Below are 72,089 nucleotides of genomic sequence, written 5' to 3' on the forward strand. Positions count from 1 at the left end.
GCAGCATGAGAAATGATGCGTGTATTGAACTTGACGAAAACAAACGTTTCAGCCTAGAAAATGTTTCTACGTCAAAAAATCCGATGAAAAATCAAAAGCTTTATATGCATGCATGAGTCTCATATTCACAAATTACGTTTGCCGTTTTACAATTTTTCATTAGACATATTTTTAGTTCAGCCATTTTATAACAAGTTAAATGACAGTTTCTCAAACAAGCATTCCAATAAACAGAAGTGTCAAGTCTCAGAGACTTCTAGGGACGTTTTCAATTTTGATCAACAAGTTTAGAGAAATTTTGACCCTATAAAGTTTATTTTCTACAACCTTTTGTTCTCGTGCGTATGATTTTGTATCTAAGAGTATATAAAGTTTCACTCAATTGTTTCATTGTAATTTCAGTTATAAAAATATCTTTTAATTTATTTGAAATAATTTATTTGAGCTAAATTCTCATTGAACTTGTCTGGAAACCAATTTTAAACAGTCTAAGATATACTTTAGGGATACTTTAAACTCTGATATTGTTTTCACTTTTCAATTTTTGTCTGATTTTTCCGTTTGCTTACTTGGAAAAAATTTTATGACCTGTAAGAAAACACAAATCTGAAGCTATTTAGAATCGACTTCTCATGTTTAAGAATTTTAAGAGATCATAGAACATGCAGATTTTCCATGAAATAAACTTTACATAACATGACAGAAGCACTATTTATTGCTAACAGAAAAACCTCCTTCAGAGACCAAGCTTTGAGGGACAGAGTAGAAGAGAAAAATTGGTTAAAACAGACGCCCAAAGTCAAAAACTCAAAATCTGATGCAGTGTCTGCTAATTAGGCTTGCAATTGCGAGAAGTTCTTTCAAATTGAGAGCTGTTCTTTTTTCAGAATGGGTTTGCCTGGTTAAAAACCTGTAAGAGCCGTTAGAACAAATTGAGTGGAACACTGTTATAAACCAAATATTCCGAACAAACAGTTACAACAAGCTGAGCAAAAATAAAAAAAAATTACGAATTTAACAGCTCAAATTCGGGATACAAACCTATTTATCCCCTTTTCTGCTGAAATTTTTGAACAAAGAAGTAGACAAAGCAACAAAAAAGGAAATAATTCTAACAAACTTTTTTGAAGTAGATCAATAGGGCTAGTGTTTTAATATTATTGCGATCAACTAGAAAAAACCGTTCAAAAATGTGTTTGCAGTTTTCTTGCTTTCTTCCCTTGAAAATTGTGAATTATTTGAGCAGATTTTTATATAGTTTTCCATGCAAAAAATCATCTAGTAAACAATCAAAATTATTGGAGCGAGGAAAATTTTTAAAATTAATTTTGGACATCTAATAAACTAGAGCTCAAAAAAATTTTACGCTTTCTCTTTTATAGAACCATCACACTTATCAGTTTTGTCTATCCTTTTGTCATTGACTATGAAAATTTGGAGCCTATTACTAATTTGTTAGTTTATTAATTGTTAATAATTATTAGTTTGTGTTTTTTTTCAAATATAGATGTCAAGAAAACTGTTATTGTAATTCCGTGGCATAAACATTTCCAACTTATTAACAGTTTCCACTAGAGCTAATTGAGCGCACTATTATGAGAAAAAGTTTTTAAAAAATTATTTTGCTGGAAATTTAATGAGCAATTCGATCATGGAGAAATTCGCATTTGGTTTGTTTGAGATTTGGTGACAAGCAAAACTTTTAGACGTCTCCAAAGTTGTATCAGGAAAACTAAAAAAGAAAACTGCGAATTTGATTTCAGTCAATTCAGGGGATGGTTAGATAACTGCTATCTCAATATTTTTCAAGAACAGAAAATAAGGACAAAAAAATAATTTTTTTGTATGATGGAGGCTAGAATTTAGCGCAAAAACTTGTGATCTTGACAAAAACAAACAAAACAAAGAAGCTAACGAAGCGCAAATGCTCAGCGTTAAATAATTTTTTTTGTTATTTTTTGGTTTAAAACATCACCTTTATGAGGAAGCTAGTGAGTAAACAGACAAAACGTTTCAAATCGAAAAAAAAAACATATTCAAATGCGATAACGAAATCTTCTATCAGTATCCATACAAAATTTTATTTGAAAAGGATTTAGGAACTTCACTGACTTAAAATTGACAGAAAATCCGAAAGTATTGAAATGGAATCTTCGTTTTGGAACAAAATAAGTTTTTTCGTCGGCAGCCATCTTGACAAACTCCAAACAGCCGAAACGTCTTTTCACTCAACAAAGCATGATATATCTCAGGCCAAACTCCGAAAAAGCATAATATATCTCAGGCCAAACGAATGTAAAGCAAAATTTTGGACTCTTTGTTTTCCAACAATCTGATTTACTGTTGATGTTTGTATTAATTTTTTTGCGTTTTGATGCTAGGTTGTTGAGCAGTCTTTCGTAAATAATAAAAAAACTTTGCAAATCGAATATATATATATATATATATATATATACAAATCTTTTCTTTTAAATGTTTGAATAATAACGAATTATTGATGGGCTACGTTTTTCTGTGGCGAAATATTATTTTTGTAGCATATGTTTGCGTTTTTTGAGAGCAAATGATCTAGTTGAGTATTTACTATAGCAATGCAATAGCAGCGTTTTTGTGGTATTTTGTTGCCAAGTTTCATCGCCATGTCACTCTTGGTATTTTTTAGTTCTAAATTTTTCCATGTTTTGAAGTTTTTTATCGTCAAATCATACAAATGTTTTTAAAGTTTTGAGAAAAAACTGCTGTATACTTTCACATATTTTGCGTTCATTTTTTGACCTCGAAAAATATGTGCAAAGTTGTTTCTCCTGGCGAAAACCAAAATGGCACAAACTATCATAGTAATAACAGTCAGATTGTGGTTAAGTAATCACGCTGCTAATAAATGCACCACTCGATTTGGAACGTAGCTGACAACTTTGTGCTCAAATTCATATAGTTCAAGAATGAACAAAAATTTTGCACTGACTAACAAAAACCACACAGATTTCTTGCAAGAAAATTTCAAAAACTTGTTTTTTCATATTCAAAATTAAGAAACGACGAAAGTAACTGAAATCACAAAACCGCGGTGATATTGACTATTTCTCCCGAAGAAACGTCGTTCTTGTATCGTCATTGTCTGTACTTGAGCTTTTAACGCGGCACTTCATTCGGGCTTCTGTCTTTTCAAGTTCAAAGCTCTAAGTGTTTGAGTGTCCAATAATTTTTATTTTCAGGCATTCATTTGTTAATACATGTTTCTGTTCAACTCTATCAGGGCAAAGTCTACATAGTTTATTGCGGACCAGTTCAATATCTGATATTTGCTAACTTAAATGTCATTAGCATTAGGGGTCCCTTATGACGTGGAGTATAATTAATGGTATGTTTCTATGTTTCATATTCGAGATTCATAACTCAATATATGGCCGCACTTTGAACTGGCCGAGAATCTTCTAGAACAAATAAGTGCATGCCACAAGACAGGTTTCTGTTTGTCTTTTGACAGTTCGATATTGACACAAATTGATCGCTCATTTTATGCCATCTCATTTGTTCATTATAACGAACAAGCAAGCTCACATTCAGTCAGTCAATTTGCAATATTCAAGCAAGCAATTGTTAATAATCGATACATTGGTTATCTTTCAATATATATTAACCACAACAGTGAAAACTTCGACTAATCTGTGCAAACTTAATTTCCCGTCCTCAAAATCAGAAACGCAAAAATGGTCGAAGAAACAATTGTAGCACCCGCTCAAGAAGAGCAGCCTTCTGGCGAAAATGTGGAATGGGTTTTGCCCAAAAAGGTAGCCTCGAACCCGACTGTGATGGCAACATACGATGCGGCAGCCAGATACTACGCCGCAACCAAAGACTACAATAGCTGGACTCAATTCACTGCCAACTGTGCCGAGAAAGCGGCCGGGGCTGTCGCAACTCCTCTATACCAAGCTTCGCTGCCAGTACTGAACAGATTTGAGCCGACCCTTCATCAGGCGGACAAATACGCCGCTGGAAAACTTAATGAACTCGAAGAAAAGGCTCCAGTGATTAGCAAACAACCGGGAGAGATCTATCAACAAGCGAAGGATGCGACAGTTACTACTATCAACCAATCGTACGTCGGACAGGCTGTTAATTATGCTCTTAAACCCGTCTTAGGAGTTGCAGAACGTTGGACGCCGAACGGAACCTCGGACGATGCAGCTTCTGATGAACCCGAGAAAGACAAAAAGTCTACTGAAGATGAAACTCCAAAGACTCCCGAGGACGAAGTTACGTTGCAACAAACTGTAAAGCGAGCATACAACGTAGGATCGAAGTTACAGCAACGAGCACTGGAAAAGGCGATGGAAAACGTGACGTCACTTCGAAAACGTAGTCAGGAAACTCTGGACTCGCTTCGACATGCGGTAGACTTGATCCAGTATGTGAAAACTCTGGAATCCGCTACAGGAGCTGACAAGGTGAGAGATTTCTTCAGCGATCTGATGGAGGACGACTTTGAGGACTCTCAGGAGGACGATAAGACTGAAGCCGAGATGACAACTGAAGCCGAACCCAGTAAAACGGATCTGAACCGCAAGACCCTTGTTGTGAGCCGGAATCTGACCAAGAAACTACGAATTGGATATCAACAAACGATGGAAAACGCTAAACCATACCTGAATGAGGCTCTGTTCCTAAGATTGCAACACGGAGAATCTTTGCTTGAAGGAATCCAAAAGAGCTTTCTGGATGCGAAAACGATCAAAGATGTGAGCGACAACTGGATTTCTGTAACTAAGGAGAATTTGGACTATTTGGCAAAAGCACTGAAAGACATCTCGCATAACACGATGGCGCAATGGCTGGGAGGAACAACTGCTGAGAGAGACCTGGACGTTGATGGATCCCAGATGCGAGATCCGTCTGGTTCAGTATCATCATACACTCCTTCGGAATCTCTAGACGAAGAGTGTGAGGCGCGGAACTCAGATGTTGGGCCGGAATCCGCACATCACGAAAACGATTAAGAAGAGTTGACTCTGTAACAACTGGACTAAGAATTGGACTATTTTGATGCCAGCATTTAACATAAATTAATATTACGGATGTTACTTTATTGAGTGCTTTGTGTAAAACTAAGAATGACTGTGCTTTGCCATTACTCACAATTAATTTTTAATTCAACAAATTTTAATCAAGATGAAAAATATAAGAACTGACAATAAATTTGGTTTTCCTTTTCTTAAATTCAAAATCCAACTCCACAAATATTGGAAATGAAGGTTCGCAAACTTTAAAATGCTGAAACGGTTTCTCCCATAGAAATGTATTCTAGTGTGAAAACGAAACGGTGTTGACATCTGTCATGTCTGCCGAACATTGGCCTGTTTTTGTCGTTACAGTTGAAATTAGGCATATCAGGACTTAACAAATGACATTGCTGCTGGTAAATTCATTCGCCAAAAATTGAGAGCTGCTTAGATGTATCATGTTTCCGCTATTTGACATCAGAGCAACAAAACCGCGAATTCCGTTTGCACCGGTTGAAGAACTTTGAATATTTTTTAAACTTTAAGGCTATGTGCGAACTTTCGAGGACTTCAGGTTGTTTGTCATGAAAGTACCGAAGAATTTTCTATTGCTTTCTTACCAAGTTTTGATACTTTCCTTGACATCTTCGCTCATATCTTGCTACGGCTGGGCAAATTTGGATCAGAAAATAAATCTAATCTAATCTCAGCATGTATCAAAATTACTCCCACTGGTATCAGGGCCAAGACACAAGCTCCATGTTCCTGAGAGAATTTGCCAAGCCCAAGCAAAATCTTCTAAGCAAATCGTGTAATAAGAAAAATTGTAGAAAATTATGCATTCTTCCAGATTATGCCAAAAGGCATCGAAAGAACAAACCTGGAAATCTGCCTACAAAAAGCTAAGATAATCCAAATTTTTTTAACCCAAGTTTAAACCAATTGAGATGTGTTGCTATTGTCAGCTATTAAATCACTACGTACGCTGGAGGGTTGTTTTGGTGCTATCATTATCTTTTTGACCTATCAATCATATGTCAGAAGTAAATACCCGCCAGCAGAAACCTGATTCTAACATCTACCGAACTCCAACTAATGAACTCGATTGTATCTAGGCCATATATGATTCTCATGAAATGTTGATGAAAATAGAAAATCACCTCCGGGATTCGGAACTAAGTTCTATTCATATGTCACTCAAGTAAAATATTTTTAGCTAATCTAAGTTTTCTCGGTATATTTTCGCACAGATAATTACTATAAATACGCGCTAATTTCGTATATTTTCAGTCCCAATTTTATAAAATTCAACTTATTGAATTCTTTTGACACGTGTTATCGACCACGACAATGGTGTCCAGACCATCTACAGACAGAAAAATTTTGGATCTACAGAATGCAGAATCAGCAACTGCGTGGATTATGTCCTTTGTGGCGAAATGTCGCGCAGAGAAGAAAGAGGACAAGATCAACACCGATGGTACTGTACAGTACCTACAAGTAGCCAATCTCTTTCTTAGTATGTACGGACAAGATTCAATTAATAAACTTAGGAGCTTAATTAGTCCTAGGAATTTATTAGACACTCCGCATAAAGACATCAGGTTGGCGACTCAAAATTATATTTCTCCTGAAAAGAGAGTAGTAACGGCAGAGAGGCTAAATTTTTGTCGGCAATACAAAGTGTAGGTGACTCCGACGACAACTTCCTAGCACGTCTTAGAGAAGAAGCACGCTATTGTTACTTCGAAAAGCTCAAAACAGCGGCCATCCCTGAAGAGGAGTTGGTAAAAATAAAGTTTATCTCGATTATCAAAAATGTCGATTACTGACGGATAGTTTACAGTTCAGAAGTCAAGCAATGGCTTTTGCAAGTTCTTCATCAGGTAAAAAGCTTTTTGCTGAAAGAAGAAGTTGGGTTCAACTTCAAAAAGACCTTTCGAAAAGCATATGTGAAATTTACAGCTAATAAAAGCAACAACATATGCACTAGGTGTGGAGGTAAGCCATATTTTAGTAGACCCTGTCCAGCGCTAAGTAAAAAATTCCACACCTGTGAAAAGGTGGGACACATCTCAAAAATTTGTAGAAGCAACCCCCGGCCAAAATCAGGTAAGTACAATAAGCAGAATAACTTTTGTGAAGAAGAAAACATTTCTTCAGAGCAAGCATCTCCTGCATCGGAGATGGGAATATTTTACACTAAAGAACAAATCTTTAGCATGGCTGCGACATAGTAATATATATGTAAATACTTAATTGCAAAGTAAAAATGCAGGTAGACACAGATGCAGATGGCGCAGTGATATCATCAAAAACAAGGACTGAGCTTGGTAAACCACAGTTTAATGGTAAGATAAGACATCTCGAAGCTTATGATGGTCATCAATTAACGCTTCTGGGATCCCTTACTTGTACGAAAGCAGGCTCGCACAAAAACAACACCAGCAGTTGTGCAATCTGACTAAGAATTTGGATTACTTGGTCGACACCTTCTACCTAAGCACATTGTGAACAACATCACAACTGGGCACCTACCTGCTGTAAAGCGTTACAAAACTCATGTGAAGCTGATACCAGGATCACAGCCAATGTTCTGCAAAGCCATAAAAATACCTCTACCTCTTCAGGACAAGGTCACAGAGAAGCTGGAACGGATTGTCAGATATGGCATCCTTGAACCAGTACAGCCAGGAGGAGTCACAAATGCATCTCCAGTGCTGTGGCAGAGAAAGAGGAGTGGAAAACTGAGACTTTGCGTGGACTAGAAAGTGCATATCAATGCCAAGGTGATGGATGAGGACTATGCAATACCAGACATGGAGACGATCTTCCACAACCTACATGGGGCCTAATACTTTGGCAGAATTGACCTCGCAGATGCCTACTATCAAATTGAACCTGACGAAAAGGCAAAAGATATATGCACGATCAACACATTTCAGGGACTGTTCGAGATGTGCCGACTACCTCAGGGATTAAAAAACTCTATTTCAGTCTGCCAGATTTGCATCTAATCAACACTCAAATGAATCAAAGGTGTTGTGCCCTTTCAAGACGATGTTTTGGTCTACGGAACTACCAAGGAGCAGTTCGACAGGAGAATGCTTGCAGTCAAGAGTCGACTACGTGAGAAAAACTTCACCACTAATGAGAAAAAGTCTAACTCAAAACCCGTCGATAGCATTAGTTTTTTGAGATACTCCATTTCAATGGAGGGAATAGCACCAGATCCCAAATATGTTGAAGAAAAAATGCAAAAACGACAACTAATAACAGACAACACCAATCGTTTGTTGGGCTTGCAAATTTTTACGGAAGATTGATTCCTGATTTTTAAACAAAAATGCTACCCTTAATTAACATGAGAAAAGGCAATATCTCACGGGAAAGTTGACTCCAGCGGAGGAAAACTACTCGAGCATAGAGCGGGAAGCACTGGCAATTGTGTTTGTGGTCACAAGATTGAAGCAATTCCTTCATGGAAGACGATTTATCCTATAAACGGGCCACAAACCACTCAAATATCTCCTTGCACCAGACAAAAAGATTCCGAAGACAGCATCAATTAGATGAGCAATAGATGAGAACAAAATGAGCAATAGCTCTAATGGGCCTCGGTTATGAGTTGAAGTACAGACGTGAAAGCAGAGCCCCATTGCCGAAACTTTGAGCAGAATGGATTTTGACGACGAGGAATCCAACAACGATCGAGTGTGCTTCGCAATCAATAACATCTACTTCGCTCAGAGTGATTTAGTGACCCAAACAGAAATCAAAATTGAACTTGGAACAAACAGACTCTTCCAGTACTTAAGGAAACGAATCAAGAGCGGCAATCGAAAACATTGTTCAGAAGCGGAAAAAGGATTCGAACAACAGAAAAATGCACTGACCATACGCAATGGAATCATCTTCAGTGGTGTTTTTCTTTTCAATCCACCTAAACTACGACACTTGGTTTTGGCAAAACCGCATGAGACACATCCTGGGAAGAATGCAACTGAGGCATCAGTCAGAATGATAGCAAGATGGCCTTGCATTAACCAAGACGTTCAACTTTATCTTAGTAAATGTAAGAATTTTCAAGTGAACAGTTCATTTAAAACAGTCTCCACATGGCATGGAGTTTTGTTAAGGACCAAGGCAATATCTTAGTAGTTGTTGACGCGGTTTCTAGCTTGATAGAAGCTTTCCCCGCGGGAAATAGAACATCAGAAACAGTTAATGTATATCTTAGTGTAATCTTTGCAAGATTCACAACACCAAAAATTTTACTATTTAATAATGGTCCTGAATTTGTAAATGGTAACCTTAAACAGTTGTGTGAATCACTGGAAATTGAGAAAATGGAATTACCCGTCTATCATCCAAGAGCTAATGAACTAGCTGAAAGAGCAGTTCAGACAGTGAAGCGGGCACTTCAATCATAGAGTCCCAATCTTAAGGTGTCATTTGGAGCATTCCTGCAAAAGGCTCTGAAGACACATTGCAACACTTCAAATACGAGGAGCAAAACTCCAGTTGAACTCGACTTGTGGTGCCAACCCATTGGTTGAGTTCGACTTGTGCCAACCCATTCTATTCAAGGCCAATTAAACGACAATGACGGTTCCTGCTACCTTCATCATCAGGAAGAGTTTGAACAAATCTTTCATACAGCCCGAAAACTTGACACGGACGATTCTAGCGAGCGACAACGAAATTGCTGGACGAGAAGAGGACAATTTAAAAACCGAACCAGCAGTGGAGGGGACCATATCTCAATCAGAACACAAATGGGGGACCTCCAAATCAGGATGAAGCTTCTGCAGCCACATCAACTGGAGAGCACCAACAACCTGAATCACCAGAGCCTTCACGAACATCAACAAGGAACAGAAAACAACCGGAGATATTTGGAGATTCTATACTCGAAAACTTGCTTAAAAAAAGGGAGGATGTGATGGATTCAAAGAAACATCAAGAAACTTAGAAACTTTCTTTATTAAAGCTTCAAAGAACAAAAGAGGAACTTACCTGACGAACTTTGTTGCTATGTCGATAAGTAATGGCCACAAAACTAAACTCAGTTCTGATTTTGTTTTGGTGCTATCATTATCTTTTTGACCTTTTAATCATATATCAGAAGTAAATTCTCCCACCAACAGAAACCTGATTCTAACATCTACTGACCTCCAACTAAGGAGCTCGATTGTATCTAGGCCATATATGATTCTCGTGAATTGTAGATGAAAATAGAAAATCACCTCCGGGATTCGGGAATAAGATCTATTGACATGTCAATCAAGTAAGATATTTTTAGCTTATCTAAATTTTCTTTGTATTTTTTCGCATAGATAACTACTATAAATACAAGCTAAATTTGTATATTTTCAGTTCCAAATTTTATTTAAAATTCAACTTATTGATTTTTTTGACCCGTGTTATCGACCACGACAGTGCTGGAATGCATATTAATTTTCTCGATTTCGTTTGGAGCGTGCGAACTGTTTTGAGCGACTCAGAATTATCCGAATAATAAGGAATGTATTCAACCTACGAACAAGTAAGCGATCCAAGAGTTTGTCTTTCTCCGAATTTTCTTCGAATTCGGACATACATTGTCAGCAGCAAGTTTTGTAAGCATAAAATATATTTGTTTTCAAACTGATTTCAACTTGTTTCATGAGTGTGCTTTAAAACAGCTTACAGGGCAATGAGAAATCCAAGATATGATGAGAAAGTTCTTTGCTGCTAAGATCTGTGCTGAAAAAATATGAAAAAATTTTGCTAGCCTTTTCCGAAAAATACAACTTGATAAAAATTGTTTTTACGCACAGATTGGTTTTTCAAATCATCATATGCTGCGCGGAAAAATGCACAAGATCGGAATATTAGGTACTGGGTCAGAATTTGCGCGATAGGGAAAAGTTCCGCAGAATATCCTATTAACGTAAACAAGGATTGCGAGTCCTAATTTAATCGCAGACACAACAAACAATCTGAGGGTAAGTTACTGAAAGGTAACTAACTTCGTTTTACATCTCCACAGCTGATTACTTATATTAGCTGGGAGGTTGATATCAATCAAAAGCTAATGAAACCATAGGCAGTAAAGCACGCTATCAAGCTGATGAAGCTGAACATTGCTTGTAACGATAACCTGAGAGCGAAAGGATTTAGTACATACTCTTAACACGTCGACCCCTTGGAAGAAGCAGTTAATCTACTAAATATTGAACTATTTAGAGTGGTCTATAGCAGAGGCGGTGAGACCCTGGTAAACATCTTTACCATATATTTTGTTATCATAAAGACTGAAGTCATTTAAAAATCATGATTGAAAAGTTATCGTGAAAAAAGTGTTATCATCAGGGCTGTACTATTTAAGTAAAAGCCAGCTCCCAGGACGCCTGACAAGAGCGAACGGAATTTATTAGCAATTCTATTGATGCAGAGGAACCATTTATATCGAATAACTAATCTAAAGGCATTTTACATTGGTTCGTTTGAACTAACGGTCCCTATTGATTAATAGTGAGCTTCAGTTTGCGAATAGCTTCTTATAGCGCAAAAGTTGTTGATACTCCTGTCATCTATTCTAATTGAAAGAAAATTAACTTTTGCAAAGCAACAGACTTCGGTAAATCAAAAAGTTTTTACAAGTTGAGTCTGAAATTTTGTGCCCACGGACTTTGCAAAACCGATATGTCAGAGTCAAACGGGAATTGCCAACAAGCCCTAAAATTTCTTAATACATGGAATGTTAGTAACAGCTTTACCAGGCTGAGAACCGTTAACAATTATAAGGGGGAAAAGGGTGCTTAGAGATAAAATACAAGTTGCTGATTTGTAGTCTCACGAACGCCACCTATTTTAGATAGCAATTGGACCCAGCGCCAATGTCTAAGTAGATTGAATGTGAACCTTGCCACCCAAACTGGTTTTCAAAAACAAAAGACCAAGAAACACATAATCGGCACAGAACTAATCGTATACGGGTTCGTCGGCCATTTTGAATTTTTTCTTTAAAAAGGATGCACAATGCAAACTGGCCGTAGGTTTTTAGTTGGATAACTTACGAACGGACATCACTCCAGAATTTTCCCTATGTAAACAAAGCGCCTGTAACGTGTATAAAATCCTGAATTCGAATGAAGGTCGAATTGATCGACATCTTGACTGACATTTTCGAAGTACGTGACGGCATTCAACACGCCACGGTATCATGGCGTTTGTATTCTTGGCATTTAACCAACCAACCAATAGAATTAGAGAAAGCTGAAATTTTGGCGCCGTATTGACAGATTTGTTTTGAGCAAACAATTTCTTTGTTCGGCTAAGTATAAAAGTGGCTTAAATTGTAGTCACTGTTAAGGAGTTGAAATTCTTTGGAAGGGTTTGTCCGATTGACCAAGTGAGAAGCTCGGGCTTATCGTTGTTATTTGACTGTGTTTCCTTGTTCAGTTCTTAGCTGAAATAAAAATCCAGATCTATTAGTAGCGGCAATTGCTATACTTAAAGAGCTGCGTTGAGATTAACTTCATTAGCAATTTCTTTTTTTAAGCTTGCGGGTCTGGAGTTGCATTCACTTAGAGTTGTTGTTAGTTTTTGTTTATATTATTTAGGCTTGTCGATTGATGCCTATTGACTTGTTGTTTTTAGTTATCAGATTTTAGTTTGAATGTTTTACCGTCTACACGTGCTAACACCCAAGATCACATTACGGGAATTATAAAATGAAGAAGAGGACAAACCTAACTAAACGTTTCGGAATTGTGAGCTCTGTCCGCTATTGTTTGCCCGTTATAGGCAGCTTAATGAAATTTTACAATCTCCGTTATCTATCTTTTGCAAATTACACGATTGAAAGACAGATTCAGATACAAGAAGGATGATTTTATAACCTGCAATATTGCATGGTTATTATTAGTCCAATAGCGATTGCAACAGTTAAAATTATTTAACTTTTAAAGCAAACTCGTCTTTTTGTGACCTTGAGGTTGTTTTCAGTTTTATGTTCCATAAAAAAGTGGACTTTTTCAGTTCTGCCTTTATTTGTTATTGCTTTTGTTTTTTAATCAATCTCACACATGACCGTCACCAGTGACGTTTGCAACAAATTGTTAAAAGAGCATATCTTATCAGCCGACAAATTTTGATCTTGACAAATTTCTCATTCGCGTCCCCATATAAAGTGCCCTCTTTGAAAAACAGGTTTTCAAAACTTCGGTATCAATAAAAACCATATCTTTGAACTTGGTTAGCAGTATGGAAACAGTCCGAGCAGTTCATTGTCTGCTTCCTATGTTCCTATGAGCAGAGGCCTGTAAAATTTTGAAATTTATTTAGGTTAATTTGAAAAGGCAAAAAAATGACAGATAAAAGATTGGTTTTGGTACTTTTTACCGTGAAGTCATATGCTTTTAAAGATTTGGTCGGAAAAAGGTCGGTTGATTTCTCAGGCTACATTTATTCTTTTGTTAGACAACTTTTTATGGAATCTTAGGTAATCGCAAAGTTAACGTCAGTTCAAATCACAAAAAGATCAAAATGTTTTTCCCGACTTATCATGAAATTGCAACCCACGCAAGCGGGTGTTCGATGCTGGAGCATAATCATCATGATCAACCTGAACTTGTAGTAAAGTAGTTAATGTTGGTCTTCTGCAGTCTCGGAAAACCAAGAAAAATGATGTGAGAAAAAAAACGATCGTGTCAGCTCTAATCGGATGCCTAACAGTTAGAAGAAGATTACTGAGCCAGATTGAGCTTGCCTAAAAGTTGATTACAAAGTTTTTCAAGTTTTGATTATTGGGTTTGTCTGATTTGCAAAACGCGTAATTTGCTTCTAAACTAAGTTCAGTTAAAGGAATCGATCTTCTTCCTGAAAAACAAAGTTTGCATTAAATGTCTGCAAAGACATCTCACACATAAATCTAAGTGATATCCCGGGCTGATTTTTCATATTTCAATTTTAAAATCATCACTGAAAGAACTTATTTACATCAAAAGTTTCGGATTTTACGCCCTGAAGAAAAAACAAATATTCAGACTGTTCAAAGTAATTACAATGTTAATTCGGATCTCTGAAACTTCTAAAATTGTAGCAACTTCATTTAGCTGTCCGATAAGCATACCAAAAGCACAAACTTTTTTTGTAAAGAAACGTTAACAGTTTATTAATTTTAATGCGACTACATACATCCCAGTAAACTGTATACTAAACTGCATACTGCACACGAGGGGAAGAATGTGCGTTTGGTGTACGGGATGGTTTCGATTAAGAGCGTGGTGCGTATTAGGTGAGTTCGTGAGTTCGGATACTTTTTATGTAACAACATCAAGTCATTTTTTGGCCATCATGATCACTTAGTAGGTGTGTTCAAGATCTCCAGTACCCCAATGTCAACATCCGTTTAATGTGAAACAGCTTGGGACGTGATGTATCATGTAAATTGGCATTTGATGTAATGTAGTGAAATGGATGTTATAAAGAGTCGCCGAGACTTTTCAATGTTAGACCGAGACTAAGCTTTGAAAAATATAAGAATAACAAATTATCGATTTAGGAAAATGAATTTTTCGGGGAATATTCAGTTAAAAGTGGATGATTTTTGATAAAGCGCTATAAGGATGGGAGATTTGAGCCTATCGCTTTTAACCTAGGACGTCCATTCCTAATATTCCGAGGAAAAATTGTCTACCGAGCTCTCATAAACGTCGATTCAGTGAAAGTCGCTGCCCAGCACAGTTGTTTAATCAAAATTTTTATGTATTAGTTTTATTCAAATTGCCACTTATGAGTGGGTTATTCGGTCATTCAGAAAAATTTAATCAGTAAAAGATCACTAGCCTGCTGTAACGAAGTCTGTAAACAGCTTATCTTGTCAACGTCTGGAAACATTTTGAATTTCTTCACATCCTTTGGGATACCAAAACAAGATCTCTGTACGATTGTGATTAAGTTTTGATGATTAATTGGAGCTCTTGATAAGATCTTCAGGAAGAACAATGTTCCTAACAAGCATGCAAAGATCCTTGAATTATATTTGTATACTTGTTTTAGGTTTTTGTTGAACAGTCTTCCCCAGTGGCTAGAAGCATGCAGAGATTAAGGGATAAAATTAAAGCGGGATGCGATTATTAAAACCTACTCAAATATTATTATCTTTGCGAATAGGAAAACAGAAATTATTTGCTCAATATTTAATTGCGGACACAGAACAGAACAGAACCAGCTGAAATCTGACTACAAACTACAAATAACTACAATTGATAAATAATAATAGCACAACAGGACAGAAATGAAATATACAAATATTTCATCTGTCAAGTCAAATTTGGCACAGCAATTTTTATGCGTGTAGGAATCCCCCTACCCCCCCCCCCATTCGTTTCACGCCCACAATATTTTCAGCTCGATGGGCTGGACGGTTGAGATCCCATTTGTTTGAGTTAACTATCAGTACAACTGTGAAAAGTACATATGCAATATGCCATTTTTAATTAATTATTCTAACCAAAACTGGTGATTATAATCTTAATTATAATCTCAATAAAAATCTTAATCATGAAAAGACCTTACAATTGAAAACATTTGGGGTAATTCCTGAATTCCTAACGCAAAATATTGACAACGAACTATTTTCAAAATTAGCCTCCAAATAGGTTTTAGAGATTTTTTGTAATGTCAAATGCGACCACTTTGAAACAGATATATCCTTATCCATGACTTTAACCTTGTTGTGTCACAATCAAATTCACTTCAAATTTTGCAAATTTGGGAGAATTGGAATTAGAGCAACTGGGTGTCAGGACAAAATACCCAATGCCAAAATACCCAATGTGACAAAATACCCAAAAATATACCCAATATTTTTTTCTAACGTTGAAACTATCAGAACGATTATTCAGCATAATATTTAGTTAGTGCGTTTGGCCATGCCTCAACGGCCCGTGGGACTTGATATGAAACTATCACAACCGATCATGGGATTAAACTAGCAACTTAATTGCGAGAAAACATGCTTGTAAATTTGAGTGCTAATTTGTAATCGGATTATTGAACGATAAGATCAAAGGGAATAAATTGGGTATGATGGCATTGGGTATTTTGGCACATTGGGTATTTTGGCATTGGGTATTTTGTCATGTAACCGAGCAATTGATATAAACTCTACTTAATGGCAATTGGTTCTATTGATAATGATTAAAATATAAGTCTACAGGGACGGGGGAGCTCAGGAACAGTGTCGTGTTTTTCACCCCTATTCTTTTAACCTTCAGAAACACAACTTAAATTAATTGGTGGTCGAAAGCTTGTCGCAGTCTCTAATCAATAATAGTCATTTTCTTAATTAAAATAACACTATTTCGTAAAATAACTTTTATCAGCAGACATCTAGAGTATTATAACTAATTTTTCGCTCTTTTTCGCTTTCCACAAGCACTCTATCCGTTTTCGAGAATTGATCAATCATTGCATTTGCTTTCGCTCACCCTGAAACAGCCACAAACCTTTGTTCACAGACTCGTCGTTTCTTTTTTATTTCAAATGCTCGCGAAGGTTTCTGCATTCTCGTTCTGAAAATCATACATCCCAATTATCGTCTAATTTATCGTCTAATTTATCGTCTAATTTATCGTCTAATTTTATCGTCAATTCTGCAGCTCTCGTGTTACTGTCTTTTTGTTACTGTCATTGAGTCTTTTTGAGATCATTTGAGTGGTTTGCACTGACGTCTAAAAGGTCATCTGTTTCCTCTTCCGAATTCTTGATTGAGATATTTTTGTTAGTTGGACAATAAACTAAACTGTAGTTGGATGAGATCTTGCGACATCTACAGAGTCTTCAATTTTCTGTTAGTATTCCAAAATCCCGCCAACTTTAGCATGTGAAGAAGTTCTGTCATGAATCAAACATTGACATTGGTCAAGTTTGTGTCGAGATGTGATTTGTTGACATCAGCCCCTCTCTGATTGGCTGTTGGGCTTCTGGAGTAGAAGAATGCGGGAATCGGAGGAATGCGACCCTTGATTGAGGTCCAAATTGAAATGCACACTTGTTGGCGACGTCGCCAAAACAACCTGCAATGATCATAAAAAGAAATTATTTTCATTAACTGCAATATTATAGGCAAAAATTGTTTTTCAATATTTTCCCCAATTTTGATTGCTTAAAAAATTAATTTTTTTAATTCTTCCGAGGTTTTTTTTCTTTTTTTCCTGCCACACAAAGTTCTTTAAAATATGATTTTACTCATATAAAAATGATTGTTACAATTCCCTAGTCCACAAGACCAAACAAAAACGACGTAGGAAAAATCTTTAATATGTTCCGTATTTAAACGAAAGAAACGTTGGACAAGTTTAGTATCAAATGTGAGAAATGGTCGGTATAATCGGTTTCTAAAATTGAGCATGTTTGGTTATAGACATAAAAAAAAATTTCGGTATGATTGGTTGGGAACATAAGGAAGTCGTCGGGTTTTCATGACAAAAGTTGGATCATTAAAATGTAAGTACGAGTAAATCATTTTCCCATGACTTTTTTGTGGATTAGAATCTGTCATATTGACGGTTTCCTACTCTGGAGAGCGAATATGCCTAAATTAAGAAACAAAACATATCGATAAATTCTTGCATTCAAATGCCCAACATAGAAACCATCTCCTGCGTTTAAAATTATCATCCTTACACCACAGAGGTATACCCAAATCGTCACGGGCAGATATGCCCGATGCGTGAATCTCAGGTTCGTTTTTACTATGTTAACTCATTGAAAATAGAATAATATTGCGCAAAATAGCTACTTTAGCAGAAACCGGCAAAATGGAAGGAAAATAAGCAACCCGTGTTCGCAAAAGTGTCCTAGTCTTAACCGCAAAATACAAGTACAAACTTTATAACCCTTTTTTCGCACGGCTTGTATCACGCATCTGCTCCTTTTATGCATCAATTTTTCGCACGCAATGTAGCTCATTTTCGCATATAATCCGCAATTTAGCCTAACTTAATTACTACTTATTTAATTAAGCCCAAATTATTACTACTAGTAGTACTCAATTTCTACTTTATTACTACTTATAGTACTTTATTACTACTTATTACTACTTAGTAGTACTATTGATTACTACCTATTAAAATCGGACAGTCCCACCATGATATACAAAACCTTTGATATGGAACGGATTTTTCGGAAAAATCAGTTTTTGTGGATGCATGTTTTTAAAGCACTTTAAAGGTTTGAAAGTTTCCATTAAATTTTTATTAAAGTGCTTATTGCATGCTCAAAATGCGCGCATTCAATTAGACTCAACTGCGGATTAGTGATAATTTTAATGCAAATAATAGATACTTAAATTTAGCGGAAACATGCTACAAGACTTGTAACCTACTTTTCGATCGGAATGTTCTTTCTTTTCGCAAAATTGGCGGAACCCCTTTAGTGAAAAGTAAGATACAAAGGATGTCTCCTAATTCAGTTCAATGTAGGAATCTAATTTTCGAGCCATTTTTCTGAGGGGGAAATTTTGGGTTATACCTCTGCGGTGTACTGATATCGACTTTACTGACGCAAAAATGCAATGGCTCCCGTTGTTTCTGTCTCGCTGAAAATTATCTAGGATTTCTTACGTTTAAAATTGAACATACCGACGATACCAAAGAAAATACGTCGTTTGTGTCTTTTCAAAACCAAACGTACTGACAATTTTTTTAGGTTTAAAAAGATTTATTGCTGGATTAGGGTTTGCATGGAGAATTTTGATTCTCGTAAATTTTTTTCTTCATTTTTGTCGTCCAGTGCCTCTAGAAAGGCTTCATTTTTAAAAGCTGTCTAGACCAAGTGCTTCGTCGGTAATTTTTATATAAAAACTCGTCACATCCCACCTGAATTGTTGATATCAGATTTTAGAAAAAGCGCATTACAGATATCAGTTCTTGGCGAACATCCGAATATTTTCAAAAAATTGCCAACAACCTAAAAATTATTGAAAACATCAGACCAAAACAGCTTATAGGTATAATGGAAAAAATCATCTTCTAATCCGCTGAAATTTTTAATTATCATTCACTCTCATTTTGAGACCACGAATCCGATACTAAGACGTGCCTGCTAAGATCTTGAAACCAGTCTTGTTCGAATCCAGTACTCATTCGTTTTCACAACAAATGAGCCTGCTAATTTTACTCAACATAATTCCAATTAACTAAAATAATTGTAAAGTTGTGCTTTTAGGAACTGCGTTGTGAGGAAAACAGTGAAGTCAGTAAAATTGATGGAATTAGGAGTGAAACAAGAAGAAGATTATTCCATTAACACAAATATTTTTTTGCATCATTTTGAAATCATTTTCTGTCAAACCTAATTTAATAGCAGAAATTAGCACTAATCTTATCAGGTATGAGTAATCAGAAAAAAAATTGATCGCAGATGGCACCGATTTATCCAAATTTTTCTAATTTCTTTATAATTCCCTTTTTTAACTACTGTCTAATTTCTTTATATTTCTTTATATTTCTATTTTTTAACTACTGTCAGTTTGCACATCCAAGAGACATAATTTTAGGATGGAAAGCACATACAGTTTTGTCTATTGTATTGACATCCCTTCAAACGCTCACTCTATTATGCACAAAATGAAGTTTATCTCCTATAAAGTAAGACAGTAGTGCTGATTAAACTTACTTTTCTGGACATACTTTCTTGTCGCTATTGACTACTGGCCTTGTTTGCTAAAGAGCTTTGCAATGTAGTGAAGAAAATAAAAACGGGTCAGATATCACCCAAATATGCATGTTTCAGATGCAGTCCCATTGTTGTTTTTTGAATCAATGATAGTTCTAAGTGAAAGTGTTTATCTTGGTAACTTATCATTTTGTGGACAGCTTTCTCAATTTATCAATTATCAGCTTGTTTCTATTATATTCTTTAATACTTATACATTAAATATTATTCAGGCATTTGTCATATCCTGCGTAAGGCATCACTTGTGAAGCTCAGGGCGAGTCTTCATAAATCTTGGCACGTCGTAAGACTTGAAATAAAACGTCATCAGCACTGATTTGTTGTTAAACCAAGACGTGAATTTCGCTGTACAGGTTCTGATGAACAATTGAAATTCGCTCGGCCAAATTTTAAATGAAATTTCAATGAACACATTTGAGCAACTTCACTGTCATCATCATCATCTTCTTACAAAGAAGTAGATTTAATCAGGGAAACGAACATCAAATCAACTCAAATCTTATAGGCTGCATTGAGAGAAATTTGTCGGGTTTGTTTTGGGTTCTTTATAAAGAGAATATATATACCATCAAGTTGTAGCGACAACATTGAGTTACAGCAATCAAGTTCCCCTTGTTATGTCACAATCATGCAATCAGCAAAACGAGAGTTAAAATTCATCCCGCCCAGTTACGATTCAAATTATTCTGCCATTTATACACAGTACTCTACAGTTTTCGACATACTACTTTCTTTAAAAATAGACCTCACATTATAAGACCGCACCTATTAAAAGGCTTCAGCAGCAATTTATCACTGTCTGGTGAACAGACGCAGCCCCACAAAAATATCATAACAAGTTACTAATTGGTATGTCCGTGAGCTATTAATACAAAAGGGTCAGCCCAGAGCAAAATACAGAAAAGTAACCAAAATGGAATTAATTAATGGGATATTTTCATTCACGCAGATATTATCAGCACTGATTTTATAAATTTTACACTAAAAATTGAGTTGTATCGAAAGAATAAAATTTTCTGAAGGAATTCGGAAAACTAAAAAAATTCCAGAATTGATACTAAAACCGTAGAAATTTACCATCAATTTTAATTCAAGATGAATTTTTTCCAGACAACATCAGTCATTGCAACTTAAAACACCTCAATTGGATCAACAGGAAAAGCCACCAAAAATCAGGCACTTGTTTGAAACGGCTGCCCTAAAAGGATGAACATTTGCTCAACAATTATACAAAAGTTTTGCTCAAATGTAAAAAATGAAATGGAGCAAAATTTTTGTGCTCATTTTTGTTGCATCCAGGACTAGGATTTACTTTCCTTGACACGTATGCTAGATTAATCTCCTCTCCAAAACATTTTTTTGTGGACTGAAAAGAAAATGAAACACAAACATCATGATTTGGAGGAAACTTGAGTATCTAAAACTAGCGTTTGAGAAAACAACACAATACGTTGGCACAAATAATTTACCAAAATTTTGCATGCTCAATTCATGAAACTGTGTACCGATAATTAAGACCTTTATTCGCATTAGAAAAACTAAATCCAGTAAGGGAATTTAAATAGCCACTGAGAAAAGGATCAAAGCATCTGAAAACAGCATTCGCAAAGTTGTATTGATCTGATTGTTCCGACACAATTTCAATTTTTTCTCATTCAGTTTATTTGACTTGGCCATCAAGTATTGCCCATATACCAATGTTTTGGCAAGACAAGTTTTAACCAAATAATATTTAGTTTAGGTTATCACCCGCCCAAGGATTCTTCTTTTTGAATGGATAAAAACAACATCAGTTTATAACACAAATACGGATGTCATCTTTATAGATAAAAACGAAACATATAGAATCATAAGTTAAAAAGGTTCATAATTCGCAAAGCTTGGCTTTAACAGAAACACTCATTGCAATCTATGCTTTAAATCGAATGTATCGAAACTTATTTAAAGTGAAATGCAAAAATTTCATAGAAACGTAAATCGAAACATATTTTTAAGAAACGCAAAAATGTTAACAAAAATGAAGTTGAATTTTTTGTATATATTCAGATTTAATTTTCATGTAAAATACCAATGCAACTTTTTTTAATGAATTGCAGCTTCAAAAAAATTTTCAGGAAACACAAAACCAGCCAAATTATTCAAACGGAAGCCAAATTATAGCTAAATGCCAATTGATATCTTTTTTATACTTTTCGTAAAATGACTCAAAAACGAACTGAAAACCGAACCACCAAAAAACGAAAAAACAACTCGTATAATTTTTGTTGCTTTAAGTTGTCCAAAAGGACATTCCGTTATCCAAAAGGGGCCCATGCGCTTCAAAACCATTCAAATATTCTGAACACAAAAGACTTGTAGAATATTTTAGAGGCAAAACTCAATTAAATTGGCATAAACATCAGAGATCTTGAAACCTTTTTAGTTTCTTTTTTTTACATCGGAGTATTACAAACCAAACGTACTGAAAATTTCTTTAGGTTGAAAAAGAACTATTGCTGGATTAGGGTTTGCATGGAGAATTTTGATTCTCGTAAATTTTATGCTTCATTATTGTCGTCTAGTGCCTCTAGAAGTGTTTCATTTTTAAAAACTGTCTAGACCAAGTGCTGCGTCGTTGTTTTTTATATAAAAACTTGGCTCATCCCGCCTGAATTGTTGATATCAGATTATAGAAATATGGCATTACAGATATTAGTTTTTGGCGAACATCCGAATATTTTCAAAAAATTGCCAACAACCTAAAAAATTATGGAAATTGTCAGCCCAAAACAGCTTATAGGTATAATGGAAAAAAGTCATCTTCCAGTCCGCTGAAATTTTTACTTATCATTCACTCTCATTTTGAGACCACGAATCCGGTACTAAGACGTGTCTTCTAAGAACTTGAAACCAGTCTTGTTCGAATTCAGTACTCATTCGTTTTCACAACAAATGAGGCCGTTAATTTTACTCAACATAATTCCAACAAACTAAAATAACTGTAAACTTGTGCTTTTAGGAACTCAGTTGTGAGGAAAATAGTGAAGTCAGTAAAATTGATGGAATTAGGAGTGAAACAAAAATAGGACTATTCCATTAACACAAATATTTTTTGCATCATTTTGAAATCATTTTCTGTCAAACCTAATTTAATAGCAGTAATTAGCACTAATCTTATCAGGTATGAGCAATCAGAAAAAAATTTGATCGCAGATGGCACCGATTTATCCTAATTTTTCTAATTTCTATATATTTCTCCTTTTTAACTACTGTCATTTAGCACATCCAAGGGACATAATTTTGGGATGGAAACCAACTACAGTTTTGTCTATTTTATTGACATCTCTTCAAACGCTCACTCTATTATGCACAAAATTAAGTTTATCTCCTATAAAGTAAGACAGAAGAGCTGATTAAACTTACTTTTCTGGACATACATTCTTGTCGCTATTGACTACTGGCCTTGTTTGCTAATGAGCTTTGCAATCTAGTGAAGAAAAAAAAGGAGTCATATGTCACCCAAATATGCATATTTCAGATGCAGTAGTCCCATTGTTGTTTTGTTGAAACATTGATAGTTCTAAGTGAAAGTGTTTATCTTGGTAACTGGTCATTTTGTGGACAGCTTTTTCAATATAACAATTATCAGCTTGTTTCTACTATATTCTTTAATACTTATACATTAAAAATTATTCAGGGTTTTGTCAAATCCTGCGTAAGGCATCACTCGTGAAGCTCAGGGCGAGTCTTGATAAATCTTGGCACGTCGTAAGACTTGAAATAAAACGTCATCAGCACTGATTTGTTAAACCAAAACGTGAATTTCGCTGTACAAGTTCTGATGAACAATTGAAATTCGCCCGGCCAAATTTTAAATGAAATTTCAATGAACACATTTGAGCAACTTCACTGTCATCATCATCATCATCTTCTTATAAAAAAGTATAGCCGATTTAATGAGGGAAACGTGAACATCAAATCAACTCAAATCTTATAGGCTGCATTGAGAGAAATTTGTCGGGTTTGTTTTGGGTTCTTTATAAAGAGAATATTTATACCATCAAGTTGTAGCGACAACATTGAGTTACAGCAATCAAGTTCCCCTTGTTATGTCACAATCATGCAATCAACAAAACGAGAGTTAAAATTCATCCCGCCCAGTTACGATTCAAATCATTCTGCCATTTATACACAGTACTCTACAGTTTTCGACATACTACTTTCTTTAAAAATAGACCTCACATTATAAGACCACACCTATTAAAAGGCTTCAGCAATTTATCACTGTCTGGTGAACAGACGCAGCCCCACAAAAATATCATAACAAGTTACTAATTGGTATGTCCGTGAGCTATTAATACAAAAGGGTCAGCCCAGAGCAAAATACAGAAATTAACCAAAATGGAATTTAAAAATGGGATATTTTCATTCAAGCAGATTATTATCAGCAATGATTTTATAAATTTTACAAAAAAAATTGAGTTGTATCGAAAGAATAAAATTTTCTGAAGGAATTCTGAAAACTAAAAAGATTCCAGAATTGATATTAAAACCGTAGAAATTTACTATCAATTTTAATTCAAGATAATTTTTTTTCCAAACAACATCAGTCATTGCAACTTAAAACACCTCAATTGGATCAACAGGAAAAGCCACCAAAAATCAGGCACTTGTTTGAAACGGCTGCCCTAAAAGGATGAACATTTGCTCAACAATTATACAAAAGTTTTGCTCAAATGTAAAAAATGAAATGGAGCAAAATTTTTGTGCTCATTTTTGTTGCATCCAGGACTAGGATTTACTTTCCTTGACACGTATGCTAGATTAATCTCCTCTCCAAAACATTTTTTTGTGGACTGAAAAGAAAATGAAACACAAACATCATGATTTGGAGGAAACTTGAGTATCTAAAACTAGCGTTTGAGAAAACAACACAATACGTTGGCACAAATAATTTACCAAAATTTTGCATGCTCAATTCATGAAACTGTGTACCGATAATTAAGACCTTTATTCGCATTAGAAAAACTAAATCCAGTAAGGGAATTTAAATAGCCACTGAGAAAAGGATCAAAGCATCTGAAAACAGCATTCGCAAAGTTGTATTGATCTGATTGTTCCGACACAATTTCAATTTTTTCTCATTCAGTTTATTTGACTTGGCCATCAAGTATTGCCCATATACCAATGTTTTGGCAAGACAAGTTTTAACCAATCAATAATTAGTTTAGGTTATCACCCGCCCAAGGATTCTTCTTTTTGAATGGATAAAAACAACATCAGTTTATAACACAAATACGGATGTCATCTTTATAGATAAAAAAGAAACATATAGAATCATAAGTTGAAAAAGGTTCATAATTCGCAAAGCTTGGCTTTAACAGAAACACTCATTGCAATCTATGCTTTAAATTGAATGTATCGAAACTTATTTAAAGTGAAATGCAAAAATTTCATAGAAACGTAAATCGAAACATATTTTTAAGAAACGCAAAAATGTTAACAAAAATGAAGTTGAATTTTTTGTATATATTCAGATTTAATTTTCATGTAAAATACCAATGCAACTTTTTTTAATGAATTGCAGCTTCAAAAAAATTTTCAGGAAACACAAAACCAGCCAAATTATTCAAACGGAAGCCAAATTATAGCTAAATGCCAATTGATATCTTTTTTTATAATTTTCGTAAAATGACTCAAAAACGAACTGAAAACCGAACCACCAAAAAAATAAAAAACAACTCGTATAATTTTTGTTGCTTTAAGTTGTCAAAAAGGACATTCCGTTATCCAAAAGGGGCCCATGCGCTTCAAAACCTTTCAAATATTCTGAAGACAAAAGCCTTGTAGAATTGTTTTAGAGGCAAAACTCAATTAAATTGGCATAAACATCAGAGATCTTGAAACATTTTTAGTTTCTTTTTTTCACATCGGAGTATTACAAACCAAACGTACTGAAAATTTCTTTAGGTTGAAAAAGAAATATTGCTGGATTAGGGTTTGCATGGAGAATTTTGATTCTCGTAAATTTTATGCTTCATTATTGTCGTCTAGTGCCTCTAGAAGTGCTTCATTTTTAAAAACTGTCTAGACCAAGTGCTGCGTCGGTGCTCTTTTATATAAAATCTTGGCTCATCCCACTTGAATTGTTGATATTAGACTATAGAAATGTGGCATTACAGATATTAGTTTTTGGCGAACATCCGAATATTTTCAAAAAATTGCCAACAACCTAAAAATTATTGACATTGTCAGCCCAAAACAGCTTATAGGTATAATGGAAAAAAATCACCTTCTAGTCCGCTGAAATTTTTACTTATCATTCTTTCTCATATTGAGACCACGAATCAGGTACTAAGACGTGTCTTCTAAGACCTTGAAACCAGTCTTGTTCGAATCCAGTACTCATTTGTTTTCACAACAAATGAGCCTGCTAATTTTACTCAACATAGTTCCAATAAACAAAAATGATTGTAAAATTGTGCTTTTAGGAACTGCGTTGTGAGGAAAACAATAAAGTTAGTAAAATTGATGGAATAAGGAGTTAAACAAAAAGAAGATTATTCCATTAACACAAATATTTTTTGCATCATTTTGAAATCAATTTCTGTCGAATTTAATTTAATAGCAGAAATTAGCACTAATCTTATCAGAAGTGAGCAATCAGAAAAAAATTTGATCGCAGATGGCACCAATTTATCCTAATTTCTCTAATTTCTTTATATTTCTCCTTTTTAACTACTGTCATTTTGCACATCCAAGAGACATAATTTTGGGATGGAAACTAACTACAGTTTTGTCTATTTTATTGACATCCCTTCAAACGTTCACTCTATTATGCACAAAATGAAGTTTATCTCCTGTAAAGTAAAACAGTAGAGCTGATTAAACATACTTTTCTGGACATACTTTCTTGTCGCTATTGACTACTGGCCTTGTTTGCTAATGAGCTTTGCAATTTAGTGAAGAAAATAAAAACGGGTCAGATATCACCCAAATATGCATGTTTCAGATGCAGTCCTATTGTGGTTTTGTTGAAACATTGATATTATTGCCCATATACCGATGTTTTGGCAAGACAAGTTTTAACCAAATAATAACTAGTTTAGGTTTTCACCGGCCCAAGGATTCTTCTTTTTGAATGGATAAAAACAACATCAGTTTATAACACAAATACGGATGTCATCTTTACAGATAAAAAAGAAACATATAGAATCATAAGTTGAAAAAGGTTCATAATTCGCAAAGCTTGGCTTTAACAGAAACACTCATTGCAATCTATGCTTTAAATTGAATGTATCGAAACTTATTTAAAGTGAAATGCAAAAATTTCAAAGAAACGTAAATCGAAACATATTTTTTAAGAAACGCAAAAATGTTAACAAAAATGAAGTTGAATTTTTTGTATATATTCAGATTTAATTTTCATGTAAAATACCAATGCAACTTTTTTAATGAATTGCAGCTTCAAAAAAATTTTCAGGAAACACAAAACCAGCCAAATTATTCAAACGGAAGCCAAATTATAGCTAAATGCCAATTGATATCTTTTTTTTATAATTTTCGTAAAATGACTCAAAAACGAACTGAAAACCGAACCACCAAAAAACTAAAAACAACTCGTATAATTTTTGTTGCTTTAAGTTGTCAAAAAGGACATTCCGTTATCCAAAAGGGGCCCATGCGCTTCAAAACCTTTCAATTATTCTGAAGACAAAAGCCTTGTAGAATTGTTTTAGAGGCAAAACTCAATTAAATTGGCATAAACATCAGAGATCTTGAAACCTTTTTAGTTCTTTTTTTTACATCGGAGTATTACAAACCAAACGTACTGAAAATTTCTTTAGGTTGAAAAAGAACTATTGCTGGATTAGGGTTTGCATGGAGAATTTTGATTCCCGTAAATTTTATGCTTCATTATTGTCGTCTAGTGCCTCTAGAAGCGCTTCATTTTTAAAAACTGTCTAGACCAAGTGCTGCGTCGGTGTTCTTTTATATAAAAACTTGGCTCATCCCACTTGAATTGTTGATATTAGACTATAGAAATGTGGCATTACAGATATTAGTTTTTGGCGAACATCCGAATATTTTCAAAAAATTGCCAACAACATAAAAATTATTGACATCGTCAGCCCAAAACAGCTTATAGGTATAATGGAAAAAAATCACCTTCTAGTCCGCTGAAATTTTTACTTATCATTCATTCTCATTTTGAGACCACGAATCAGGTACTAAGACGTGTCTTCTAAGACCTTGAAACCAGTCTTGTTCGAATCCAGTACTCATTTGTTTTCACAACAAATGAGCCTGCTAATTTTACTCAACATAATTCCAATAAACTAAAATAAATGTAAAGTTGTGCTTTTAGGAACTGCGTTGTGAGGAAAACAGTGAAGTCAGTAAAATTGATGGAGTAAGGAGTGAAACAAAAACAAGACTATTCCATTAACACAAATAATTTTTTGCATCATTTTGAAATCATTTTCTGTCAAACCTAATTTAATAGCAGTAATTAGCACTAATCTTATCAGGTATGAGCAATCAGAAAAAAATTTGATCGCAGATGGCACCGATTTATCCTAATTTTTCTAATTTATTTATACTTCTCCTTTTTAACTACTGTCATTTTGCACATCCAAGAGACATAATTTTGGGATGGAAACTAACTACAGTTTTGTCTATTTTATTGACATCCCTTCAAACGTTCACTCTATTATGCACAAAATGAAGTTTATCTCCTGTAAAGTAAAACAGTAGAGCTGATTAAACTTACTTTTCTGGACATACTTTCTTGTCGCTATTGACTACTGGCCTTGTTTGCTAAGGAGCTTTGCAATTTAGTGAAGAAAATAAAAACGGGTCAGATATCACCCAAATATGCATGTTTCAGATGCAGTCCCACTGTGGTTTTGTTGAAACATTGATATAATTGCCCATATACCGATGTTTTGGTAAGACAAGTGTTAACCAAATAATAACTAATTTAGGTTTTCACCGGCCGAAGAATTGTTCTTTTGAATGGATAAAAACAACATCAGTTTGTAACACAAATAAGGATGTCATCTTTAAATATATATTAAAAAAACATATAGAATCATTAGCTAAAAAGGTTCATATTTCGCAAAGCTTGTCTGTAACAAAAACACTCATTGCAAGCTTTGCTTTAAATCGAATGTTTCAAAATTTATTTAAAATGAAACGCAAAAATTTCAGCGAAACGTAAATCGAAACATATTTTTTACGTAACGCAAAAATTTTAACAAAAATGAAGCTTTGTTCATTTTTATTGTATATTTTCAGGTTTAAGTTTCTTGTAAAATACCAATACAAATTTTTTTAATGAATTGCAGCTTACAAAAAAATTCAGGAAACGAAACCAGCCAAAAAATTCAAACGGAAGCCAAAATATAGCTAAATGCCAATTGATATCTTTTTTTTACAATTTTCGTAAAATGACTCAAAAACGAACTAAAAACTGAACCCCCAAACAGCTAAAAAGAACTCGTATAATTTTTGTTGCTTTAAGTTGTCAAAAAGGACATTCCGTTATCCAAAAGGGGCCCATGCGCTTCAAAACCTTTCAAATATTCTGAAGACAAAAGCCTTGTAGAATTGTTTTAGAGGCAAAACTCAATTAAATTGGCTTAAACATCAGAGATCTTGAAACCTTTTTAATTTCTTTTTTACATCGGTGTATTAGAAACCAAACGTACTGAAAATTTCTTTAGGTTGAAAAAGAACTATTGCTGGATTAGGGTTTGCATGGAGAATTTTGATTCTCGTAAGTTTTATGCTTCATTATTGTCGTCTAGTGCCTCTAGAAGTGCTTCGTTTTTAAAAGCTGTCTAGGCCAAGTGCTCGGTCGGTGTTTTTTTATGTAACAACTTGTCTCATCACGCCTGAATTTTTGATATCAGATTATAGAAATATGACATTACAGATATTAGTTGTCGGCGAACATCCAAATATTTTCAAAAAATTGCCAGCAACCTAAAAACTGTTGAAATCGTCAGCCCAAAACAGCTTATAGTTATAATGGAAAAAATCATCTTCTAGTCCGCTGAAATTTTTACTTACCATTCACTCTCATTTTGAGACCACGAATCCGGTACTAAGACGTGCCTGCTATGACCATGAAACCAGTCTTGTTTGAATCCAGTTCTCATTCGTTTCCACAACGAATGAGCTTGCTAAATTTACTCAACATAGTTCCAATAAACAAAAACGATTGTAAAATTGTGCTTTTAGGAACTGCGTTGTGAGGAAAACAATAAAGTTAGTAAAATTGATGGAATAAGGAGTTAAACAAAAAGAAGATTATTCCATTAACACAAATATTTTTTGCATCATTTTGAAATCAATTTCTGTCAAATTTAATTTAATAGCAGAATTTAGCACTAATCTTATCAGAACTGAGCAATCAGAAAAAAATTTGATCGCAGATGGCACCAATTTATCCTAATTTCTCTAATTTCTTTATATTTCTATTTTTTAACTACTGTCATTTTTCACATCCAAGAGACATAATTTTGGGATGGAAACCAACTACAGTTTTGTCTAATTTACTGACATCCCTTCAAACGCTCACTCTATTATGCACAAAATTAAGTTTATCTCCTATAAAGTAAGACAGTAGTGCTGAATAAACTTACTTTTCTGGACATACTTTCTTTTCGCTATTGACTACTGGCCTTGTTTGCTAAAGAGCTTTGCAATCTAGTGAAAAAAATAAAAACGAGTCAGATATCACCCAAATATGCATATATCAGATGCAGTCCCATTGTGGTTTTGTTGAAACATTGATATTATTGCCCATATACCGATGTTTTGGCAAGACAAGTTTTAACCAAATAATAACTAGTTTAGGTTTTCACCGGCCGAAGAATTATTCTTTTGAATGGATAAAAACAACATCAGTTTGTAACACAAATAAGGGTGTCATCTTTAAATATATATTAAAAAAACATATAGAATCATTAGTTAAAAAGGTTCATATTTCGCAAAGCTTGTCTGTAACAAAAACACTCATTGCAAGCTTTGCTTTAAATCAAATGTTTCAAAACTTATTTAAAATGAAACAGTTTAAAATTGCAGCTTACAGAAAAATTTTAACTTATTTAAAATTGCAGCTTACAGAAAAATTCAGTACACAAAACCAGCCAAAAAATTCAATTGGAAGCCAAAATATAGCTAAATGCCAATTGATATCTTTTCTCACAATTTTCGTAAAATGACTCAAAAACGAACTAAAAACTGAACCCCCAAACAGCTAAAAAGAACTCGTATAATTTTTGTTGCTTTAAGTTGTCAAAAAGGACATTCCGTTATCCAAAAGGGGCCCATGCGCTTCAAAACCTTTCAAATATTCTGAAGACAAAAGCCTTGTAGAATTGTTTTAGAGGCAAAACTCAATTAAATTGGCTTAAACATCAGAGATCTTGAAACCTTTTTAGTTTCTTTTTTTACATCTCTGTATTAGAAACCAAACGTACTGAAAATTTCTTTAGGTTGAAAAAAAACTATTGCTGGATTAGGGTGTGCATGGAGAATTTTGATTCTCGTAAGTTTTATGCTTCATGATTGTCGTCTAGTGCCTCTAGAAGTGCTTCATTTTTAAAAGCTGTCTAGGCCAAGTGCTGCGTCGGTGTTTTTTTATATAACAACTTGTCTCATCACGCCTGAATTGTTGATATCAGATTATAGAAATATGACATTACAGATATTAGTTTTCGGCGAACATCCGAATATTTTCAAAAAATTGCCAGCAACCTAAAAACTGTTGAAATCGTCAGCCCAAAACAGCTTATAGTTATAATGGAAAAAATCATCTTCTAGTCCGCTGAAATTTTTACTTACCATTCACTCTCATTTTGAGACCACGAATCAGGTACTAAGACGTGTCTTCTAAGACCTTGAAACCAGTCTTGTTCGAATCCAGTACTCATTTGTTTTCACAACAAATGAGCCTGCTAATTTTACTCAACATAATTCCAATAAACTAAAATAAATGTAAAGTTGTGCTTTTAGGAACTGCGTTGTGAGGAAAACAGTGAAGTCAGTAAAATTGATGGAGTAAGGAGTGAAACAAAAACAAGACTATTCCATTAACACAAATAATTTTTTGCATCATTTTGAAATCATTTTCTGTCAAACCTAATTTAATAGCAGTAATTAGCACTAATCTTATCAGGTATGAGCAATCAGAAAAAAATTTGATCGCAGATGGCACCGATTTATCCTAATTTTTCTAATTTATTTATACTTCTCCTTTTTAACTACTGTCATTTTGCACATCCAAGAGACATAATTTTGGGATGGAAACTAACTACAGTTTTGTCTATTTTATTGACATCCCTTCAAACGTTCACTCTATTATGCACAAAATGAAGTTTATCTCCTGTAAAGTAAAACAGTAGAGCTGATTAAACTTACTTTTCTGGACATACTTTCTTGTCGCTATTGACTATTGGCCTTGTTTGCTAATGAGCTTTGCAATTTAGTGAAGAAAATAAAAACGGGTCAGATATCACCCAAATATGCATATTTCAGATGCAGTCCCATTGTGGTTTTGTTGAAACATTGATATTATTACCCCATATACCGATGTTTTGGCAAGACAAGTTTTAATCAATCAATAATTAGTTTAGGTTTTCACCGGACCAAGAATTGTTCTTTTGAATGGATAAAAACAACATCAGTTTTAACACAAATAAGGATGTCATCTTTATAGATAAAATAGAAACATATAGAATCATAAGTTAAAAAGGTTCATATTTCGCAAAGCTTGTCCGTAACAAAACCACTCATTGCAAGCTATGCTTTAAATCGAATGTTTCGAAACTTATTTAAAATGAAACGCAAAAATTTCAGTGAAATGTAAATCGAAACATATTTTTTACAAAAAAAATGAAGCTTTGTTGAATTTTTTTGTATATATTCAGATTTAGGTTTCTTGTAAAATACCAATGCACTTTTTTTTAATGAATTGCAGCTTCCAGAAAAATTTCAGGAAACACAAAACCAGCCAAATTATTCAAACGGAAGCCAAATTATAGCTAAATGCCAATTGATATCTTTTTTTATAATTTTCGTAAAATGACTCAAAAACGAACTGAAAACCGAACCACCAAAAAACTAAAAACAACTCGTATAATTTTTGTTGCTTTAAGTTGTCAAAACGGACATTCCGTTATCCAATAGGGGCCCATGCGCTCCAAAAGTTTTCAAATATTCTCAAGATAAAAGCCTGGTAGAATTGTTTTAGAGGCATAATTCATTTAAATTGGCATAATAAGCATCATAGATCTTGAAACCTTTTTAGTTTCACTTCTTTACATCGGAGTATTACAATCCTCTGTTTTAAAATTTGCATACAAAAATCCCATCCTAAATGATCTGTTCATAGAGAGGCAATTTGGGTGCGTCTGAAAACTTTTTTGTTCAGCTTAAAGATAAAAGGACAGTTTGAGTTTAAATATGTTGCAATACAGTACTCGTCGTAAGTGGAATCATGTTTGTTGAAGTTTCAATCATTTAAATTTCTATTTTTACAATCACATACTTTCTAACTTTGGAGCTACTTTAAACCGACTTAAGATCCTTTGTTTTTGGTATAAGTTATCAATTTTTTCTGTATAAGTTAAACATCAACGACAAACGAAAGCCCTTATGATTTCTTCTTCGGTATCGTCGGCTTCTTTAGTTTCAAACGAATTAAAATATTTGGTATGATCAGTATCTAAACGTAAACCTACGTAACCTTTGGTATCTACGGTTTCAAAAAAAAAGAAACTGTTGTTCAGTTTTTAACCATGAGATCATACCAAAACCCCGTGACTGTAATAATGATCAGGTTCCTAATCAGTGTTCAACAGGCCACAATTTTAAATTTAAAATCAAACAAGAAATTTTTATGCAACCAGTTTAGGTTTGCACCAACAAGATTACGAGAAATTTCATTAAATTTACAGAATTTCTTTTAAAGAAGTACATTTGAAATTCTTTCCAACGGAACGCTATCATATCGTTCTTACTCTACTATAAACAAAAAAACTTACAATTTTGTATGGAAAAACAGGATTTCTTACGTTTCAAACCAAGGGTACTGATCATTTCTTATGTTTAAAATCAAATTTCCGCCAATTTCTTATGTTAGAAACCAAACATACCAAACATTTCTTGCGTCGTTTTTGCTCGGTGTTCTGCTGTAGAGATTTATAGTGATTATTGGTCATCAGAGCCCCTTACACAACCCCCCCCCCCCCTACACGTTTAAAGTCTTTCCACGTGTCGAGTCTAGATCTGGGGTTGAGGCGAACCTAACTTTGTCTGACCTCTGAGCAATGTTGAACTGTCGGTTGAATGCAGCATATACGAAGTAGTTGATGATGAAGTTGCAATTGTAGACATTCATGGACACTGCGTGGAAGTCGAACCTGACCTCAGGATCAAATTTGCCTCTGAAAATCTCGAGTCCGTTGAAGATGATGTTTGGAGTGACGAAGACGATGAAACCGATGCTCACAATCAAAAGGGCTGTAGTCGCACCTCCCATTCTGCGACTAAACAGTTAGTTGTAATTGAAAGTATAGTTTGAATGAAATAATAAAGAATTTTTGGAGATATTGAGTAAATCCAAAATCCAAATATTCCATATATTGAAGAAACTAATGTATTTCGGATTTAATTAAGTTTCATATGTATTGGGTTATCTAAATTAACTCCATGAAAAATTTTCAATAAACACATTTGATTCAGCAGATTTTAAAGAATTAAAACGAATAAAATGTGTTTTGAGATATCTCAATGCTCAGTTGAGACATTTTTCTAGAATACTCATTGAATGCGCTTTAAGAAAGTAATTGGGCTACACACGCATGTTAGATATTTGACGAACAAGGAGAAGACCCAGACGAGTTTTGGAAATATTTCGTGATAAAACTATGGCACACCTTATCAACGGAGCGTCAAAATTACTAGTGGGAGGAAGATGGTGGCGGAAAAGAACCGTTATATATATATATATATATATATATATATATATATATATATATATATATATTTGGGATCATTTCAAAAAATGCCCCCTCCCCCCTTTGGTACCCAGAAGAGAATCAAGAGAATCACTCTCCCCCTCTGTGGTACAGCTTAGGGCATTTTTCTTCGCGTAAAGTTCACATTGCATACTATCAGTCTAAGTGCGATTGCGGACCTCTGTCAACGGCCATGCCTCCCGACGAGCGCTGTGGGATGTAAACCGGATTTGCCGATTGGTTATCGCGGCAAAGCCTACCCGCAATTGAAAATTTGTTCTGTTTCATATTCTAATGCTCCCGCACACTTCTCTCCCCCGCTTCCAAAAATTTATTTACCGAGGTCTGTTTCCACTGCAGTCAGGGGCCGTAGTCGTTTCATTTTTGGGTGGTTTTGGGTGACCTTCCGGTTCCAAGGTTGCCTGTGACACCTTGGGAGGTAATCGTTTTCTTTCCATCATTTTAATGCTCTCTTTCCGAATCTGCTGCTCTGGCGGAGTTTGAAGAACTACCTTACGATCTGAAAAGACAAAGCTATGAATGTCTTGAGAACTGCTGGTTGGGGTGCTAAGCTGATTGACAGCCGGAACCGGGTTCACAACTGCCGATTTTTTGGGTTCGATCATGTGATTTGACACCCCAGTTTCGCAGTCCTTAATTAGTCCAGGTGCCGACTTCTTTCTGATGTCCTTCGGGCCTCTGGATTCGCCTAACTCTGCAGGACTTTGACTAGATTTGCAACTGAGATCCTCAGCGCTGGATACCCGTTTTGTTGTTGCAGAGACGGAAGGACTGGATGGGATATCTGGTAGCCGTTCTGCAATCGAAGAGACTTGAAGCGACATCTGGCGAGTCTTGACGACAACAGTTGATGTTTGTTGCTCATTTGCTGGTTTTGGAGGCGGTGCCGGCTCTCGTGCTGCAGTTGAGACCTCGTTGTGACCTACCGCAGGTCGTCGGTTTGTTGCTCCGTGTTCGGTTGGGGGTGTTTTGGGCTGGACTGATTGGGCCAGATATTCGGGGATGGTCAAATCGGTGTTGTTGAAAAGAGGAGGGCTTGATATGGGAGTGTAAACAGGAGTGAGGTGCCAGTTTATAGTGGTGAGAGGTGTCTTGTTTGAAGCGATGCTTGTTCTCTTGTTCGAAGGTCGTCTGCTGTTGTGGGAGTTATTGTGACTGTCCATGCCAGTGTCTGGGTTGTTGTCATGGTTGCCAATTGTGCCGTACTGGACTGGCTGCTGAGAATCCGGCCGAGTACTTTCATTTCCTATAATTTGAAAAAAAAATGTTTGAGTTTAAATTCTAACGCCTTTACTACACAATTTTTTAATTAATTTTCATCTTGTTACGCCTACGCATGATTTTTAGAAGTTCAATTTTTTTGTATTCCACTGATATTAATGTTTCTGTGATACAAGTTTGCTTTTATTTATCATCAGAAATGTGAATAGTTGATAGTTGATAATTGATGATTGTGGTGACCTTGTATGACGAAGGATCTCTCGATGTCTCCACATGAGGATGGCATGGACTGTCGTCTCAGAGTCATTTTGAGGTGTCTGATTCTAGTCAAGATCAACACATACACCACAAACATCAACACACTGTCTATCACCAACATTCCACACCTGCATAATCACTAGTAGCAATCACTAGTACATTCGGGTCTTTCCAATTATAGCCCCCCCATGGAATTGTAGCCCCCCATTATGGTATGATTACCATGATTGGGGGTCTATAGATTATCTGACCACTAAGCTGGGGGGGGGGGGTATAATGGGAAAGACCCGTACATTCATTACGCATCTTTTTTTCTAACAGCAACCCCCCCCCCCCCCCCTAAATACCATATACATGAGTACCACACAAAATTTAAGTTTCCGCTATTTGTAAAGATATTATTACACTCGTATTGCATTGGAAAAAGAAGAGAGGCTTGGTATATTGAAAGCACTTTTTAATGATTTTCCGAAGCATCAGACATATATAGGCCTCAATGTATGTGATAACTCCAAAAATGATGTAACATAGACGTTTTTAATCGGTGCTTACAATACTTGTAACACGATCCCGTTTATTTCAACAGCTATTACTTCCAAACATTCGCTATTTTAGCATGCAATAAATGCATATTGCGCATATATGAATGCATGTACAAGCAAAGTTAGCACTATCAGTTACTTATACATGTATTAGTGGGGTGTGCAAAACTTCTGGGGGACTCTTCCAGACAAAATCTCTGATTACATGTTCTGAGCTCCCAATAATGTTTTAAATTTTGTCTCAAAATCTGTACGGAAAAATTCTTTGATATGAACTCTTATTTGAGGCTCTATTCAAGATCAAGGGGCTGGGAATTAGAACCAAGCTTTGCGCCCGTTTGGCTCTACCGGCGTCCTCTTGTCTCATAAGGAAAACCATGTCATATATAACTGAACATTTGTTTAACTTAAAAGGTCGATAAACCAAAAGATGTTTAGACAATTTTAGGCTACGTTTGAAATACTAAGACAGACATTTTCGACTTTGAAGCAACAATCGAACTCTGCAAAATTAACCTCGCCTCAAAAATGTAAGAAAAAACACATTGAATTCCCATTAAGTTATTAACAGCAAACAACTAAATGGGCAGTGTAGGTCAGAGTATAAATGAAACAAAACTAAATATATATTACGGTTTAATTTTGAGACAGTGTTACTATGAAAACTTAAAACTTTTCCATGATGCCTTGCCGTACGACGCATTATTTGAGTTTTGTTTAAATAAATGAAAGAAAAACTTTTTAAGACCAGAACTATTGGTCTTGCATCCATTTCAACTATGTTGTAAAAAAATTACGTTGAGAAATTTATTATGAAGGGTTGAGCCGATATTCAGGATAGAGTTTTCTAGTGCAGATGAGTATATTTGTGATTGAAGCAGTATTTTTTGGTTCGCTGGCTGTAGCGTAGATTTGATGTTGGTAAGTGTAGTTTTTCGAAAATCGGAAGCTGGTTACTGATAACTTTCATAAAAAAATTTTGTAAAATGTATTCCAAGAAAAATTTTATTGGCAGAATTTGTTGTTTTAGTTTTAGATCAGAAGAATTGTCGTACTTTGCGATTGAAACACGTCTTTACAGACCAGGTTAATTGTTTCTCCAAGGTAATGAAGCTATTGTTTTCTGAGCTGGCCAGTAAAAGGCCTGGGTAGTGTAGAAGACTTATCACTAAGGCGTTCAGGAGTAGTAGTCTTGTCTGTTCAGGTAACGGGCGTGAAATACGTTTTAATGTTTCTATTCCTGTAGCCATTTCGCGTAAAACGTGTTTAAATTCTTCTTAAAAAATTAATGTGCAATCAAGATAAATTTCGAGGTATTTTACGCAATTGACGTTTTGTATTTTGTAATTACCAATTAACAGATTGTTTCTTTTGGTTTCTTATAGATTTGATTTTTTCGAGAATGTAATAAACTCAGTTTTTGAGTGATTGAGCATGAGACCGTGTTTTTTGTAATATTCATATATATTTCTTAAGGATTTTTCAGAATTATATGTTGCTAATTTTAGGTCCGTATAGTATGTAAGAATGATAGTTACATCGCCGTATTGAATTATTTTTGCATTAGCAAGTATTTGTTTGTTCAAGTCATTAATGTACAGGTTAAAAAGAAGGGGACCCAATATTGTTCCCTGTCGGACACCTTGATATAACCCAATCCAACCGGAATCCACATGATTGACAATGGTTTTTTTGTAGACTGCGTGATAAATAATTTTTTATTAGGTTTAGGGCATTTTTGGAAAATCTTAATTCATGCAGTTTATGAAGAAAGATCTTGTGGCTTATCGAATCGAAAACTCTAGACAGATCTAGTAGAGCTGCAATAATAAAATTATTTTTATTTATATGGTGCCTTATAGTTTCAAAACAGTAAACGAGGGGGTCAATCGTTGAGACTTTGTTACGAAAACCAAATTGAGTATTGGAAAGCAACCCAAACTTTTCAAGATATTCTAACGCTCAAAAACTTTTGCTAGTGAGCTGGTAAATGACATTGGTCTGTAGTTCTCAGGCAAAGAGTTGTCCCATCTTTTAAAAATTGGAGTAATAACTTTTTAAGATCTTCAGGAAAATTTCCTTCAGCTAAAAATTGGTCAAAAAGCAACTTATTTGGACCGGCTAAAAAAACATCTTCAAGAGCCCATGATGGGATATCCATGGTGGGTATGAAGCACCTGATGGCTTGTTTGAGTTCCAATTTTTTAGAGTCAGTAAAACTTCCTTTGTGGTTACGAATCTAAAATCAAAACGGTTTTTAGATGTTCTATGGTTGCTGGGAAAAAGTTGCAAGCGCTTCCAATTTAGTCACCTAACTTAGAAAATTTATAGGTGAGCAATTGAGTTATTTCGTAGTTATTAGTAATGACTTCATCAAAACAGTTTTTGAGGTAAAAGTTATCTTGGGAGAACTTAGTAGAGTTTCTTGAGTCCTTTATAATATTCCATATTGTTTTTTCCGATGCTTTTTTAAAGATGCTCTTTATTAAATCATTGCTCTCTAGTTTAATTTTGGATTTATCTGTCCGTATGAAGACCGTTCTTAGAGGGGCGTGATAGCAGATCACTTTGGTCAAAATTTTCTTAAAGATACGATACATGTCTTCAGCGTCAGATGCTGTGTAAAAAACATCCCAATCAATGTGTTTCAGGTCTTTTAGGTATAAAATTTTATAATATTTTGATTTGTCAAAGATTATTTTTCTTCTTGCAGGCTGGTTTTTATTTGTAGTTACATTCTTTATCATTGCAATAGCTTTGTGATCCAATATAATGGGTGATTCAAAAGCAAAAACAGTGGAATGAGGCAGCTCATCATCCTTGATTAGAAAATCAACCAGAGTTTGTTGACCACTGACAGACCGTAAGTTACAAGAATTGTGTCCGTTTTGTTTCCTTCGTTTGGGTTAAGATAATTTATATTGAAATCTTAAAGTAATAAATTTTTTCGCTTTTTTGTTATTCCTTAATATGTTTGCAATGCTAATCCTTCGAGAAACATGTCAGTTTTAGATTTTTCAGGATTATAAGAACCATTCACAAGCAGTGATAGAAACTTTTTTGTAGGGTAGAAGGAGCGCAACCCAAATTGTTTCGAAGTCTTTGCTAACTTTTGGAAAATCATTACGGTTTTTTGGATGGAAAATTTTGAGGATTAGCAGCCTTACGCCAACACCCTTTGACTTTTCAGATATTTGGTCACATCTGATGCAAGAATAGTAGTTGCTGTCTATGCACCAAAGATTAGTCAAACATGTTTCCATAAAAGCAAATACAGTTTTGTTTGAGCATTCTCTTATTGTCTTTTTCAGCTGTTCTCTTTTCTTGATTAAACAACGGCAATTTAATTGAAAGAATCATAATGGATCTATAAACTTTTTTTCGGAGAGGAAATTTTTATAGGTTAGCGGTGGCCCACGATTACGTTCAACATCACCACAATTTAACAGGTTAATAAAAATTCCAAATAGAACATAATTATTTAAAAGTTTCTGAAATATAACAAAAGCACAACGTCGTAGAGCAAGGCACTTATTTTTTTTAATAAAAAGAAAAAGTTTTTACAATTCAGATATGCCCATAGTGGTTGCCCCAATGTTTTCAGAGACGCAGGAAGAAAGGCCTCAAACAACAGCAAGGCTACCAAAATGAACAAATATTGTTTATTGTTGATCATAAGGAGAGTTTCACGTTTTTCTTCTCATTTTGACCTCAACACAGCTCACGTTATTAAGGTGAATATCTATAGAAAGCATTCTTCTTGTATGGATAGGCATATGAGGTGTTAGAGTACTGCCTGTTTACAGGAGGATTTCTCGACGACCTTTTTTTTAGCTTGAAGTGTTAGAGATGAAAGTGTTTGACGTATTGGCATAAGTAGGATGCGTCTCTCGGGTTTTCGAGATCAGACCATCGGAAGTGTCAAATAGAATTCGCATTAGATGGTTTTTTATTGTACTCGCCGTTCTCGTAGACCGTTGAATCAATTTCACGACCAATGTACTTTGTTTTTGCCCCGATCTTTTTGTTTAAATCCAAAATATTGATATCAGGATCATTGTTGCAGTAAGTTTTGATTAAGTCATTGAACTCATCGTACATCCTATTTTTGCCATATTGGCGCTTAGATTTTTCATCGTGATTACTCTCATCAGGTAAAATTTGTCTGGATTGAATTTTTCCCGACATAAATTTACCGGCTGTTTGTATTGTTCAAATACATCTCCTGGTTTGCGTTTGAATTCGAGAAAGCTGTTTGTCCCATCTTTTAATATTACTGTTTTCATTTTTGCCTCGAAGTATTTTTTCAATTTTTCCAATTTTTCTATTGTCGTCGTGCCCCTATGTGCATGAACTGTTATATCGGTTGGAATAGTTCTGTCGGTTTCTAACTTTCCGATAATGCAACTGTCTGTGAATAGAAAAGCGCATTTGATCTGTACATTTGATCTGTACAAATTGGCGGTCGTACATTTGATTTGTACGACTGTCATTATGATTTGACCAATAATAATTCAAAAGCAACAGAAGTAAAATTAAACAGATTTTAGCTGTTTGGTTTTGTTTTCATCGAAGCGTCATCAAAAACGAATGCTCTAAAACCGCAAGTGCTTCAAAACTAAAAAACTAAAAAAAAATGAGGAAGTTTCAGTTCGAATTTCATATTGAGCTATTTGCTAAATCTGTTCCGAGATCAATTTTCATAACCATTTTCCAATGGAGCAGCGGGATTTTTCAAAGTGAATACGAGAAGTGGGATTTCTGGGCTACTTTCTTTATGTGGGATAACTTTTATTTGAATTAAAAATATTCCTAACTTAAACATCATTATCCCTCCAGCCATAATTAATCAGGCCATTACCCAATTTCACAAATTGAGAAGTTTGGTTTTGGCTTTTTATAAATTTAACAATGAGGCTCGGTAATGTGCATTTGCGCATAAAGTTCCGAACCCACTCATCCACATTTTGGCATAACTGTCTACCATATGAGGAATTGATAGAACCACCTCCCCAAAAAAAATGGTTTATGAACAAAAACATAGCCTCCAACGCAAACAACTCAGTGGAGCAAAAAATGTCTCATTAGCCTGATGAGATCTGCCATCATTAAGAAAGCGAGTCAAGACGAACAGCAAAATAAAAAAAAACAATAAACCTTAATGAAATCCAAAAATTATGTGCAATTTTTTAAAGAAAAAAACTCATTATTGAGGTCAAAAGAACTTCAAAAAGACTGAAACTAAGCGAAAAGACGTGTTTTTCACTAGAAAAGAACAGGGGACCACTTCATAATAAGACTCCGTAAAAATTAGAGAAAGAAGAATGAAAAACAGCAAAGTTAAAAAAAGTTGGCTTACACGTTCAAAAACATTTATTTTAAAAGTAATGAAAACCATTAGACAGAAATTGAAAACATCCAACAAGTTTATGATCACATACGCCTCTATAGGAACTTAGTAAAACTTGTCATTGCTCAATTTTATATGTGGGTACAAAAAGAACAACAAATAGAGACCACAAACAAAAATTCAAATAGAACTTGCGAGAAAAGGCTGTCAAAGAGGTAAAGCCATTCAATTGAGCCTTCCTCGAGTTTCAATAAGGTGTTATGCGACCTGCCATAATTGAGAATAGGTAGCAAGCCACCAAAAAAGCCAAAATTACGTAATAATTTTGTATTCTGCGAAAACAATTATTTTCAAAATCATGAAAGTCATCAGCTACAAAAGATTAAATAAAATAGGTTCGTTTATTAGTCAAAAGGAGGGAAACGCATGAGAACTGCTAATTTCAGAATGTATCTTAAATCTGCAAAAAGAATGTCAAACAGGTTTTTTAACGACAAAAATAAAAAAAGTAGTTCATTTTGTTTCCCGAATGAACTTATATCAAAGCCAGTAAATTCATAACTAACTATTTAAAAACATTTATTTTTTACAATTGCGGCTTGGTTTTACATTAATAAGTCCACATGTGACCTGTGATAACGAGTCCAGCCAAAAAATAGACAACAAAGAACAATGCAAATTTAAAAAGTGTTTTTTCATATTTGAAAAATTTTGTTTCCGAAGTCCTGAAAGCCATGAGCGATCTACACAAATCAGAATTGGCCTCAATTATTCCTTAATGAAAAGCCAATGAAATCATTCCTTATCCACGACTTTTCATTCGACTAGATAGATACAAAAACGACAGTATAAGACAAATATAAAAATTTGAATTAAATTCTTCGAGAAAGCGGTTCGAAGCCGTTAAAACCATAATCTATTCTTTTAAGAGGTCTACATGTTCAATTGTGCCCATTGTGAACACCAACAATGTAATATGTGAACCTTCAATAAGGTGATAACGTGACAAAAGAAAAAACGTAAAAAATGGGCCAATGACTAAAAGAAAAAAAATTGTGAAATCTAGTTGCGTCAAAGCCAGAAAAGCATGATTTAATCCGCAAAACAGCAAAAAAAAAAATTTGTTTCAATAGAAAGAGAAGGAAGAGGAAGCATTCTTTCTTTGCTGACACAAAGCTACAAGTTAGACAAATTAAGAGGAAAACAGTGGCAAAGTTCAATAAGCAATAGTTTGTTTAAAAGTCAACTTTTTTTAAAAGTCAAAACAACTATGATCTTTCGAGTACAAAAAAGAGAGATAGAAATTAGGAACTGCTTAGGAAGCCAATTGGACCTATCAATAGTGAACTTTAATTTGAATTGTTCTTTCTTTAACTAATATGAAAAAGATCCAAATATTTGTTTAAAAGACCGACTGATTAGAATCCGAATTATTTTGAATCGTAACAGTCCAAGATTGGCCCAAATCAGCCTTGCTATTTATTTTAGTCAATTAAGAACACTCATTTGTTTCGAATGTTATAGATCTAGATCATTTGTTAGTTAAAAGATCAAAAAAGAATGTTGTTTCCGATAATCATTGAGTAAAGTTGGCGGAAGAATTTCATTTCCAGACTACTCTCAATAGAAGTGGAAGTAGAACTAGCTCCCTTTGTAGCTAACAAAAATTGTAATTTATTTTCGGGTGGGTAATTTTCGGTTGGGTAATTGAATTTCGATTCTCTGATTTGTACTAACTGATATATCTATAGACATACAAAAAGTAGGAGAAAAAAATTGTTTATTAAAAAAAAAATTCGCGCATTTCGCAGAAAAACAAATCGAAACTTGCTTTCAAATTTGAAGTGTATTCGATTCCGTTATTTTCATACAAATTAGTACGCTGAAATGCAGTGAAGTTTCGACCCATCGTGTCTTTTATCAGAGTTCATTTCCCTTCATTAATGGAATTCAATTTTCGGCCATTTTTCTTACGCTTTCAGACTAATACAATGTTAGAATAATAAAAAAAATTGAGATCGATAGAAATAACTCAACATTAAAAATATTTTAAAATCCATATACCCCAAAATCATAACATGATAACATTATGTTATTCAAAATTATTATAACAATCAATTTATATAACAAAATGATACCAAATAATGACATAATCTTGAACAAGGACCTCGTCATAGTTACCTCACAATAAACCACACTGAATTGTGAATCAGCTCTACAGTTGCTAAATTCAGCCAAAATCTCGAACTCTCCCCTCTCCCTCCCCCAGTTGCAGACCCCACTCCTCCTCCTCCTCCCCCTTCTGACTGTGATGCCTCATGTCCCACCTGTGGTTGCTGTTGGGGTCTGTAGTACTCGATGAGGAAAATCACAGCAAAGTCGAGGAGTCCGAAACACAATGCAACCGTGAATGAGATAACGAGGACTGCGATTGTTTTGACATATGTGAACAAAGTCCTGAATAAACAACGAATAATTAAATTCGTGCGTTAACTAAAACTCTTTTTAGCACAACTTATTGCGAACAAGACATTTTCTATTTTTTCAGGAAACAAGAAAACGTTTGAAAAGAACCCCTGACATTATTTAATAATTTCATGGTTCCGCGAATTTACGAATTTACAAATCATGGTTGATCCTATTTTCGTTGAGAATCAGTTGTTTTATCTCCCTTTTGTAACTTTTACACTTAAAAATTGAGTGAACGAAAGAAAACGAAAGTAATATTGTCCTGTTTCGCTCTCTTATCGAGAGTGGTTATTGAAGTACAAGCCTTTATAATAACTTTTGACTTCTAATGGAGCTAATTAATCAAAATTGCAATAAATTAACCGCAATATCAAGTTTAAACCTTTTTCGAAATATAAATTTTAATCATAGCCATTAATCACCAAACAATTCAAATTTTAACGAAAACGTATATTGAAAAAACCCATTGTTGTTCCTAGCCAAATTAGTGAGAAAAGAACTATATACCCAACTGGGTTTGTTTCTGTTCAGACAATATTGTTCGGTTGATATATGCATCGTAAAGAGTTGCGAGTGGCATCAGCATAAATCCCGTCAAAAGTGGACCATATCAAGAATTTTTTTAATTTTGTTTTCTTTCCAAGGAATTATCGAGTTTTGAAATTATAATACCAATTGACATATTTCAGTGGTCTTTCTTCGTAATTTCAGTGTTTGTGGTAAAGTCAATTTTGCTACGAATTTTTTGCGATAGTGTTATTGGTTTTACCTTTGAAGTCAAAGTAGTCTTACGGAACAGTTCGTCCGAGTTCTTGGCTAAAAGCTTGGCAACTGTCTCCCGAAATTTAGGAAATTTAGCTTTTATTAACCAGAAATGGCATCAATTATGCTTCTTTAGCCCACTTTGTCTAAATTTATTGGACGTAAAAACCTGAAAACTGCTGGCATAATCTTCCAAAACTCTCAGGAGTGTTAGTTTACTTCTCTTTCCTATGAGAGTGTTCTGAAGTTAAAAATTTAAAGCATTTTTTTTTCATTTTGCACGTACTGGCGTTTGCGTGTTAGTGAGTGCCTCTGTTTGGTGATGCGAGAGGTTTGTGACTAAAATTTGTAGCTGATTATGGGCACTTGATTGCTCTTCTATTTGTTTGTTCGCGCACGACCGTTTGTGATTGTGTGTGGGTGTGTGTGTCTGTGTGTGTGTGTGTGTGTTTGTGTTAGCGAGTGTGCGTGTATGTGTGTAAGTGTGCGTGCGATTGTGTTTGTATGAGTGTGGATGTGTCGATATAGCCTGTAAATGTTAGTTTAGGTTTTAGTGGGCTTTACTAGTATGTTCAAATGAATCAATCTCCTTGTCTAAGTATTTGGAAAATGAGAATCAGTTTTCGCTTTAGAAGCAGCTCATTTTGAAGACAATTGAAATCAGTTTTCTTAAAAAAATCAAAACTTGTTCGCGCAATCAATCACTTTAACAAATAAATACTTTAACAGAAAAATCAAAATCAACAAATTTTGGAACTGTTTTCCAAACAATATCGGTCTTGTAACTCTCGTATAATCAACTTTTGGATTTAAGTTGTTTTTCTTCGTAATTTCCGTATTTGTGCTAGATTTTGTCAATTTTGCTACGTTTTATCAACTGGCTACAAATTGTTAGCAATAAAGTTATTGATTTTAACATTAAAGTCAAATTAGTGCTGCTCATTTTTTGTCCAATTTTTGAATAAAAGATTGGCTAAATTCTCTCGAAACTCAGCTTCTTTAACTAAAATTGCCGAAAAATGAGTAAAAAAAAGATTCTATAGCCCACTTTGTCTAAATTTGCCGAAAATACAAATCTAAAAACAGCTGCAGAATTTTCTCAATTTCATAAGAGGGCTAGTTGATTCCAGTTTTTGTTGAGATTTTTCTTGAACAAAAAAATTGCTGGTTTTTTGCTTACTGAACTCAATAATCATCTGAAAGTGATTTTTTTGTATTAAAATTGTAATAAAAAACCTAATCTTGTAAAAAAAAGAGGGACAAACGCGTGTTTCTAATAGAAGCACAGCAATTGCAAGATTAGTTTGTTTCTACAGGGGATTTATAATATCCAAACATGAATTGGATTGTATTTGGCTGATGTCTTGATTCTAAACTTCTTTTTAATGTTTTTTTGTTTATGCCAGAAAGATTTGATGTCAAGGCCCTGATGCAGTGATTTAATATTTACGTGCAAATCAGGCCCAGATATATATATATATATATATATATATATATATATATATATATATATATATAAATTTGGTCAGAAACTTTTTTTACGTCTTCAACTCTGTGTTTGAATAAAAATGTGTTTGTGTCGGCCTTCAATCGGGGATGCTATGTAGCATTATGAATTAGTCTCGCTAATGTAAATTATAATTAGGAAATTTGGAGTTTGGAAATTATTATATCAATTGACATATATCAGTTGTCTTTCTTCGTAGTTTCCTTATTTGTGGTTCAGTCAAATTTTCTACAAATCGTTTGCAATAGTGGTATTGGTTTTACCTCTAAGGTTAAGAATAGTCTTGCGGAACTGTTCGTCCCAATTTTAGGGCTCAAAGTTTGGCAAATGTTTCCCGAAATTTAGTTTTTACTAACCAGAAATGGAATCAATTATGCTTCTTCGGCCCACTTTGTCTAAATTTATTTTACGTAAAAATCTGAAAACTGCTGGCTCAATCCTCCAAACCTCCCAGGAGTGTTAGTTTACTTCTCTTTCCTATGAGAGTGTTCTGGAGTATAAAACTTAAAGCAGATTTTTTTTCATTTTGCACGTTGTGGTGTTTGCCGGTTAGTGAGTGCCTCTGTTTGGTGGTGCGAGAGGTTTGTGACTAAAAATTGTAGCTGAATATGGATACTTGATTGCTGTTCTTTTTGTTTTCTTCGTGCGCGACCGTTTAAGATTGTGCGTGTGTGTGTGTGTGTGTAAGCAAGTGTGCGTGTGTGTGTAAGTGTGCGTGCGATTGTGTTTGTATGAGTGTGAATGTGTCGATATAGCCTGTAACTGTTAGTATAGGTTTTAGTGGGCCTTACTATTATGTTCAAATGAATCAATCTCCTTGTCTAAGCATTTGGAAAATGACAATCAAGTTTCGCTTTAGAAGCAGCTCATTTTGAATACAATTGAAATCAGTTTTCCTGGAAAAATCAAAATTTGTTTGCACAACCAATCACTTTAACAAATAAATACTTTAACAGATCAATCAAAATCAACAAATTTTGGAACTGTTTTCCGAACAATATCGGTCTTTTAACTCTCGTATAACCAACATTTGGATTTAAGTTATTTTTCTTCGTACTTTCCGTATTTGTGCTAGGTTTTGTCAATTTTGCTACGTTTTGTCAACTGGCTACAAATTGTTAGCAATAAAGTTATTGGTTTTAACATTAAAGTCAAAGTAGTGCTGCTCATATTTTGTCCAAATTTTGAAAAAAAAGATTGGCTAAACTCTCTCGAAACTCAGCTTCTTTAACCAAAAATGCCGAAAATTAAGTTAAAAAAGATTCTATAGCCCACTTTGTCTAAATTTGCCGTATCTAAATACGTATCTAAAAACTGCTGCAGATTTTTCTCAATTTCATAAGAGGGCTAGTTGATTCCAGTTTTTGTTGAGATTTTTCTTGAACAAAAAAATTGCTGGTTTTTTGCTTACTGAACTCAATAATCATCTGAAAGTGATTTTTTTGTATTAAAATTGTAATAAAAAACCTAATCTTGTAAAAAAAGAGGGACAAACGCGTGTTTCTAATAGAAGCACAGCAATTGCAAGATTAGTTTGTTTCTACAGGGGATTTATAATATCCAAACATGAATTGGATTGTATTTGGCTGATGTCTTTATTCTAAACTTCTTTTTAATGTTTTTTTGTTTATGCCAGAAAGATTTGATGTCAAGGCCCTGATGCAGTGATTTAATATTTACGTGCAAATCAGGCCCATATATATATATATATATATATATATATATATATATATATATATATATATGTATGTATATTATATATATATATATATATATATATATATATATATATATATATATATATAAACTTTGGTCAGAAACTCTTTTTTACGGCTTCAACTCTGTGTTTGAATAACGATGTTTGTGTGCCGGCCTTTAATCGCGGATTCTATGTAGCATTATGAATTAGTCTCGCTAATATTGGATATAACTACTGGTTTCCTAAGGACATACAGGTTAGTCTTTTTAGTATTTGACAGTTGAAAGCTTTTGGTCCTCATGACTTCCACTTTTTTATCAAAAACCATGATAGATCTTTAAGCTCTGTCTGTTTTTGTTTGATTTCGGACATCATTTAATTCAGCCTCAGCACGAGGAGGTCAAATCATTTTTTTATTCAAACAAAATACTGTCTTTATTGCGTTTTTATTATTTTGGCAATGGTTTTGTCTCTGATACTACGTGTTTTCATTAGATTTCTTTTATTTTTGTGCAATTGACTATTATTTAGGTTCTTCTGTGTGGTCTCGCCCCATTGTCATATCAGTTACAGGTCACGTAAAGCAAAATGATTTCACATAAGACCAAAGAAGGCGCAATTGAACATTTGTAATGGTTTTGGAGAGAAGATTATTGTTTTAAAGGATTTCGACAACGTTTCCTTGCAAAATATTTATCGGAAATTTTATTTTGTTTGTTTTTGCCGGTTTTGTAATCCTATATTATAATGCGTAAAATGAGTAATCTCTTTTGCTTCCAGTTAAGGTATAGATGAACCATTTCAAAGGTCCCTGTTGATTGTTAACAGTTTTCATGTTTTTTTTAAATTCATGATCTGTTGATCTGAATTTGAAGAACCTTTTTGATCTGTTTTTGTATACATGTTACTTATTGTCATTTGGAAGCGTCCATATCTGGTAGATTGTAAAAGAATTTAAACTTGTTTTAATCAGATTAGTTTTAATTTTTTTTTACTTTGTGATTAGATACTTTCAAAAAAATACATTGAGTTTTGATTTTAATAATGTTTGTTGCTCATCTTGTCTCTTAGTTTTGTTAGTCACAGGACTCATCGGCTCTCTGATGTGGCATTATTCAATTCTTTTAGTGATTTCAATTTCTGGCCTATTTTTCGTTTATACTGATTGCTTTTGAATATTATGTGAACTAAATTTTTGTCAATATTGCTGAAATGTGCTAACAATTTTACAAACAATGCTATTGGTATCGCATTTAAGGATAGAGAAGACTCTCCAAGTTGTATTATCCGTGTTTTTTCAGTTTTTTGGGTAATATTTCTGCTAAGCTTTTCGATTTTGATACTTTTTTAAATCAAAAAAGGCTGCAAATACGCTTTTTTATCCTATTTGAATTGAATTTGTAGGAACTAGAGACCTAACATCTGTTGCCACAATCTTAGAGAAGTCCAAAAGAGTAAACTATACATTTGCCTCCTATAGTAGTTTTCTGGAATTGAAGATTTGCTGGTTTTTTGAAAAAATAATCTATTAATTATAAAAAAAAGTATGATTTAATTGAGGGTTATTGATGTATATCAACTGCTTATTGGTCTATTTGTCAAACATTTGAAATATTTAATTGTTTCTTTAGACGAGCAAGAAAATCAGGGCTAATTTTGGATATGAGTTCAAGGGTGTTTTTGGAGAATTTTGTCGCAATTTTGTTCCTTTTTACGCTGATTACTGACTTTTTTCAAACCATGGCCCAATCAATGACAGATCCTATTCACAACAAAAAAGGTTAGTTTTAATGACATTAAGGATGTATTTTCGCAAAAATTTAGTTCACTTATTTTTGGTTTGCGTTCATAAATAATTATTTTTGCAACCTAAATACAACGTCCTGTTAATTAAAGATTCAGTTAGGTTCTTGGTGAGCTGCAGGTGAACCGATACAACACCTTCAGTTGTTATCTAATGCCTCAGAAGACTTTGAATATGTTTATATTAAGACAATGTTAGTGAAGTTTTCATATTTGTCAATTTTTCAATCCTTTTTCTGTACACGTGTATATTAGTCTCAATATTTACAAGGCAAAAAGTGATTCCAAGTGAAAACAAAATATTCTTTATAGTGTTTTTATATTTAAATAGTTGTTTTTCTGATATATTATTAGGAAATTTCATAAAGTTTGTTGAAGTTTTGCATACTTTCCTGTATTTGAGATAGTTGCAGAACAGCTGCAGTTCGCATTGAAAAAAGCGCAAAATGAACTGTTTAAAGGTTTCAGTGAATAACCTATAGTATTAACGGTTGCGCTTTCATGCTCTTCCCAAAGTTTATTAGGATTTTTTTTGTTTTTGTCTTTAGTTGTCATTCGTTTTTGTGGTTTGGCATATTCATGACATTCAAACCTCTTGATTGCTTCAACGGATATTTAATTGAAACTATTTCCTGATATCACTTTAGAGCTAATGTTTTAAAAGACTTTCATTTAAATTTTTTAAGAGAACAAAAAATGAGAATAACAAAAAAATATATTCCTGAAATTATTTGAGAGTCATTAAAACCGTAGCAATTGAGGCCTCTGATTTTCATGAATATGCCGAATGACAACAAAAAGAACATTTAGAAGCGAAAAAATTCTTATAAGTTTTCCGAGAGAAGGTTGCGCCGCTGTTAAAACTATTGGCTTTTCAATGAAATCTTGTTTTCTTTGTCCTCAACAATTAACTAAGTCTGTTTTTTGACGGTGCTCATCAATTTTCTGTTGCTGTAAACATTTTTTTGCTGTTGAATACGTAAAAATTTTATGAATTTTCGATACCGGTCAAGAGTTGTGTTTCTTTTTTTGTCTTTTCCACAATGACCCTTACCTAGAAGATCCAGTTAACATCACGGATCCAAAGCAATTTCTTCAATCCATTTCGTCATTCTAAAGTTTTTTTACTGTGTTATAGAAGTAATGGCTTCAACACAGGAGCTTCGATAAGTTTTTGTGAAGTTTTGAGTTCAGTTGCTTTTTGCTGTTTTTTGCTAGGATTCGGTTTCAAAAATAACAGGCACAATGGGTTTTCTGATCAGTTGCAAATACATCTGTTTTTGTTTCACGTTGAAAACTTTTGGATTTTTAGAATTTTCGAAAGTATTTCTTCAGAAAGAATCTGTGAATTTTTGAGCTTTGTCACTCTTATCTTACTTCCTTCGTTTTTGTAGCTTGGTTTCTGTAATGACAGGTCGCATTTTTTCCAGTAAACCAAGATCCAATCATTATAATCCTTTTATTTTCAACTAATGGTTTCTTGGCTTTGGTACTACGAATTATCATAAGAAAAATGTAATTTTGGATATTTTCGCATTCTGAGTTTTTTGTTTCTTTTTCTCATTATCAAACTAATTGGGTTGCCCAATTAGAGTTTAAAAGTTCAAAAAAACGGTCTTTAATATCCTTCATGAATAACCAATGATTTGTTAAATTCAATTGTTCTTTGTTTCGCTTTTGCTGTTATTTTGCGGTCTTCCGTCTTATTACGGATATCGACAAGTCTCAAATGATTTCGATGAGATAGTACCATCAGTTGGATTAGAGAGTCTCATCGGCTCTCTAATCCAGCATTATTTTTACACTTAGTTGTTTGTTGAAAGATTTGTGAGTTTGTGAAAATTTTCTTTCTCTTCCTCGTTTTGTATGCACTTAAATCAAAAAGTGGATTGGCGGGGTCGGACCATTATGTGCGAGCACACCATACCAAGCCTCCTTTTTAAGTTTTAACTTTTAATTCGATAAATAGAAACCTCTTGCGGAGCCAAATTGTTGAGTTGTTACACTATCTTTGTAAGAATTTTAGTTTTTCTCTTTAATTAGCTAGTCGGTTTTTTCCGTTCAGTCGATGTAGTTATATGCTGCGGTAAATAGATTGTTTGGCTGCATGATTTCTTTTGTCTGCATAGATTTATATAATTTGAATGCCTCAAAATGCTGAGTAAAAATCTAACAGAGCTCTACTATCAGAATACTTTTTAAGCAGATCATTTCTTGCTCAAACAGGTCCTCCTTATCTTCAATGTCTTTTAATAGAAAAACAGTTACAAAATAAATGATACTTTAGGCTTTTCATCTTCGGGTTTTCCTAATAAAAAGAAAACATGCATAAGCGCGAACGATTCTATCAGAAAAATGTTATCACAAGATCACATATTTTGAGCGGGTTGAAGAGCAAAATTTATGTCAATATTAATTATTAGTCAATTTTTGACACATTTATAGAAACTTATTTACAATTTCTGTCTTGCTTTTCAATTTATTACTTTTTGCAGTTCATAAAATTAAAAAGCAATTTCTTAATTTGTTTTGCAGACTAAAATAGCATAAACAACACTGTCTTAACAAATTAAACCCTGTGAAATCTTTTCAAATGTGTTGATTATATTTTTAAAATCCATTGTTAATGTGTTTGAAGAGCTAATATTATCCCATTCAATTATCATATCTATTTATAAATATCACACATTTTTAAATAAGGTCATAATGGGTTGGAAAAAAAAGAAATCTTATTTTAAGAAAAACTTAGTTATTTCAAGCAAGAATTGTAGTTTTCTCCTTGAGTTCCTAAACTTTGGATATTGTTCTAATAACCATTAAAAGACTAAATAATTCAAAAGAAATCAAAACAAACAAGTAAAAATTCACTACTTTTATCAACGGCAGCAAGTCGCCTAAGTTTGAAAACTTGAAGAATAGAATTTGATATTTAGTTCATTTTTTTTGGTTAATTGGTAACCTGAGTGTACTTATGATACCTTTAAATATAGCTAAGAGCATAAACTTTTTTTCTTTGCTACGGCAAACAAGTTATAAACGCCATTTCAATATAACTTGCTCTTAGGCTGCCGTTTTTTATCACTCTAATAAACCACGCAAAGATAAAACTCAGTTAGTTGGAAGATAGTTGTGATCACCCCCTACCCCACCCCCACCCCCCCCCCTCCTGCTCCTCCTCCTCCTCCTCCAGATAGAATAGCCACCGTGTGAACAAATTAAACTTGGCATCTTTTATGATTGTAGAGTTTGTAAAGGTGAGGGAAAGGTTAATATAAGTGACTATAAATAAATTCGGAAAAGCCAAAAATTTGCCCCCGCCCCCAAATTGAGCCCAACCTTCCATGCAGTTATATATTTCAAATTTCCATATATGGTGTGTTAATGACCCTCGGGATATTTGTGTTCACGTGGTTATGGGTATTTGAAGATGGGTGCACCACTTTCCCTGGCAGTCAATTGGGGTGCTTGCCCAAATAGCGGGTTAATTATCTGTCCACTGACGTGTGTCATAATACATTCCCAGTAGGCCATGTGGTAATTGAGAGTGGAAAATAGGGGAAGGTACGAGGAGAGGGAGAGAGAGAGAGAGAGATGGAGAAAAAGAGGGGTGAAATATTTTATTAAGATTTTAGCCACGAGTTCATTTTGTATTATAATAGAACATCAGTTAATGACATCAGTTAGTGATGTGATTCTATGACGTTGCATCGATGTGTGATGTTGGAACTTTCTAAGTTGAAATCAACCCTGTCCGTTTGGAACTGTCCTTGCTCGTAGATTTAATCAAAATGAAAGTTCATACTTACAATGTGAACATTAATTAACTCGTGAATTTTATCTCGTTAAGAAAAAGCGAAAAAGTGCAAAGAGAATTACTGACACGTGAAAAAGAAGCGATTTGTTGAGCTGATAAATTTCTCTATTTCTTCGCATCTTCAAAAGTTCGATCGGGGGACATTTTGAGCAATAGAATGGATGATAAAATTGGGAAAATTTTTCAATTTCTGAATTCTAACTTCTCGAAGTCAATTTGAGAGCGATATTGTTTATTGGAAACCTGATAATACAAAAATGTCGAAATTTGATGCCAGCTGTTTCTCGTTATATTATATCTCGTATCTATAATAAACTTTGAAGCTAATGCTAAACTATGGTACCAAAAAGCTACGTACATCTAAAGATTTTTTATAAAGCAATACAAACATCAAATAATATAACATTTTCAGTTCAGATTTTATTCTCTATTAACGTGTCATTACACCCTTCAAACTTCGTCTTCAAACTGCCTTTTTTGCCAGCATTTCCTGAAAAAACGCCATAATTTCTGAGGATTCGTCTAGCTGTACATCTGGAAATTGTATTGTAGCAAGAGAAAGCGTTATGAGCCACTCTGATGCGTTCCAGTTAGGTTTTGGGATCTTTCAAAACATCAGTAACTAACTTTTTTTGACAATTTTGGGGGTCTTCCACTCGATTTTTGGTCCTCGAAACTGTTATTTTTCAAGTAACGTTTGTATGCGCACTGTGCACTGGATCTTGACTTCAAGTTGAGTTGTTTCTGTATTTTAGATTATGAAAATCCGACATCTCGTAGCGTAACAACTTGGCGAACGGTGAAAGAACAAAGCGGTTTAACCATCTTTTCTGTTTAAGCGGAGAAAAAGAGAATTAAATTTCTCTTAAAACTTCTAAATTTCACGCCTTTTTTCACGCCTTAGCGCAAATCATGCTTATGAAGCACAAATCACGCTTTAAAAGCAGAAATCATGCTGTACCTAGCTTTTTGGTACCATAATGTTTAGCTCGACAGCGTTTAGTTTAACTAAAACAACCCAGAGAACCAGGATTGATCAATTTCTCTCCATTTCAATACGAATTTGAAAACCGTTCTTCTCGGATATAAGGAATATAAGAGGAGTAATTGTGAATACTGAATTGAAATCAGACAGAAGCGAAGAACAGACAAATATGCAATCTATCGTGTACTATCTTTTTATCTGACCTCTAATGGAAAAGAAACAAACAAACAATTGTTTTCAAAAAAAGGAGGAAGCAAATCTTTTTTGCCTCCATCTTTAACTTTTTCTTCCGACCCCACTTTGTGTGAGGGACTATATGCTCAACTGGGTTTATTTGATAAATCAATTTCTGCCGATGGATAAATTCATCTCAGAGAATTTCGTTTTGATCGAGAAGCTATCTAGGTTAAAATCATTTGTGAACTCTCGATATTTGACGTAATTTTGTTCACTTTTAGCGACATTCTTGTTAAATTAATAATAATTTTTTGGATCAAAATTTGGCTACAACATATTCTACTTCAACATTCTTTTGAAAAAATCGATCCAGTGCCGTCAGTCGAGACGAAAATTCATTGAAAACTTTACATTATTAATTGCTTTAATAATTGCTCTAAAATGAGCTTTTATAAGATCTTGTTGCCCTATCACATTAATGACAGATCCCATTGACGTTGAAAAGGGATGAAATTGATAGATTAGAAGCATTCAATGATTAATATATGATACTAATGGCTTCGGTTTAATGGTTTTCAAATAAACTTCTGCTTTTTGCCTCTTTTTCTTTTTCTTTTTTCGTCAAAATTATTCTGATTAAGGAAAACATCATTAGCTTCCCATTTAGGTATAACTAAATCTGTTCAATGATGTCAATGGGGCATTTTCTTCTTCTTCTCAGTGTAGTCTTATCCAGCCAATGGAAACCCCATTGAGTTTCATGTAAAACCAGTTCTAATATCTTTTCTGTTTTTTCTGTACGGATGTTTTCTGATTCTGAAGCTAACCATATTCAAAGAACACACTTTGTGAATGAATTTTTGGTTGTCTGTTCTGATAGTCCGTTCAATGACAGGTCGAATTGAATTTCATAAGAAAACCAAGTGAATATTGAAAAAATATAAATAACAACTGGAAAAAAATATTCCGTTAATAGCTATTTACTTTATCGGTTTCAAAATTTTGGGCTTTTGTTAATTGATTGTAATCGTTTTTGCGTTTCTGTGTATGTTTTTTGTAATATTATTAATCAATTTTCTAAATGACATGTCTTTTTTTGAATTGGCTCTTAAAAAAAAATTTCTGTGAAACTGTCTAATGTTTTCCAAAAAAAAATAATCATTTTTTTAAAAAAACGTTACGTAGATATCCACACTGTATGCTCTTTCTCTGCTCTATATGATTGAAGAAAGTGCAAGAATAATTAATAGCTCTATTTTTCTAACAAAATAAGTTCACAAAAAATTTCTATTGAGAAAAATGTTACAATTTTTAAAAGTAATATCTCTTTTTGAGAAAACTAAATCTTAAGCATATGTTGAAACAGATATACCAAAAATGATTTTTGCCTTGTAAATGTGAAATAATTCAGTATTTTTTTTATTAAAAAAAGATATAGTTATTCATTTGGTGAAAAACTGGCTAATTCAGTTTTGCTTTGCTTGAAAACTGTATTGGCAGAGCAAACAATAATAGATCAAAAGCTTATTGAGGCAAATTAGAATTATATAAAAAAAGAATCAAGGAGGTGTGAAAAAATAAATTTTTGAGACATGGGAAAAATTTATGACTAATAAATAAGTACGCTCAATTGTCGCAATATTTACAATTGACCGTCTGTTGGTCAAGTAGAATAAAATCTTCACAGCTTGCTATTCATAAACAATATAAAATTTCCTCGTAAAGTTTTGCTAAACTTATATCTTGATAAAAGTTTCAAAGATAGCTACAAGTAATGAGTTATCAAAATAAAAGTATCAAGATAAAAGTTGAAAAATCTGCGATTGAGAGCCATTACATTTGTTATCAGAGCGAGTTTCCTGGCATAACATGTGTTAAGATGCATCTGTTGCAAATGATGCAAAATAGGAATTTAATTGTGCAATCACGACGTCCTTTTTTGTCAAAATTTTGATATTTTAAGTAGGAACGCATGACTAAATTCTCTGGCATTTTCGACTCCGCAAAAAAGATCATGCTAATGATGCACTTGAAACGGCAAAAAATAATTGGAAACATATGATATGTATTTCACTTGTCACAAACAAACAGTTTTTTGTTTTCTTTAGTGAGAACAAACCTATCAATAATTCAGTTTTGTTTATTTAGTATCGTTCCATTTTAAACAGCAAATATTTTCTGCCAGAGTGTTGATAATTTTAAACCATTTCCTTAGTACCAAATTCCTTTTTCATCAAAAATGAAATGCTTCGTTCTGAAATCATCGAATTTCAAAATTACCTTACCATGATTGTGTTGACCTTTTTGCGAAAATTGTCATTTGTCACTTTTTTAAAAATACCGCATTGTTCTGATTAAATTCTTTGTTTTACGGAAGAAGAAAAACCAGTTTCTAAGTTTGAGAAACGTTAACATATTTCATAAAAATGACATCATCACTTTTTTGTTGTTATTTATTTTTTCTTTCTAATCAATAAGCCTCAGAACAGAGTCCAGACAAAACTGTGTCTTTTTTTCGGGGTAGTCCATTAAAATCTATTTTCTGATATCTAATTAATTTTACAGACAAACTTTGATTATATATAGGAACATTATGTGCTACACACAGACTCCCACAAGTTGTAATGTTTATCTTACCTGTAAGTTTGACTTTGACACACTGCGAAGTATCTGTTAATAGTTATAACAAAGATACAAATAAAGGAGTAAGTTGTAATAAACGTGAACACTGAAGGAGGAATTGCCCACACTGTCGCATTCACAATCATCGCTTTCTCAGCCAAAGTTTCCCAATTCGGTCTTATAACCCTCAAAGAGAGGTCAAAGGTCAAACTCATAACACAGTAAACGAGGTCAACTGAAGCTAAGTTCATTATGATATACTCGCTTGGTGTCTTATTCGTTTTGTTCCTGTAAAAGTGGATAACTTGATGATTGCCAAAAATGCCAATAGCACAAAAAATGATGATGAGAATGGGGGAAAAGAAATCAGCAAAGAGGAACGTGCCAATATCTGGGCTCAAATCGGAATCGAGGGCTGCGGAGGAGTTCGAAGTTACACTTCCAAAAGTCGTAGTCATTTTGGTATTAAAGTTAAAACTAACTCTCAAATAGAGCTAACGCTCGAATTAACTCAAAAAATTCTCAAATTGAAAAAAAAATATTAACTGAATTTTAACAAGATATAACGAATGTCAATTGAAGGTATATCATAACGAGAATTTTTTCTGTCGCCGTATCAAGCGTAAGGATAGTTCTGTTCACGAAATGCGACCATTAGTAACTATAATGCGAAACGATGATAAAAAAGTAACTGAAATCCAACTTCAAAAATCTGACCTCTAGGACTGGTTCAATTCTTTTCAGATGTATTTAAAAACTGTCGTTAGATAATCTATTTTTAAAGAAAACTAATTAACTAAACAAACTGAACAATCTAAAGATTTCTTCATGCGGTTGATTTTTCCTTTAAATACATATATTTGGGTACCTATTAAATGAATCTGATGTCATATAGTTAGGCTGCCATTTAGAAAACACCACAGCATAAATAAATACCACTTAGGTCTAATACGACTTAAAAATAACTGAATTATTATAATTCCTATAGTTTTTAGAGAACCACTGACAGCAAAAAAATCTGCTCAAGCTTTTTACCATTGTTGTCTACTTCCAATCAGCAACCTAGCCAAGCTGCCGGTTGAATTGATTTCAGTTTTTTTTTTCATTCAACAAAAAACTATAGAATAATGTTCCGTAGTGTGAATAAACTAGAGCAGTTCGACAGTACGATCAGAGTTGATTACATCTAAGCGTCTTACAGTTCGAGAGCGCAAAAAAAAATTTTATAATACCTAATAAAGGATAAACCTTTATAGGAAATTCGAAAAAGGAAAGAATATAAATAAACTAAGGAAAACATTCACACATCTTTCTGATTTATACAGGAACTGACAAAACAAGTTCTTTTACGGAAGGGGGCAAAACTTTGTCAAGTGTTCTCTTTCTATTTCTTTTATTTTCAAAATTTCGAAAAACCTGTTTTTATGCAACAATTTGTCAGGGAAGACACGCACCAAATCAAAAGAGTTTCAATAAATTGAAAAAAACAAAGTTTGCAGTTTTTGCTGAAACCAAACAGAATTAAACTTTATGTAATTCAGAACAATTTTTTTTTAATTTTTTTTTTGCTTTCAAGTTTCTAAAGATAAGATGCAACTTTGAAAAAAACATTCAAAAATATAGTTTTTTGTTGAGTTTTGTTTCCATTGGACACCAAATCTTGCAAATCTTTTTTATCTGACTTCACTTGTTGAGGCGCGTAACAAAAAGCGCATTTTTTATTCGGTTAATTTTGGCCAATTTCTCGTTTTGGCTTTGAAATCAATAAGTGGTATCATTGGAAAGCCCATTGAGAGTGGATTATTTTGATTGAAGAGTTTTGTTAACTTTGTTTTTTTCTTCAATAAATTATGGGGTTGTAATTGCTGTGAACATCGGTCAATTTTAAGTACTTTTGTCTAAATCTTAGGTACATTTCGCAAAATATGTGATCAATTCTGTTCCAATGTGCTGAAATTGTTTAGCGCAACTAGGTTAGTTTCAAATATTCAGTTAAGCAAAGATTATTGGCAAACTTTTTTGTTTTCATCTTTTCTAAAAACTTCGGATTAACATGCCCAAAGTACGTTGTTCCTGCAGCTCTTTAAAAGACAAATGGGATTTAATTCCGCGGGGTGTTTGCTTCTTTTGGGGTATTTTTTTGGGTTTTTGGTTTCCGAACAGTGGGCGAGTAGTTTTTGGCGTTTTTTCAAAACGAAAACATTTTCGAGGTTATAATTGATCCGCTCTCATTTCCTACTCCCATGAAAATCTTGGAAACTTTTCTGGTTCCATGAGAGCAAAACAAAACGAAAGTTAATGTTTGACACGATTTTGAAATTGAGAATAAAATTATCTCTAAATTTAGTTATATCGTCGTTATTTAAGTAGGCTTATCGACAGATTAAATCCGTCAGAAGACAATTTTTTTATGTTTCTACAGGAGGAAAAAAACTCGATTAATTAAAATGCTAGTCAGCGAACAAACCTGGCATTTAAAAATAACACATCGGAGCTCAATTCTATTGATAACGGAATGGTAAGGCACAAAATAACACCCATTCAATACTCACTCACAATAGCGTAAGTAGGAAAAAATGGAATTAGGTGTAAAAGCAAAAATTCTAACAAGAGTTTTAAAAAATTATGGCGGATATTTTGAGTCAACAGAAATTTAAAGGAGTGCGTAATCAGAAAAAGATTCAAAATTTTCGTTCGATTCATCAAATTTTCGGCCAATTTTGCATTGTTTCAGATCTAAAAAAATATTATTATTCAGTTTGTTGCACTTGGATCTCAATAAAATTGACGCCAGATAAATTTAATCTTTTATCATATTTGATGTTATACAGAATAATATGCATTAGATTTAACCGTCTTCTGCTGCAATTTTTGCCTGGCTCCAAGTTAAAAACACAAATTGAATGCAAAAAAAGCAGAGCTGAAGTAATTATCTTGCATAAAAATTTTCTTCTTAAAATTGTTCAGTGATTCATTGTGTTTTGCAATATCTACTATACTTTGAATTTTTTCATGTTGACTAAGTTGAGACAAAAATAGGAATATGAGGGTATAAAAACTGGGAATATTATCAGCACATTACCGAGCCTCCTTGATCTCTCTAAAAAGGAAATTTCTTTTTATTGGTTTTGTTTGTGACATCTGGATTCAGATGTTTTATATAACATTCCAAAAAATCCTCATCTTTTCCTAATGGTTTTTTGTTCTCAAGTTTTCTGTGGTCAATTTTTTTCTCTTGTTCGTTTTTTCCCTAAATTTTTGCGAAACGTATTATTAACTTTTAAGTCTCACATTGTTTGCTTGTCTTCAGCTCTTAGAAAGACGCTGAGAATAAAACATCAATTTAGTGGGTAAAACATATGTTTTTGAATCCCCTTGAAAAATATCTACTCAAATGGAAAAACTTATGCATAATTTCTATTTTTTCGGTCTCCGATCGTTGCAAGGGTCGAGGGCTTGTATTTTTTTAGGATCTTTTCTCTAATAACTGAACCCACAGAAAACAAAAGTTCTTCCGTTCGAAACGCAAAAAATACAACAGTCTATAAAAATTGACGATGAGGAAGTTTCTGAATTTTCTCGACAAAAAAAGAGTCACGTCAAATGAAATTTAGGGTCTAATAATTAAACCTCCACAGAAACGTACTCCAACCATACATGCCAGCAGTGGTGTTTGGAAGTTTTTCGCTTGTATTAATTATATTTCAAGTTTCCACTGGTCGCTAATGCATGGCCTAGCTCCCCGACCCATGGCCAAAAGGGTTAACCGCGCAGCTTTTTAACAGTCAAGTGGGGATCACTTCCGTGGGGTGTTTTTTCTTTGAAGATATTTAACTGTCGGGTTTTTTCTTACCTAAAGTTGGGCGTGTAGCTTTTTCGGGGTTTTTCCTATACCAAAAAGATCTTGCTGTTTATTATTAATTCGCTCTCATCACCTACATCCAATAAAATCTTTTAAAATTTTCTGGTTCCATGAGTACAAATGAAAGTTGTTTAATGATTCTTTGCGTTTCGCAATTTCTATTGAAACTTGGCCATTTTCTATGTTGACAAAGTTGAGACAAAATTGATGTCTTTAAAAAGCGACTGTTAGTTGTTTTGGTTGGTTTTTTCATTACATCTGGATTCAGATATTTTCTATAACTGTCCAAAGTTTTGCTACTAGTGGTTTTCTGCTCAGAAATTTGCGACGCTCAAATTTTTCATTTTTTTGTAGTTCATTTTTTACTTTAAAACTTGAGTCTCCTAAAAATATAATATTTACGCAAATGAAATAACCTATGCATAATTTTTGAATTTTTGGTCTCTATTGTTTGCAATCGTTGAGAGCTTGTATTTCTACTAGGATCGTTTCTCTAGTTACTGAGCTTAAAATGTTTTGATGATATTTTGCTTGTCAAACAAGAATCACCTCAAAGAAAATCGAGACTATTAATTAAACCCCCATAGAAACGTACTCCAACGAACCAAGCTAACATTGGAGTTCGGTCGTGATAGCTATTTTTCGGTTGTGATAGTTTTATATCAAGTCGCAGTTTTATATCAAGTTAATGCATGGGCAAGGCCCGCGATGCATATGGTCAAATGCGTTAAACGTGCAGCTCTTTAACAGTCAAATGGGGTTTATTTCCGTGGGGTGTTTTTTTTCTTTGATGGTTTTGCGTGGTTTTTTTCCATAACCTGAAAGATCTTCCAGGTTGTCATTTGTTCGTTCTCATTTCCTACACGCAAGAAATTTTGGAAATTTTCGGATTCGATGAGAGCAAATGAAAACGAAAATGAAAATTTTTTTCATTGGACCCGATTTTGAAATTGAGAGCAAAATGTACCTCTAAAATTGGTCATTTGTGAACAATAAATTGAGTTATTTTATCGTTATTTGAGTTGTATCATTGAGAGATTACTTCAGTCATAAGAAAATTCATTTATGCTTCTCCTAAAAATAAGAAACTCGATTAATTAAAATGCTAATCAGCGAACTAACCTGGAAGTTAAAAATAACACACCAAAACTCAAATTGATTGGTAATTGACTGGTGAAGTACAAACTAACACGCATTCAATACTCACTCACAATAACGTTAGTAGACAAAAATGGAATAAGGTGTTCACACAGAATTCTAAACAAGAGGAGTTTGAAAAAGCGTCGGTGGATATTTTGCGTCAACAGAAATTGAAAGTTGTGCGTAATCAGAAAAGAAAAGTTGTTAATTGGAATTTGTTATTTATTCCCATACATTTAAAAAAAGAGTGAAAATGGTTAAAAAATATTCCGATATTCCTTACGCAAACTCTTAAATGGATGATTGCTTGAGGACACATATTATTTATTCACTTTTAAGTAGATAGAACTGAAAATAGTTCAAATTTCAACTCCCTGCTTATAAAATTCAATCTTTTTAATGCGGCGAATAGACTTAAACTTTGGCAGTAAGCTAGCGAAAAAAAGTTTTTAAATTAAAAACGGAGAAAAGGTTAGAAGTTGCTAATTAAACGGAGGTGCTTACTTGTAATTACCTCTCACGTATTTGTCAACCAAGACTGACGCGAAAAAAAGAAGCAGAAAATAGAGGACAATTTTTTTAAAAGCATTTCTGAGGTCAAGAGTATTTTTCATTATTTGTTTCGCCTTTTAATAATATCCCTCAAGATCAGTGAAGAGAAAAAAGTAGACACAATTGGGCGGAAATTTTACAAAGAACTCTTTCTCTTTTAATTTGAATTTAGTTTGAATTTTTCTTGAATTAGTGATCTTTTCATAAATACATGGACAAATAGTTTTAATTGTTTGTAAGAGCAGAGGACCGAACTCAATAAATTACAGTTATAGAAAGTATTCGAGAAAATATTTGAATAAGTTAAGAAAGTATGAGAATTATTTATAGTGATGACACTGCAAAAAATGAATTTAACAACTCTTCCTATACCTTTCAATGCCAAACACACTGAATTCGACTAATATTAGATTTCAAACATGAATTTGACAGTTTTTGATTGAAACTTTATAACGCCCATTACTGATAATGTTCGGATGAATTAATAAGAAACAAGATCTGAACTAGTGAACAAGATCTAACTCTAATTCGATCTAACTCTAATGGAAAAAAATGCTGAAAATTTGTGTTTGAAACTCATTCACTCTAAAGTGATACTTCATTAAATATTTGTATCTTGATTAAAGTCTACTTGATTAACAACTGGATTTAAAACTGTACGAACTTAAGCTCTTTTTTGTTCTCCTACTTAATGGTTAATTGAACTGCTTCTTTTTTTTATGATACACTAATATAATTGGTATAAATTACATGAAGGCTTTTTCATGTTTAAAAATATTTCATTGACTTTATTTCAGATTCCCAAAAAAATGAAAACAGTAGAGAAATTTTGAAAAACTTAACTAAATTTTTCCAGTTTTCAGTTACAGAACGCTAAAAACAGCTCTGAGTCTTTTTTTGTGCGTTTGTCTCTTGTCTGTGATTTGGTTTAATTTTCTGCTGGTCTTTTCTATGCACGGGAATTAAACCCATTCCATTTTTTTCAATTTTTGGAGCTTCTGTTTGATCTTCAATGAGCGATTTCAAACATTATAAGGCATGGTTTTTCCGACCCCACTTGTGGGGGGAAGAACTATATACTCAAAAGGTTTTTTTATTCAGACAATTTTGGCCGATCGACATATTCATCGCAGAGAAATGTGAGAGGTATCATTAAAAAACTCGTCCAGCGTAGAATTTAAAATTAAAAAGATTTTTTTGAATTTCGTTTTTTTTTCGAGGAGTTATCGAGGGCTGAAGTTTTGTGTGAACATGTGATATTTGGCATGATTTCGTCCACTTTAGTGTATTTTTCTTCAAATTATGATCTTTTCTACAAAAAAAGTTACAACAAAATTAAAATTTACGCCAAAAAATGAATCAATATTATATTTCTAATACACGAAAAGTGATAAAAAAAAACTAGTTCTGGTCTCATAGCGAAGTTTATTTAAAAAAATCTGCTTCTGTTTGAGAGCCGTTTTTTTTTAGAAAACTTCATATTTTTAGGTCACCTAGAGACTGGTCATTATTCATATCAATGTTTGGTTAGTTATGAACCCCATTTACAGTCAAATGAAGCCTAATGAACAAAAAAAACTCGTTTTCAAGGAATCGCACATGTTTTTTTTGGCTTGGACTCTTAACTTTTCTAATTTTTAATGAAATTTCGATTTTTTGAGGTTTTACTAAATTTTTGGAGCCCCATGGCATAGATTCCTTGACTAAAAGTTTAATACCTTTTCTAATGAGCATTAGTGAAGCTATTTAGTGCTTTGATTGGACAGCTAAGGGCTGCTAAGACTTTATATATTTTTTTGAACATTAATCGATCATAAACTTATTTTTGTAAAGTGTAGTTCAATCTCAGTACTAACAGGAACCCCTTGCTTTCCACTGCAACCAAAACTAATATGTTTAATGGTTTTATCTTCTAACTATTGGTTTTTTAATGACTTCGATGCCACAAGATTTCAAACAATTTCAAAATACTTGGATATCTTCGTATTTTTGATTCCTGTTGAAATCTTATCACATTATCTTAATATCGACAGCTCCCAGATTATTAGGGAAGACTTTAAATAGAGCATAGATAAAATTTTCAAATGAAAGGCTATGTTTTAAATGGCTCGGCACTTTCTTCTCGCATTTCTCTGATGACTTTTTGGTTTCTGCATTTGTTTTTGTTCTCATAGTCATAAGACTTATTGGGAAATCTTATTGATTACCCATTTATGACAAACATCCTTGTCCTTCTATCGGGTCTTAACTGAGCGTATTTATGGCCTTCTGTTAAAAGCTATTGATTTTTTTGGCTGTCAAGTCTTCAAAAATAATTTTTCGAAAAAAATTTTGAAGATTAACCATTCGTAAACTTATCTTCCTCAACTGTACGAACGCGTGAGTAATTACCGGAACTCTTTCTTTTCAACCTCAACAAAATTAATTTAGTTTACGGCTTTATCTTTGAACTATTGGTTTGTTGAGTTCGATGCACGAGTTTTCATAAATTTTTTTGAGTTTTGGAAAATTATTGGATTTTTTTTTTTGGTTCCTCAAAAATCTCATCAAATTATCCATCAGAATTTTCATCACAATATTCTGAATTTTCATTACAATTTTGTTTATTCCCAATAGCAACAAAAAAAATTCATTCGATCAAAGATAATGTTTTCAAAGAAAAGCTTATGGTTTAAACGGCTTCGACTCTTTCTCCTCGCACTTTTCTACTGAATTTTTGGTTTTTGCCTGTATTTGTTGCTGTTTTCGCAATCAAAGACATATTTAATGTCTTATGGAATCGATAAATTTAAAATGACATTTATCTTTGTCGTCTCATCGAGGCATAACTATGCGTATTTATTTGCTTCTGTTGGAAGCTATTGAATTTAATGGCGTTGATACCATGAGTTTTCTCAGAAATTTCGTTGTTTTAATATATTTGGTCATATTTTTTTGATTTTTTGTAGTCAAATTGATATAGGAAATCTCATGGTGTTAACAATTATTGCGAATAGAAAAATTTTTACCGAAAAAATTTTTTTTAATGGCTTCGACACTTTTCTCGCTCAATTTTTTTCGTTTACGGTTAATGCCTTTTTTTATTCTTTAGGTAGACGTAAAATGCTGTCCAGTCTCAGAAGCATGTACATGAAAATTCAAGGATTGAAGTTACCCGACCCATCATTTTATCGCGAATAGTCTTAAAGTTTATGTATATTTTACATTTTCAATGAGTTTTTACACTTTTCAGTTTTTGTTGTTTTTCTGCTTCTCTAGTCCGTTCCTATGGCTTACTCTAACCAACAACAGGTCCTATTGATTTCATATTGAAAATGCAATCATTCGTTTAGAATTATTTTGTTAAAAGCTAAGGATTTTTAAGACTTAAGAAATTAATTGGTTTAAATAATGTTGATTGATTTTTCAGTTTTGCCTCATTATTTCCTTTTGTCGACTGTGTTACCTAGTCTTATTAAGGAAAATTTTCTTCTGCTGTATAGTTTGGACAGGGTAAAATTGTGTACTTTAGGTTTTGTTCGACTGCATTTTGGCGTTGTTACTAGGTGCCGTCAAATTTGGATATTTACTTTTTGTCGTGAAACTTTCGTTTTTGCTTATTTTGTTGTTTGTTTTTTTCTTCGTAGTTTTGTTTACAATGACGGATCTCGTCAGCGCTGTGATGAGGCATGGCAATATGTAAATAGTTAGGTTTTAAAACGGTTTTTTAAACTGAAACATCTATTTTTGTGATCCCTTCATTTGATTGACAATTAAGCCAAAAGTGTAGATGAGCTCGTGTCGCAACATCATTTGCGAACGCACAATAACGAGCATCTGTGTTCTATTTAGCATAAGGAGCAGTTAGTCACATGAGTGCAGTTATATTAGACCAGTTAAAATTTTTAAGGTTTTAATATGCAGAAGTAAAGAACAAAAATTTGAAAATTTTATATACAAAAACAGATTATTTCAACAAGATTTATACATTCTTTGTTCAAAGAGTCAAAATGAAAATTCAAAAGAGTAAATGTACACGAAAATTGAGTCGGCATTGTTTTTGTTTCTCTGGACTTCATGAAATCATAGACAGTTTCCAAAACAAATTTTCCTGAATAACAGGAAAAAATAGTTTTTTAAAAATTTTACTGATTTTGCTTTATCAAAATTGAAGCGAATTATATCCGATAGCGAACATTGTTCTCAATATTCTTATGTATAAAAGCTTGCCATCAACTTTTCTTGTTTCTTGAGGAAAAATTTATACTATTTATTTTATAAAGACTGGGTTCTATCCTTGGATGAATCTTCATGTATTGACCGATAAAGAAGAACACTGAAAATTGTTATTAATTTTTTTACTGAAAAAATTGTCTCATTTTTTCCATGCAATATAATTAAATGGAAGCTTTATTGATTTTTTTTATAAAAAACTACAGCCCTAATGCAACTATCAGACCAACAATTTGGAAATATCTTTTTTGTTTACTCACCTTTTCTCGTGTAACTTCTTCTTCAATAAAGTATTTTTGGTCTCGAGTAAAAGTTTTTTATCAAATCCTCAATGATAGCTCAATTTTGAATGAGAATTTTTCCACATGTACAATACATTATTCAAAACCACAGTAATGTTCTGCTCTAGATTCTACAAAGGTTTTTTGTAAAAAAAGCAGTAAATAATTTTGTCATATTTAAAACTTATTGTGGTGACAGTGGAGATGCTTTACATGTCTGTATAAAAACTCTAAACATTTTTTGCTTTAGATGAGTTTCTGATCCTTGTCACAAACAAGGATTTGTGCGATATAAAAATATATGTAGGAAATCCACTTTATTTTTTTCTAGTTGACTGTTAGTTGATTTCTAAAGATCTACAGCTTCATAATCTTCTCAATTTGGAAAAGTACTTAAAAAAATCAGTAAAATACGATCAAACATATTTATGTTTTTTACCTGTTTAATGACATATTGGAAAGTGTTGATTTTAAGGTGCTTAGAAAGTAAAATTCTTTATTAAAAAACTCATTATTCTGTAGTGGGAAAAACTTAATTGTATGCAAAATTGGGCTTTTGTGTGATAGTTTTACTCAGCAAAACACTATTTTCTCAAATAACAAAGTTATAAAACTTCTTTCGCTGAGATCTTGAACATGATATAGACTGAGTTGTTCTGATGGATGTAATTAGTTTTGACGATCATGAATAGTTTTTAATAGATATGAATAGTTTTTAGAATTGCAGCGATTTAATTCAGGATTAATATCATATAAGCTGAGATAATCGATAAGATAATCGGCCATAGTTTAGAGAGGTTTTTCATAACGATGTCACGTTCGTAAGGAGTTTAATTTGACATGAAATTATAAAAAGCCGAAATTATTGGTAAAATAAACAGTCATCGATACTTAAATTAATTTCAAAATTTTTAATCAATCTTAAAGTGTCTGTAACTTGTAATATAAGCATTCGATTTTCTTATTACCCCTTTACTAATAACAAGTTAACACGTACTAACTATATCTACCAGCAGTAAAATTTTTATTAAACAGACAACAAAAGATATTTGACAGTTGAAAAAGCAAATTCGGACATCCATTCATTTTGAAAACTGACAATGAATAGCGAAAAATTTGAAAGCCAGTGAACAAATTTTAAAAAAAAATAAATTAACAGTTTCATTCAGCTGCAAATTTGTTTGTTCATTCACACATTATATTTAATGACCTTGTGCATATAAATGAGCAGTAAATAGGATTTTTTTTCACTCTGCGAATTCAACTATGGGGATGACGAATGCGATTAGAAAAACTTCACTCAATGGATACGTATAAACAATCACTGATGCAGCTATTTTACCCCAAAACGTGTCTACCGATGCGTGAAAAAAATGGAAGCCCTGGAGAGCTACAAGTAATAAAAAGGCCTCAGGGGGAAGTTGAAAATAATTTTGAAGAAAAGTTTATGCTAATTATTTGCTGAACGTAGATTTCGCCAAAATTTTTTGTTGTGTTTTATCACATTAAAACAAAATTTAATCCAAATACATCTTTAAATGAAATTCTGAATTGCAACTATATACAGAAAACTGGTACCTGAGATTTTTGGCACAGATTTTTATGAACTGCATCTCAAGATGGCTGTTCTAATTCAAAAAGTATCGACATAAAAAATTATTCCTTCTTTACGAAGTGTTTGGCAACCAGTGCCGGTATATAGACAAAAAAATACCAAGGAGTAAGTCTGAAAACTACTTTTAATGTCGAGCACGGAAACGCTCAAGAAAGCGAATAATACGAATCAATGCAGTTTCACATAAGACTGGATGGATTTTTATGTAATGACCGATTAAGAAGAACACTGAAAATTGTGATTAATATTTTTACTGAAAAAATTGTCTCATTTTTTCCATGCAAAATAATTAAATGGAAGCTTTTTTGAATTTTTTTCATAAAAAAACTACCGCCCATATGCAACTATCAGACCAACAATTTGGAAATATCTTTTCTGTTTACTCAACTTTTCTCATCGTGTAACTTCTTCTTCAATAAAGTTTATTTTTGGTGTCGAGTAAAAGTTTTCTAACAAATCTTTAATGATAGCTCAAAAATGAATCAGAAGTTTTTCACATATATAATACATAATTCAAAACCGCTCTAAAAATTATGGTTTTTTGTAAAAAAAAAGCACTAAATAATTTTGTCATACTAAAAAATGGTGTTGGAGACAGTGGAGATTATTTACATGTCTGTATAAAAACTCAAAACATTTTTTTGTTTAAGATCAGTTTCTGATCTTCGTCACAAACAATGATTTGTGCCATATAAAAATATAGGTAAGAAATCAACTTTATTTTTTTTTGTAGTTGACTGTTGTAGTTGATTTCTAAAGATCTACAGCCTCATAATTTTCTCAATTTGGAAAAGTACTTAAAAATAACAGTAAAATACGATCAAGTATATTTGTGTATTTTACCTGTTTAATGACATATTGGAAAGTGTTGATTTTAAGGTGCTTAGAAAGTAAAATACTTTATTAAAAAAATTTTTTAAAAATATGATCGTGAAAACAAAATTGAAAAATATGATCGAGGGTTAAAAATGAAGTGTGAAAAACTTGAATGTATGCAAATTTGGGCTTTTGTGTGATAGTTTTACTCAGCAAAACACTTTTCTCAAAATAACAAAATTTTAAAACTTCTTTCGCTGAGATCTTGAATATCATATAGACTGAGTTGTTCTGACGGATGTAATTAGTTTTGACGATCATGAATAGTTTTAATTGATACGAATAGTATTTAGAATTGCAGCGATTTAATTCAGGATTATTATCATATAAGCTGAGATAATCGATAAGATAATCGGCCATAGTTTAGAGAGGTTTTTCATAACGATGTCACGTTCGTAACGAGTTTAATTTGACATGAAATTATAAAAAGCCGAAATTATTGGTAAAATAAACAGTCATCGATACTTAAAACAATTTCAAAATTTTTTATCAATCTTAAAGTGTCTGTAACTTGTAATATAAGCATTCGATTTTCTTATTACCCCTTTACTAACAACAAGTTAACACGTACTAACTATATCTACCAGCAGTAAAATTTTTATTAAACAGGCAACAAAAGATATTTGACAGTTGAAAAAGCAAATTCGGACATCCATTCATTTTGAAAATTGACAATGAATAGTGAAAAAATTGAAGGCCAACGAACAAATTTGAAAAAATATAAATTAACAATTTCATTCAGCTGCAAATTTGTTTGTTCATTTACACATTATATTTAATGACCTTGTGCATATAAATGAGCAGTAAATAGGATATCTTTCACTCTGCGAATTCGACAATGGTCATAAAAGGGGAGGACGAATGCGATTAGAAAGATTTCACTCAATAGATACGTATAAACAATCATTGATGCAGCTATTTTACCCCAAAAAGTGTCTAACGATGCGTGAAAGAATGGAAGCCCTGAAGAGCTACAAGTAATAAAAAGGACACTGGGGGAAAAGTTGAACAGTGAAAAGTCACCGTTAGACGTGTAATGTTTTCAACAGATATTCACAACTATATCACTATATGAATTCAATGCTGCATGAGTTTAATAAAAGCGCATTGCGTATTAAAAAATCAATAAATTGTTTGCAAATCGGCTGCAAATGTTTATAAAAAGCGAAAAGAAGCTACGGTTCAAATAAGGTTTTACCAACAGAACACGGAACAAGATTAGAAAGAAAAATTTCCGATTGCTTCAGCAAAAAATCGATGCAATTCAAAATAACTGAGTCAATTATTAGAAGCACTGCTGTTAATTGAAAACCTCAAAACCTGAACGCGAATAAAATTTGACTGATTAAATTCTCATTAAGAGCAACGAAACGGGGAAAAGATAAGATTACAGAAGTCGGTTAGTAAAAATGGTTTTAGGGTAAAAATTACTCTCGAATTTTAACAAGCTCCTATCGGCCAATTCGATTAGATGAAATGCTTTGTTGGAAACCGAAAAATAATAGACGTTTTATTTTTTTAACGATTTGGCCATGAAAATTTACTTGCAGACATTTTTACAGGATTTTTTGTTC

The 72,089-nt window shown here is 33.4% G+C and overlaps 2 protein-coding genes across 2 annotated transcripts; one reads left to right on the forward strand and one right to left on the reverse strand.

Moving 5' to 3' along the window:
• The first annotated feature begins 3,507 nt into the window (after positions 1-3,507).
• Positions 3,508-5,161, forward strand: LOC142344362 (perilipin-2-like). The gene has a single exon (XM_075395949.1). The coding sequence runs from the start codon at positions 3,711-3,713 to the stop codon at positions 4,998-5,000; it is 1,290 nt and encodes a 429-aa protein (XP_075252064.1). The 5' UTR covers positions 3,508-3,710; the 3' UTR covers positions 5,001-5,161.
• An 11,107-nt stretch (positions 5,162-16,268) lies between these two features.
• On the reverse strand, positions 16,269-58,597 carry LOC142343840 (uncharacterized). Its single transcript, XM_075395204.1, has 7 exons — positions 57,993-58,597; positions 44,447-44,596; positions 44,321-44,380; positions 36,230-36,375; positions 35,087-36,014; positions 34,049-34,276; positions 16,269-17,074 (listed from the first exon to the last, which is right to left on the reverse strand). Exons 1-7 carry the CDS (start codon positions 58,433-58,435, stop codon positions 16,903-16,905), a joined length of 2,127 nt encoding a protein of 708 aa, XP_075251319.1. The 5' UTR covers positions 58,436-58,597; the 3' UTR covers positions 16,269-16,902.
• Positions 58,598-72,089: the final 13,492 nt, after the last annotated feature.

Source organism: Convolutriloba macropyga, chromosome 8, assembly GCF_964194025.1.
Source record: "Convolutriloba macropyga chromosome 8, txConMacr16.3, whole genome shotgun sequence".
In the NCBI taxonomy this organism is placed as follows: Eukaryota; Metazoa; Xenacoelomorpha; order Acoela; family Convolutidae; genus Convolutriloba; species Convolutriloba macropyga.

Bases quoted from the DNA above. Each gene is read 5' to 3' on its own strand.
- LOC142343840 (XM_075395204.1), bottom strand. From the start codon at position 58,435: ATGACTACGACTTTTGGAAGTGTAACTTCGAACTCCTCCGCAGCCCTC. The intron at 44,381-44,446 runs GTCAGAAGGGGG...GGAGAGTTCGAG, and splicing joins GTGGGACATGAGGCATCACA to ATTTTGGCTGAATTTAGCAA. The intron at 34,277-35,086 runs GTAAATAAATTT...CTAACTGTTTAG, and splicing joins TGCAGTGGAAACAGACCTCG to TCGCAGAATGGGAGGTGCGA.
- LOC142344362 (XM_075395949.1), top strand. From the start codon at position 3,711: ATGGTCGAAGAAACAATTGTAGCACCCGCTCAAGAAGAGCAGCCTTCT.